The sequence below is a fragment of the Silene latifolia genome, chromosome 9 (assembly GCF_048544455.1).
Source record: "Silene latifolia isolate original U9 population chromosome 9, ASM4854445v1, whole genome shotgun sequence".
Lineage (NCBI taxonomy): Eukaryota > Viridiplantae > Streptophyta > Magnoliopsida > Caryophyllales > Caryophyllaceae > Silene > Silene latifolia.
In genome coordinates, this window is record NC_133534.1 from 26073255 (window position 1) to 26144998 (window position 71744).

At 39.6% G+C, this 71744-nt stretch overlaps 5 protein-coding genes and 2 pseudogenes across 6 annotated transcripts; 4 read left to right on the forward strand and 3 right to left on the reverse strand.

The window, feature by feature from the left end:
- The first annotated feature begins 7712 nt into the window (after window positions 1–7712).
- Window positions 7713–9346, forward strand: LOC141602545 (scopoletin glucosyltransferase-like). The gene has a single exon (XM_074422774.1). The coding sequence runs from the start codon at window positions 7809–7811 to the stop codon at window positions 9231–9233; it is 1425 nt and encodes a 474-aa protein (XP_074278875.1). The 5' UTR covers window positions 7713–7808; the 3' UTR covers window positions 9234–9346.
- A 948-nt stretch (window positions 9347–10294) lies between these two features.
- LOC141599434 (scopoletin glucosyltransferase-like) lies at window positions 10295–11914 on the forward strand (annotated as a pseudogene).
- A 637-nt stretch (window positions 11915–12551) lies between these two features.
- On the forward strand, window positions 12552–13606 carry LOC141599436 (putative UDP-glucosyl transferase 73B6; annotated as a pseudogene).
- A 136-nt stretch (window positions 13607–13742) lies between these two features.
- On the reverse strand, window positions 13743–19669 carry LOC141599435 (phenylalanine--tRNA ligase, chloroplastic/mitochondrial). The gene is made up of 10 exons (XM_074419435.1): window positions 19308–19669; window positions 18176–18366; window positions 17532–17738; window positions 17335–17452; window positions 16505–16581; window positions 16126–16305; window positions 15835–15879; window positions 15001–15105; window positions 14158–14271; window positions 13743–14046 (listed from the first exon to the last, which is right to left on the reverse strand). The coding sequence occupies exons 1-10, from the start codon at window positions 19513–19515 to the stop codon at window positions 13996–13998; spliced, it is 1296 nt and encodes a 431-aa protein (XP_074275536.1). The 5' UTR covers window positions 19516–19669; the 3' UTR covers window positions 13743–13995.
- Window positions 19670–23506: 3837 nt separating this feature from the next.
- On the forward strand, window positions 23507–33615 carry LOC141599437 (polyadenylate-binding protein 2-like). The gene is made up of 9 exons (XM_074419436.1): window positions 23507–24383; window positions 26963–27081; window positions 27213–27869; window positions 27991–28068; window positions 28157–28246; window positions 28664–28795; window positions 31313–31477; window positions 32713–32883; window positions 33220–33615. Exons 1-9 carry the CDS (start codon window positions 24146–24148, stop codon window positions 33448–33450), a joined length of 1881 nt encoding a protein of 626 aa, XP_074275537.1. The 5' UTR covers window positions 23507–24145; the 3' UTR covers window positions 33451–33615.
- Window positions 33616–40842: 7227 nt separating this feature from the next.
- On the reverse strand, window positions 40843–47974 carry LOC141599438 (putative E3 ubiquitin ligase SUD1). Its single transcript, XM_074419437.1, has 9 exons — window positions 47104–47974; window positions 45801–46493; window positions 44202–44969; window positions 43914–44125; window positions 43419–43787; window positions 42859–43019; window positions 42609–42772; window positions 41815–41961; window positions 40843–41504 (listed from the first exon to the last, which is right to left on the reverse strand). The coding sequence occupies exons 1-9, from the start codon at window positions 47434–47436 to the stop codon at window positions 41019–41021; spliced, it is 3333 nt and encodes a 1110-aa protein (XP_074275538.1). The 5' UTR covers window positions 47437–47974; the 3' UTR covers window positions 40843–41018.
- A 103-nt stretch (window positions 47975–48077) lies between these two features.
- LOC141599439 (protein IN CHLOROPLAST ATPASE BIOGENESIS, chloroplastic-like) lies at window positions 48078–54319 on the reverse strand. Of its 2 annotated transcripts, XR_012523835.1 has the most exons (12): window positions 54144–54319; window positions 52333–52416; window positions 51882–51956; window positions 51614–51656; window positions 51466–51523; window positions 50979–51146; window positions 50845–50907; window positions 50666–50760; window positions 50467–50548; window positions 48547–48657; window positions 48194–48428; window positions 48078–48145 (listed from the first exon to the last, which is right to left on the reverse strand). XR_012523835.1 is itself a non-coding variant. In XM_074419438.1 (11 exons), the coding sequence occupies exons 1-11, from the start codon at window positions 54244–54246 to the stop codon at window positions 48288–48290; spliced, it is 1023 nt and encodes a 340-aa protein (XP_074275539.1). In that variant the 5' UTR covers window positions 54247–54319; the 3' UTR covers window positions 48078–48287. The 2 variants fall into 2 exon arrangements, 1 of the variants encoding a protein (XP_074275539.1); XM_074419438.1 differs by having other exon boundaries at window positions 48078–48428.
- Window positions 54320–71744: the final 17425 nt, after the last annotated feature.

Below are 71744 nucleotides of genomic sequence, written 5' to 3' on the forward strand. Positions count from 1 at the left end.
GTTAACGATATCAAACGATAAACAAAACGATAAACAATGTAAAACGAAACAATAAAAAACAAACATAAAAAGAGCGAAATAAAAGGGAGAAGAGGAGGATTTGATGCACCCTCAACCTACATGTATCGTTGACGCCGTCTTGGGTCGTAATCGATCGTAGATTTTATCTCGAGAGGCCGTCATCGACGAAGGAACAAAGTAATAACACGTTTTTTTGCAAATCTGAACAACAACTTTCAAACTGCAATTTCTCACTCGTTTCACGGTGAAAATTAAATTTAAAAGATGTTTTTAAAACTAGAAAGAGAGGAGAACAAATATCTTAAAACAATCCCTGCTCGTTCTGAATTAATGGGCACGAAAAACAAGCACAAACAGAACTGGACAGACAGGAAAAGCCGCGAAAACAGAGTGTATGACACTCTGTTTTTCGAGGGGATTTGTGTACTCTCAAGGGCAATTTGGCTCGTAAATATTTGTCTAAGATGTATATGGATGTTGTGTGGTTAATTAGGAGCAAGAAACTCGAATTTTGATGGAGGTTTGAGGGTTGAACGAAGGGTTCCAAAGAGGACACACAAACTGATTCTCAGTTTTGTATGTCGGTTTTGTCGAGGGTTTTTGAGAGGCAATTAGGGTTTGTTTCTGGAGTTTAAAGCTTGTAAGTGACGGTAGTATGTATGGAGAACTTAGAGGAATGAATGTATGGTGAGGGGGGGTATTTATAAGGAGTTTCGAAGGGTAGAAGTAGGGCAACAAGCAGTCGGGCCTGTTTCGCATAGCTGCTGTCCATCCGCTATTTCGTGAGGATTTTAAGGTTTGTATGGGGGGTTTGCTTGGTGTTTAAGCTAAGGTAATATGGGTAGGATACTAGGGTATGGTGTAGGGTTAATGGGCACGGGTTATGTGGTGTTTGGAGCGGGTTTTGGGCTCGGGTTTGAGCACGCAAAACAGGGGGGGCTGCTTGTTATTTGCGAGCTGTTTATTGGGTGTTTGGGACGGGAATTGGATGGGTTTCGTGGTGGGTTTAGTGATGGGTTGTTTGTAGGTAATGAGGGGCAGGAATTGGTTTGGTTGTGGCGGGTTTGGGTCAAGCTTTGAAGCACACAAAACGGGTTGGAAAAGAGGAAGGGCTAACGCGGGTAAGGGGAAGTAGTTGGGCTGCTTTGTGTATGTTTGGGGCGAGATTTGGGACGTGGGTATGGGGGTTCGAACTGGGGTTGGATGGGTAGAGGCCTAGGTTGGTTAGTGTACTCGAGATTCGTGCCAACTCGTAAAGAAAACGGGCTCAAAAACCGAGCTATAATCGAGCTCCAAAACGTGTGTATAAAACGAGTTTTCGATTTTCAAATTAGATTTTTCAAATCGATTAACACATTAAAATAAATGATTTTTCGAATCAAATACACTCATAAAATGATTTTTCAAATCAATTATTTATTTTATTTTCAATAAAATAAACTTGAGAAAATAAATTCAAAATAAAGTAAAATGAATTCACCTTAAAAACTTTAATTTAAATATCATTTAAATTAATAAAATATTCCGTCGACAACGCTCATTCTACATCGTAAAACGAACCCAAATAATGACAATGACAACTAATAAATACATGTGTCCTATCATCATCGGGTGTTTGTCGGGTTCTCTATAAATTCCAATATCGACGGATACGGGTATCTACACGATTCAACTGTCTTGGTGGTTATATTTTCAATTATTTCGGGTGGGCAAGGGTGCGTGCCATCGAGGTATTTGAGAAAATCGTATCCAATGAGAAGGGATTCGATTTGAATTTTCCAGGACATGTAATTGAGAGGGGTAAGCTTATCACAACTATCGAAATTGACGAGGATGAAGGGTGTGTTGGGATAAGCGACATTAGGAATAACTTGATCCTGAGGCGCCATGGGGACGAAGGAAAAAAACAGCTTTAGGATAGAAGATAGGCTATTTTGCGATCGTGAGGCTCGATACCATGTAGAATTTGTGAAAAAACTTAATTACCATTGATAATAAACTGAGTATATATACAAGCATACAGGACTTGAGTAATATGAAACCTAGCCTGGATTAGGAAAGCAGTATAATGAATAGAAAGATTACACATGTAATTAGGCAAATACAATAACCGCGAATATGGAGACTATACAATAAGAAAAGACAATTAAGAAGGTGAAATATTATGTTTTATAAATTGAAAATCTTAGATTTGCATGAATCGATAAAAAGTACAAATCCACGTAAAAAGAATCGTTTTTTTTAGAATGAAAACAACAAATTACTACGTGAAAAAACGCTAAACAATCGACATAAAATGAATCATTTTTTTAAAATAATCAAAACGCCGAATTACTAATTGTGCCAATGTAACTAATCGACTTAAAACGAAACGATTTTTTCTATAAAAAAAAAGGCTCGGATGTGGATCATCCACGTCCAACCCTAGGTTGGACGTAAATGTTCCACGTCCTAACTTTTCCTGCACCATCGCGTTTTTGTAAAACGAACATATTTCCCTCGTTTCTTATCTGTTTGGAGCATATGACCTACCTTTAGAACCATAAGAGGATAAGATATCACCTTTAATTTGACTTACTTCATTATCATGTCTAAAAGTCAAGTTATGAGCCTTTAAAGTTGGCCCTTGTTGTAGACGGATTCCAAACTTGTTGTCTTGTTACTTACGCTTCCAAACCTTTGTTCCAATGCTTGTTTACCTTGAATCATCCGTAATAGTCATTTAAAGCGACTAGAAGAAAAATTCTGATTCATTTAATAATTGGTCGTTTTGATTTGTTTAATTAGTTTGTCGTCGTGATGTTTATTGATATTGGAGAGGTGTTGAAAGAAATTAAATGAATGATTATGAGAGAGGCAAAGTTGAAAGTTCATTAAATATTGTCCACCATATTTAGTAATGTGTTGACGATTTTTAACAGCACCCAACTATAAAGTACCCAATGTATAAGGTGGGTATGAAGCAAATTAAAGTCCACCCTCATCCTATTACCTATGGCAGAAACAAACTTTGTACCCACATCCGCCCCAATATCCGTCAAGGCTATATCCATAGTCGCGCCAACTGGGTCAGATGATGCAGTGTGTGACGATCCGCACACTTGAACCCTTAGATTTATTTATGCTTATGTAATTTCATTTCCCTTGTACATTTGTAGTAAGTATTTTCTTAGTAGTTTTAGAATAGGTTTCCATAAATAGGTATATCGCTATTTTGAACTAAACTTGTAAAATCAATGTTTCCTGCTACCAGGATGTAAATATCAAATTTCCCTCTTTAGGGAGTACTAGTGAATGAAAATCTACTTCCTACCTTGTGCCTTCGTATTTCTTGTTGTTGCTTTGTTGTGAACGACTCTTAGCCTTCACTTTACTAACAAGCCGTGTTTGTGGGATCGACACTAGGATGCCGACTCACACCCCGAGACCCGAGTATCGTGCTAGTGGGCGATCCCTCACTAGTACGAAGAGCCTTGTCGCTTGCATCTTGCCTTGAGACGGGCAAAGGTGCGCGCCACGGTCCGGCAAAAGTAGCGGACCGTGACATTTGGTATCAGAGCCCGGTCTTCGGACGGGTTTCTGCAAGCCGCATTTGTTCATCGTGATCGAGAAAATGGGCGAAAGTATAGAGGACCGAGTGGACGCCTTAGAGGAAGTGCTCGATAAGAAACTCCCCCTACTTGAGACTATCGTGATGCGAATGGGGGAGAGCGTCGAGGAGTTGCAAAAGACCGTTAGCGGCTACGAGTCGGCCATGACCGAGATGGGTGTCCGGATCCAAGTGATCAGTGATGCAATCCCCGACGATCGGGCGGAAGAGATAGCTCACCTCCATCGAAAGATCGATGAACTATAGAACACTTGTGCTACACTCTTGAAAGCGGTAGCCAACGACGGGAAATCTTTGGGGGCCATAAGGTGAAGGCACCTCCACCTCGTGCCTACGATGGGGCGAGGGATTCGAAAGCGGTCGATAACTTTATCTTCGATATGGAGCAATACTTCCGAGTAAGTGGGCTCGACGAAGACGCGGAAGTTGTCACGGCAAGCATGTATCTAGTCGACAATGCCAAGATGTGGTGGAGGGCTAGGTACAAGGAAATCGATGCGGGCACGATTACGGTGACATCGTGGGCCGACTTCAAGAGGATCTTGAAGGATCACTTCTACCCCGAGAACACGGAGTTTGTTGCTCGGAAGAAGTTGAAGGAAATCAAGCACACCAAATCAATCCGAGAATATGTGAGGGAATTCTCAGCGTGCATGCTCGAGATTAGCGAAATGTCCGAGACGGATAGGACATTCGAGTTCATTGACGGGTTGAAGAGGTGGGCACAACAAGAGGTCATGAGGCGAATCCCAAAACTCGTCTTCGGCCATATCGGTGCGGAGCGCCTACTCGACTTTCACGGAGAGCGAGAGGCACCAAGAGTTGTGGCACCAACGGGGAATATGGGTGCATCACAAAGTGGGTACAATGGACAAAGGCCACAAAAAACGGCGCCATTTCGGTTGGGAACGGTCGGTTCGCTCACAAGGAAGTCAAGCCCAATCGGCGAGCACTACAAACTCGCCCTCAAGCTCGTCTTCTAAGGCGGGAAACTCTCTTCGCTTCCACAACGAAGAGACCGTTCGCGTGTTTTGTGTGCAAGGGTCCTCACAAGATGGCCGATTGTCCGAACAAAGCGGAGTTCAATGCCATGTTCAAGCAGATGCCGAAAGGGGCTCAAGAACGTCTTGATGGGGCGTTGGCCGACTATCACCAAGAGTGTAACGAAGACTCGAGTGATGGTGAAGATCAACCACGGATGGGCTCACTCCAACGGATCAGCGCGATGGGGAAATACGAAGATTCCTCCACCAAGAAATCCAACGGGCTCATGTACGTGGACTTGATGGTGAATGGGAAGCCAAAGCCACGAGCCTTGATCGACTCGGGCGCCTCCCATAACTTTGTTACGAAAGAGGAAGCGGATCGGTTGGGGCTAGTCCTGCGGGATGCTAACAGTTTGCCTAAAGCGGTCAATGGGAAAATGAGACGCGTCCAAGGAGTGGCTAAGAAGGTCGCGGTCCAAGTGGGTGAGTGGGCGGGGGAGCTCGACTTCACCACCGTTCATTGGACGACTTCAAGTTAGTACTCGGGATGCGTTCTTTCAGAAAGCATTGGTGGTATTGAAACCGAGTGACGGATCGATGCTACTAATGGGGTATATTGTAGTGAAGACGGTAGACAGCGACGAAGACAAGGGGCAGCATCGAATTTCGGCTATGAGGGTGATACCGACGCCGAAACAAGGGATGCGACCTTGGAGAATGCCTAAAGGTTCGGTGGAGCGAGGCGAACAAGACCCAGGCTAACTACGATGCTAAGTGGCACAGGGGACGAAAGAAGAGTCTACCCCCTCACCGAGGAGTAGACAATGAGGGCCGAGATGCCCAAAGAAGTAGGCCTCGTACCATCAGGGGGCCGCGTCGATGTGTTGAATCGACGTCCTGGTTTGCGGGTCGGTCGACCCGGGAGATAAGGCCTCGTACCATCGGGGGCCGCGTCGATGTCTTTGAATCGACGTCCTGGTTTCGGGTCGGTCGACCCAAGAGAGAAGGCCTCGTACCATCGGGGTCGCGCCGAAATGTTGATTCGGCGTCCTGGAGATCTCACATTCCCTTGAATGCAGTCTTTGAAGTGACGAGAGACAAGATGAAGGTCCGTTGGGGCCAGTACTTGAAGGAATCCCGAGAGAGGACTTTTCAAGCAGCGGCAAAGTGGACGTTCCCGAGAGACAAGGAGCACGTGGTGAACTTGGAGAACATGATGTTCGGCGGACTTCTATGTCAAGGAACTCCACCCTATCCTTGAGGGGACGAAGAGGCCGGTCATTGTTTGGGACGAAGCGCACATTCAAGCCGAGTTGTACAAGCCAATCCCCAACACCGCATGGACGGTCGAGCTCACCGAGGATGTCTCATCGAAGCACCATTCAAGATTTTTGTGTTGTCGAGGGCGGCAACAGATTAGGTGGGGGAGAGTGTGACGATCCGCACACTTGAACCCTTAGATTTATTTATGCTTATGTAATTTCATTTCCCTTGTACATTTGTAGTAAGTATTTTCTTAGTAGTTTTAGAATAGGTTTCCATAAATAGGTATATCGCTATTCTGAACTAAACTTGTAAAATCAATGTTTCCTGCTACCATGATGTAAATATCAAATTTCCCTCTTTAGGGAGTACTAGTGAATGAAAATCTACTTCCTACCTTGTGCCTTCGTATTGCTTGTTGTTGCTTTGTTGTGAACGACTCTTAGCCTTCACTTTACTAACAAGCCGTGTTTGTGGGATCGACACTAGGATCCCGACTCACACCCCGAGACCCGAGTATCGTGCTAGTGGGCGATCCCTCACTAGTACGAAGAGCCTTGTCGCTTGCATCTTGCCTTGAGACGGGCAAAGGTGCGCGCCACGGTCCGGCAAAAGTAGCGGACCGTGACACAGTGCAATACCCACTTGTACGCGTCCCACTGATGACCAATAAGCCAATCTCGTCTCGTCATTTTGGGTGCTACTGTTTTGATGTGTTGTTTTCGAGCTATATTGGGGTGACGGATCACGCAACATTTAACTTGGATTGGATCGAATAAGCGAGTTCAAGTCTGCTCTTTTTTATGCCGCTCGAATCTACACCTTAGAGCATCTTCAATGGTTGGACAAAATGACTTTCTTGCAATTTTAAGAAATTGAAAGCTAGTAGCTCAACCATTGAAGTTGTCCATGTAGATTGACTTTGCTCAAATAATTTTAAGCTAGTAGCTCCTCCATGAAGCTACTTACTTAAATGGACTCACAAGAAGAATATCTCCAATAGAAAAATAGTTGTCTCATTTATAAAGTTTTTATTTTATATTTAAAATTTAAGAATTAAATAAATAAATAGAAAAATGTGTTAAGTGGGTGTAATCAAGCTAGTAATAGATTTGCCTTACCATTGAAATAACTTGTAGCTTGAAATTATTATTGCTAAAAAAATGATGTGGCAAAGGTAAACTAGTACCAACTAGCTTATCATTGAAAATGCTCGTAGCCACCTATATATCACCATGGTTTAGACTTAGACTTCACTGCAGACTGCTGATATCAAAACCTTCTAATACTCGATTTACCTCTTCATAAGAGGGCATGCAAAAAAAAAAAAAAAAATATTCACGATTATCAAAACACCCAAAATACCCAAAAAAAAAACTTCTAGAAACAGATTCAAAGACATTCAAATCAAGTTGTCTAGTGGTCAAAACGAGACAAAACCAAAGACGCGACTACTAAAATCTCCTAGAAGTGTTCAAGTCACTGACGCACGTCACTTAATACCTTGTGCCTTAGCATACAGAATACTTTTCTTTGGGTAACTATGGAACCGGCAGCTGCTATGGGGTATACATGATAGCCTGCAAACTACGTATACTAAGTAAGTCGCTCGAGAGTGACAGACTCGAAATCTAAAAGGCATGGACTTAGACCATAAACACTCCACAAAATTACTTTTAGGGAAGCTTGAATTCAGGTCTCCTAAGAATTGCACCCAAATTTTAACTGCGGGCAATACAGAATACTTCACTTACGGCATACCCATGAACTTTCTATAAATAGAATCATAAATAATCTATAAAAAGAATGACATGTGCAATGATGCAAACAAAAATCCCTATATAAATATCAGTTATTTCCATTGAGTAGCATAACATTCTCTCACAAAATCGTATCATCATTTCTAAATTGATTGCATAACTCAAAAAATGGGTGCTGAACTTCACGTAGTTCTGTTCCCCTTCCTGGCGCAAGGCCACATGATCCCAGCCCTCGACATTGCTAGGCTTTTGGCAGCTCGCAATGTCAAGGCCACCATTATCACCACCCCTGTCTACGCCTCCATGTTTACCAAGGCGATTGAGACTGGTCGTAAAGTTGGAAATTCATATATCGACTTGGAGATTTTTAGTTTTCCGGCCAAAGAAGCTGAAATCGCAGTGAAGCAGCCAGGAGAGAATCAACTGTTCTTCCTGGCTAACCAGCTTCTCCAAGAGCAGCTGGAGCAGTACTTGGATAGGGTCCGACCCGATTGCCTCGTAGCGGATATGTTCTTTCCATGGGCCACTGAGTCTTCAGCCAAGTTCAATGTCCCTAGGCTTGTCTTCCATGGAACTAGCTATTTTTCGCTATGCACGCAGGAAGTTGTTCAGGTATACAAGCCTTATGAGAACGTCTCATCTGACGACGAGACGTTCAGTCTTCCCCTCATTCCCCATGAGATCAAATTGACTCGCTCTCAAATGCCGGCCGACTTAATGGGAGACAAGGACAACCCAAGGCAGAATAGAATGGAAATGATCAAGAAATCAGAACTGGAGAGTTATGGTGTGATTGTCAACAGCTTTTACGAGCTAGAACCCGATTATGCTGAGTTTTACAGGAAGGAATTAGGAAGAAAGGCGTGGCATGTGGGGCCGGTTTCTTTGTGCAATAGGAGCGTCGAGGAGAAGGCTCAGAGAGGGAAAAAGGCTTCAATCGACGAGCACAACTGCTTGAATTGGCTCAACTCAAAGAGTCCTGCTTCTGTAGTATACATTTGCTTTGGGAGCTCAGCTCCCTCGTTTGCTCCACAATTGCACGAGATAGCAACGGCTCTAGAAAATTCCGGAAAGAACTTCATCTGGGTGGTGCGAAATGGAGACGATAAAGGGAAGAATGATGACGAATGGTTGCCATCAGGATTCGAGCAGAGGACAGAAGGGAGAGGTTTGATAATAAGAGGATGGGCCCCGCAAGTACTAATACTGGAACACGCGGCATTAGGAGCATTTGTGACTCATTGTGGATGGAACTCGACATTAGAAGGGATCTCTGCCGGCATGCCAATGGTGACATGGCCGATGTTTGCTGAGCAGTTTTACAATGAAAAACTGGTGACTGATATTCTGAAGATTGGAGTATCCGTTGGAGTGAAGAAATGGAATGGAAAGCCTTCAGTAGAAGAACTTATAAGCCGGGAGGTTATAGAGGCAGCATTGAGAGAGATAACCGAAGGAGATGCAGCCGAAGAGATGAGACAACGAGCGAAACAGTTGAAGGATAAGGCGTGGAAGGCAGTGGCGGAAGGTGGCTCATCTTACTCTGACTTGAGTGCATTGATTGATGAGTTGAGGAGCTACCACACTCGTTAGCGAGTTTATTCCTAATTAGTAGAGTAATTACTATAGTAAGCACTATGTTTTGATACACATATTTGTATTATCTTCCATTCTTCCCATCTTCAATCAATCTACATAATTTTCAAGGAAATGCAAGTTATGCAAGTCATTAGAAACTAATTACAAAAAAAAAAAGGTATTCGGTGTAATAAGATAATTAACAATCCACTAATATTATTGAGAGACCGTCTCACATGATGATTTCTGAATTTGTAGGCTTCTCCTCGGCGTTCCTATTGACCCCTTCATGTTGATCATCAATGAAAATTGATTAGATTTAGAAACTCAATCAACCCTTTTGATTTACCTTGCCTTTGATTAACATTATTTTTCGTGTTGAAACCCAAATCGTTAGATCGTTGTAAAAGGAAATCTAGACCATTAATAGGAAATGCATTCTCCATTTCTTTTAGGAAACATAGAGAATCCTAATTGCAATTGTACAGGTGAGGTCATGAGTTCACTTCCTACTATGAGCATTCAAATTTGTTTTACTATGAAACTACACTTGTACTCCGTCTGTCCCGGTTATTTATTGTCCTATTTCATTTTTTGGTGTTTCAGTTAATTGTTGTCCTTTTCATTTTAGGACTGCATTTCATGAGCAATTTAATCTTTTACACTTAATTTGATTTACTTGTCATCTTATAATTGGTTATCTCCTCTTTTCTTGGTCTTTGTGCCAAAACTAAAGGACAACAATTAACCCGTAAATGATTAAAATCAATAATGAAAACCATTTTCTAGAATTTGAACCCAACACCTCTTGGTATAAAAGGTACCAGCCACTATACCTACTTCAACTTTGGGTTATGTTGGTAACAGTTTTGCTATTTGAATTTTTTTTATTTTTTTTTTCCTTTCAAAATTTCTCATATATTACTAAAGGCGCTATTTGAAGTAGCGGTTTTACACTTAAACCTTAAAAAACGATGATGTGGATCCATTTGCGAAAAATAGTTTCAAGTGAGGAAGACAATTGCAAATGGCGATTCTTATGTTATTAATTACTTCTATTTTAACAGCTATATATCTCATGTTTTTTCCGTTGAGTAGCATAAAATATTATCGATCTAAATCTCGTCTAAGAAAACTCAAATCATTTCTCAATTGATCAGATAATAAAAGTAATGGGTGTCGAACCTAACCACCTTCACATAGTTCTGTTCCCGTTCATGGCGCATGGTCACATGATCCCAGTCCTTGACATTGCAAGGCGTTTTGCTGCACGCAATGTCAAGGCGACTATTATCACCACACACGTCAATGCCCCGACGTTCACCAAGGCAATTGAAATGGACTCGGTAAAGTTGGGAGCTCGTTAATTAACTTAGAGATATTCAAGTTTCCAGCTAAAGAAGCTGGGCTACCTGAAGGTTGCGAGAATTCCGCTATTGCAATGAGGTATCCTGGTCTGATGCCGAAGTTCTTCATGGCTGCCCAGCTGCTCCAAGAGCAGCTGGAGCAGTACTTGGATAAAGTCCGGCCCAATTGCCTTGTGGCGGATGTCTTCTTTCCTTGGGCCACGGAATCTGCTGCCAATTTCAATGTCCCTAGGCTGGTCTTCCATGGAACTGGCGTCTTTTCGCTATGTGCGGAAATACTTGTTCTGGTACATGAGCCTTATGAGAATGTGTCGGGGGCTGATGAGACGTTTACTCTTCCTCTCATTCCCTATGAGATCAAGATGACTCGCTCTCAAATGCCCCCTGAGTTAATGGGTGACAAGGACAACCCAATGCGGAAGAGAATGGAACTGATCAAGAAATTAGAGGTGGAGAGTTATGGGGTGATTGTTAACAGCTTTTACGAGCTGGAACCGGATTATGTGGAGTTTTATAGGAGGGAATTAGGGAGAAAGGCGTGGAATGTGGGGCCGGTTTCTTTGTGCAATAGAAGCTTTGAGGACAAAGCTCAAAGAGGAAAAGAGGCTTCGATCGACGAGCACGAGTGCTTGAATTGGCTCGACTCAAAGAAGCCTGCTTCGGTAATTTACATTTGCTTTGGTAGCGCAGGACCCTCGTTAGCTCCACAGTTGCACGAGATAGCAGTGGCTCTAGAAAATTGTGAAAAGAACTTCATCTGGGTGGTGCGAAACGGGGACAATAATGCGAAAAACGATGAAGAATGGTTGCCACCGGGATTCGAGCAGAGGACAGTTGGGAGAGGTTTGATAATAAGAGGATGGGCCCCGCAAGTACTAATATTGGAACATTTGTGACTCATTGTGGGTGGAACTCGATACTAGAAGGGATCTCTGCTGGTGTGCCAATGGTGACATGGCCGAGTTTTGCTGAGCAATTCTATAATGAAAAACTGGTGACTGGTATTCTGAGAACTGGAGTTTCTGTTGGAGTGAAGAAATGGAATAGAATGCCTTCAGTGGAAGACCTCATAAGCCGGGAAATTATAGAGACGGCATTGAGAGAGATAACGGAAGGAGATGCGGCTGAGGAGATGAGACTGAGAGCAAAACAGTTGAAGGAAATGGCGTGGAAGGCGGTGGCGGAAGGTGGCTCATCTTACTCTGACTTTGGTGCATTACTCCGTACTATTTACTACTATAAAAAGCAAAATATGTTTCGACTTAGCTGTATTTTCGACACAGATGTATTATCTTCATAATCTTCAAGAAAATGAAAATTATGCGTTCGTCATATGTGATAAAAACAGATCAAGTACATTCAGAAATTCAGAAATATGTAGATTCTCTCCCGGGCTCGAACCTAGCTCAGATTTAGTCACCCTTACCTTGAGCTCAAGCACTAAAGCAATTTAATCCAATTCAAAAACAGTTTAATCGAACTCAAACCGAGTTTTGACCAAACCGATTTTGCGGATTGATCGAGCCAACTCCGTCATTCACATAATCACATCCCTACTCGCACTACATAGTTACAACATCGTCATGGGCATCACTAACTAGCTAGCTTCAGAATTAATCGACCCGCTGACATATTCTCCCCCGGATTTAGAATACTTGCCACTCTACTTGGCTACTTGTAGATCTCCTCCTTATAAACGTAATTAATATAAGCACCAAAAAAAAAAAAACGTAATTAATATAAAAACATGGTAACTGCTAAAGATGGACATCACGATTTAACTACAACATGGTAACTGCTACTCAACTTCTTTTCAATACTGAAGATGTCAATTAATTACAATCTCTCTTTTCTTGTCTATAAATCGAGTATAAACTATGAAATTCCCAGTTCAACGTCCCAAGGCTTGTGTTCCATGGATATGGATACTTCGCTCTATGCGCTCAAGAGATTGTCCAAATGTATGAACCTTACCGCAATGTCTCATCTGATGACGAGTAATTCGCTCTTCCTCTCATTCCCCATGAGATCAAGTGGCTGCGCTCCCAGATCCCCCAAGAATCAATGGCAAAAAACTCATTCTGGAAGAGATTAATCGATCAGATCAAGAAATCCGAGGTGGAGAGTTATGGGGTGATCGTTAACAGTTTTTATGAGGTGGAACCGCAGTATGCTGAGTTATTCAGGAAGGACTTGGGAAGAAGGGCGTGGCTAGTAGGGCCTGTTTCTCTGTACAATAGGAGCGTCAAGGAGAAGGCTACAAGAGGGAAAGAAGCTTCGATAACCCAAAGAAACCTACTTCAGTTATTTACATTTGTTTTGGGAGCGCAGCACCCTCGATCACTCCCCAATTGTACGAGATAGCAATGGCGCTAGAAAGTTCGGCAAAGAATAACTTCATTTGGGTGATGCGAAATGGAGACAATAACGGGAAGAAGGATGAAGAATGGTTGGCACATGGATTCGAGCAGAAGACACAAGGAAGAGTTTTGATAAAAAGAGGATGGGCCCCGCAATCCCTGATATTGGAGCACAAGGCTATAGGGGCATTTGTGACTCATTGTGGATGGAACTCAACATTAGAAGGGATCTCGGCTGGCATACCGATGGTCACATGGCCGATTTTTGCTGAGCAGTTCTATAATGAGAAACTGGTGACTGATATTTTGAAGACCGGAGTCTCGGTTGGGGTGAAGAAATGGAGTCAAGCGCCTTCCATTGAAGACCTTATAAGTCAAAAGGCAATAGAGATGGCATTGAGAGATACAATGGAAGGGGAAAAGGCTGAGGAGATGAGACAGAGAGCAAAAAGTTTGAAGGAAAAGGCGTGGAAGGCGGTGGCTGAAGGTGGTTCATCATACTCTGACTTGAGTGCATTGATTCATAAATTGAGAGCTTGTCACTCTCAAAAGCTAGTTTAGTCCTAATGACTACTAGTCACTGTGTTGCTTTGCTTTCCCAACACACTTTGTACTATCCTCGTAAGTTTCAAGGAAATGCAAGTTAGTCATAGAACCCTATAAGCACGTCACTAACACGCAAAAAATTAAGCGCCGAAGAAAAAGTCATAAAAGAACAAGCCTCCGGGTTTGGTAGAACCCTAGAAGTTGACCAAAGTCAAATGAGGACAACGAATTTGGGATGAAGGGATCGGAGTACAAAATATCGAATTCGGCTGGTTTTAAGAAACTTATTATCAAACAGTCTTGAACAATCGCATAGGAACTACTCCGTAATTAACACCATCGTTCCTCAAAAATCTGGTAACCCGAATTCTCAAGCATGTATGAAACGAACAAATAGAATATATTTTGAGGAATTCTAATGCATCATTTAAATAGTGGCAATAATAATAAAGAGTGAAGAAATTTACAAGGCTGAAGTCACAGGCTCTCCTGAGCCTTGAAGCATTATCTTAAGACAACTTTTAACTTTTGCTCCACCTCTTCTCGAACTTTTGACTGCATATATCGGAAAATGTGGATGTTAGTAGATAGAAGAGCATGCCGAACATGCAAGACCCCTTCCAGATATAGTTAAAACCGAAAGATGATACTTTATGGGGAGAATACCTGTAAGTCGTTTATTTCCTCATCTGTGAGAGAACGTTCCATGGATCGATAAGCGATCCGATAGCAGTGACTTGTCATCCCTTTCTTATTGGTAAAATTGTCAATTAATCGCACCTGTACAAAGAGGGATTAATCTTGTGATATCTCATTTCACATGGGAGAAGTCTCCGCCACTTCCCCACTCAGTGAACCACAGTAAATATGACAGTGATTCCATTTTTCTAAGTAATAATATCACCACAAAACTTAGCCTCCAGTGCAAGTATCTGAGGTTATTGAGGGTTTGACGAGTTTAAATGGGAGTTTGAATGGATTGATACTCATACTCGTATCAACAGTGTAATTTCTCTTTTGAGGCCCAATGTGCTAAGAGCCCCTCACTTGAGCGATGGTGACCAGTTTTTTCCGGTTGTGCACGAGTGACGCCAAATGTGCTAGAAGGACATCAGTTGGTTTGCACTTTTCAGTACAACTGCCATAAATACCAACTTTCCAAACCATAAGAAGTTGAGGACTTGAGGTTTTACGTACACGATTATTTTGAGAGGAACAAAATCACGTCTTTCAAAAACCCGCGACATAATTGGTATTCAAGTTACAGGATCACCCTCACAACTCACAAGTTACAACTCATACGGAGCACAATTCTTCATGTTGAGAGAGTGGAGACTACAGACCATTGGTACATGACAGTAAGACCACTGATGATTTTATAAATAAAATAAAATGATAGAATCCTTGAGGTCAAAATAGCACCCTTGTGAGCAAGGAATAAGAAAGTCTAATTGGGAACTGAGAAATATAATATAAGAAATATTTGCGGAAACAGAGGTAGATGAATACCTCTTCCGCAAGGTCTCCTGCGATGCCACGGACTACTTCACATAAGTTGTTCTCAGTAAATGAATCATTAATCCAAAAGCTCATATCTTTAAAACAAGGAGGAAACTGCAATAGAAACATATAAGGTCTTTAGAAGCAGAAAGTGAAAATTTTATACAGCAATGCTAACACGTAAAGGTAAGCCGACGATTTACGGTCTGACACTCTGACCACTCACCTGGGATTTAAGATTAAATAATTGGATTCAATATAAAGCGTGAAGTTTCGAAATGGGAATTTCAGAGAATTATCAGAGAACCTGACTGGCTAACCATAACCTTATGGCGAGAAGGCTTGATTGGTGGAATCCCCCTCTCCTATTCCTTAATCTACCGTAGACAGAAGAGTCTTTGGAGGGATGAAGATTGAAGAACATTATTGAATGCTACAAAATTTTACTAATAATCCTAAACTAGAATAGTTAAATGCAGATGCAATTTACGAGAATTAACACATTGCATTTGATGGAAATACATTTTAAAACCTCAGATAACTTGGCACATTCAAGATATCGTTCCTTGTCTCCTTAGAGCACCATGGCCTCATTTTAAAATTTATATCCTTCACGAACCAGCTAAAAAAGTAGGGCTTTTCCACAGTTCTAAAGCATCAGAGCATGTATTTTGCCACCTCCGCCAAGCAAAAGATGAGAAATGAAAAAATATTTACTTGGTTGTTTCACCCAATAATATTGACACAGCGTCTCAAACAAATTAGCTATGTGTTAAATAAAAAAATCAGATCTCAAAATCTGTTACTCCGTATATAAGTAGAAACAATTCAACATTCACTTACCTTTGAGAAGGGCTTGAACTTAACACCAAACTGGCCTTTGGAGAACTGCAAAGTAGAAACCAGTCAGACCCAACACAAGACAGTGAAACTGCGAAAGTACGCAAATGACATTTCCTTGTAGAGCAGTGAGTCTTGTATGAGACAGTCCCACACAAATAGTTTATATATTCCCCCACTTAATTAGAAATAAGCCTGTCTTAGATAAATTTTTGGGAATATTTTTAGAGTAATATAACTGGCGATATAAAGAAAGTACAGTAGGCAGTACAATATGATATGTCAGGAAAGGACCTGAGAAGTAAATCGTTCATCAGTTGACCAGAAAAGGCGGATATCAGGAATGTCAAATAAGACCATTGCTAGCCTCTCCAATCCCAGTCCAAAAGCCCAAGCATAATTTTCCGGTTTACCACTTCTCTCTAATATCTCTCGCTCCATCACTCCACAACCCAACACTTCCAGCCACTCCTCCTGCATTGTAAGATCACCAGGAAATTTCTTGAAAGAGAAATCAAGAAAAGCATTCAAGAGAAAAAAGGAAGCAAATATATGTGCGAGTGTAAAATGATTTGGAGCTAAGTGTCCATTTAGAACGTAACACAGAAGCAGCTAGCAATTAAAAAGTATGCTTGAACTACGATAATATCTGTGTTGCAAAGGTAAATTATACCTGAAAATATATTTCTAGTTCAAATGACGGATTTGTGAATGGAAAGTAAGTATCGACCCAACGCATTTCTACAGCACCTGTTAACAAATTGGACTACAATAAGTGATGTAGATATCAAAATCTCATTCCGATTTTCACTAAAGAAAACGGGGCAAGTATACAAAGCCAAAGACTTTACAACCGCCTCATGAATTTTACATTACCAATCACTAACTTCACAAGTTAGAGATAACTCTCCAACAAGGGTGCCCTTTCTTGAAATTCCACCTTGTCAAAATCATTCTCCTCCAAAGTAAACTGTGCAATATTCCAAAACCATGCATTCAAATCTTAAACTCCCTTCACTTAAATTCACTACATTTCGCTTTTAAAGTTGTTTGAGCTAATTCATGACATTTACACTTTTACTAAATTTGTCAATAAAAGGACAAAAACTCTCAAATTTCGGTGCATTCATTTTTCATCCACTTTCTTGCTTTTAATTACACTCATTACATCAACTTTGACATATATACAATTACCACTTGCTTCTTTCATAAAATTTGTATCATTGAGAAATGTAGCGAGTCAAACTCAAGGGGGGAGTATAACATTCACGTCTGGCTTACTCCCTCTGTCCCGGTTATTTGTTATATATTGCTTTTTGCCCAAAGACCAAGGAAATAAGTAGTGAAAATTAATCATAAATTAGGTTCTTCTATCACATGCCCACTTATCTATTCCTAGTATCCGTTTGCCCACTTGTCTAAAACTTACCAAAAATATAACTAGATAACAATTGATTATAGACCCCAAAATGGAACTGTATAACAATTTAGATCAACAATTACCAAATAAGTGACGTGCCAAACCCTCCAGACATGTCTTCAAATCCTCAGCGGCATAAGTTGTAGCATCCTTGCCAGATGATTCCCAATCCCCTGGGGAAAAAACACGAACTCCTTCCATCTGCAGCAATGTTAAACCAAAAAAATAAGCCAACAGCACAGTGAAAGATGTAACTCTAAATCTCAGAAGACAGGAGAACCTGATGAAAGACGGGGTAGTGGGTCGAGTCTATAGAATCTCTTCGATATACATCTCCAGTTACGAGGAAATGAGTGTGTCCGCCTCTCAACAGTTCAGCTTGATGAGCACTTGTATGACACCTTAATACAGTTTGTGAGTCGACATAATATGTATCATTATAGCTCCGGCTTACATGATCAGCAGGAACCAAGACATCATCAAAATTCTGCAAAGAGGTACATATAATGTTAGTATGGATAGACTACCCGCGTATCTGAATGAAAAAGGACAGTAGCAAATAAATGCATCAAAGCAATATAAGCTCAGTTTCGGATGGATTTACTAGTTGCCATTAAATCATTGATATTTAGACGATTGTCTCAGCTAACAAAAATATTTAGGTTCTTCATTCAACTCACACACAAGCAAGCTCTTTTTAGATGATGATACATAGTCCACAGGATAATGGTTGGGGCAATTCGTGAGTGTTGAAATAAGTGTTAAAAAGTTACTTTCCGAGCAGTTGAACTTATAAGGAAACCAACACCATGTGATAAGAGATGTATGCATGAAGCAAATATGAAATCTGAATTACATCAATATGTGAAAACAGACATGTTAGCACATCGCCTTGAAGTTTGGAGATCCGAATTAAGGACATACAGCTTTCACAGACACTAGTGGGCAGAGATCGTCAAACTTTTCAAATTTGTTGGAATAATTCTTATCAAAGTAGTCATGAATCGCATTCTTTATAATGCCAAGTGGGTGTTGGTCCCGCTTGTGCAGTTGCATTCCAAGCTTTGCGAAAATAGCATCTGGGACATTATTCGTGGGATCATCCCGCACTACATCTGAAACCAGGAAGCAATATGCAGTTTAAAATGTAGGGTACAGGAGCTTATAAACCATACCAAAATATATAATATAGTAACTCAGACATAAGGGGGAGAGGGAGAGCCACACCACCTTATAATATTCTAGAAACGAACACAATTAGCCTAAAATATGATCAACACCTTGCGATGCATAGATTAAAAAAAATTAACTTCACATACCGCCGGAAATGCAGATATCAAAATGACATCGAATTCCGTCATCTACAGAATCATTCTACTGAACTTATAGCATGAAAGCATAAAAGATAGAATTCAAATTACATCAATTGCCTAATACAGTTCACAGCACCAAATCCAAGCAAAAGAGGCAACTGAAGTCTAAATACATAACCTTAGGAACCAGTGATACTGTATTGTGGATTGTACCCATTTTGTGAATTGTGATATCACTACCTAATTGAAAATGCATAAACTATCTGTTGGAGTATAAAACCGATCTTGGGACATAGTGAAAAATAAAATTCAATAAAAAGAAAAACCAGTCCAAATTACAGCAATTGTCCCCTATGTTAGCTGCAAGTGTCCGACACGACGTGTTGGAATGTCAGAACGGTTATTTTCCGCAAAGTTTTCAACTGTGGTGTTAAATGATACACGGCACGCGACCAAAGTGAAGTGTCTGAGTAACTTAGATTGTCCCATACAACAAAAATCACCAAATGCAGTAAATTACAAAATGAAGTCAAAATCACAAATATTCAGAAGTTATAGCAACTACCCAAAAATATCAAAAACACAAAAATGTAATCTGGAATACAAGGAAAATGAATTGATTGCAAAAAAATCACAAATAAACTCGTAATCAAAACATCTACCCATTAAAAATCACAACACAAATTGCATGAATTGAACCATATTTGCTAAAGAGAAGCAATTTTGGGAAGTGGGCAACAAACCTTCTTTAGCAATTTTGACCCCACCAACCTCCACCATTGAAGCAACAACATTTTGCCTCCATTTTTTAGGGCGAACATTGTTAGAGGAAAGGGCTGAAGAAGATGTGGAAAAAGCGCGGGATAAATTGAAGAATCCAACGTGATTTCTGCAGATTATGAGTGAATGTTTAGAGAAGATGGTGGATTGAGCAAAGGAGATTGTAGCCATTCCCCTGTTTGTGGAGTGACGATTTATGAACAGCAGCACACACTTTTGTCAAACGGATTATAACTTGGATAAGCAATTATGTACTTTCATGACATTACTAGCTTTGTTAATACGGATATACTATGGACTAATGGACTATGGTCACTAACCCACTAGTCACTACACTCACTACTCACTACTCACTACTCAATACGGACATGTCATGTCGATTTCAGGTTCAGTTGAGTCCACGGCTATATTCATGTTGCTTACGGATCGGATCAATTTTTGGCACGGGGTTTTGTTTAGGTCGAGTTCGAGTCACCATCGAGTCAAGTCATTTAGATAGATTTATCGTGTAGAGTCGGGTTTAGGTCCGTTTTGGTCGGGTGGGGTTGTTATCGAGTCGGGTCTTTATCAGACTCATTCATCAATTTATTATCCGATCGATTTGTTCCCATTATTTTACTGTTTGAGTTGAGTAATGGTTATTAACTAGCGAAGTTATAAGGTTAATTAGTTTTAATTTGTAAGTACTTTATAAAAGTCGTTCATACCGTTGGTTTATTTTAGTCTTTATCGCCTTGAGTTTTTTGTTTATGTCGGAGTTATATTTGAGCTAATGTCGGGTTATCTTTCGGATTCGGACAAGGGGTAGATCTATTTTGGGTCAATTTTAGGTCAGTTGTCGGGTTAGGTCAAAACATTCATCGGTTCTCGGTTCAGGTCGGGTTCCGATTCGGGTCGACCTTAATGGGATAAGTCGAGTTACGGGTTATAATCGGGTTGGCTTAGGTCAGTTCCAGGTTAACATTTCCAGGTCTTATCAGGCCGAGTCACTCGAATCGAGCCATACTTGCAACTCTAATTGAACCTTGCCAATTGTCATAGCTTGGGTTCGGGCCTGGCCAACTGTTACATTATTGGGTTGGGTTAGGTTGGGTTGGGCTCGTTCGTGCCCTAACCCTGAATCAACCCGTTTGGAAATATGGAAGGTTGAGATGGATACCTTAATTTGACCATGTGTCGGGCTCTCGTCCCAGAGGGGCATTTAGGGGTGTTAACCATTGAGACCAATTTTTAGGTTTTGGGCGCGTATGTCTGCCCGGGCTAGGTGAGGCCGACTATTAGCATGCCCATGAGAAGGGCATGTCGGACAGGCTAGAGGGAAGGCGGCTCGATGGTGGGGTCGGCCGGCTAGAACTTAGAAGGCCACAGGCCCACATATAGGGGGTGTTTGGTAAACAACATATTGGTCGATTTTTAGCATGTTTAACCAATCAATATGCTAATTTTATAGGGGGTGTGGTAAACGAGTGGATTGCAAAAACATTACCATATTGGAGGCTTTTAGCAAATTTGACCAATTAATATGCTAGTTGAGGTGTTTGGTAAACATCATATTGAAATAGTAGATTGTGGTCGAATATATTATTTTACAATATGCTGCTCCTCCCAGTATATTCTATTAGTAGATTGGGAAAAAAATCACCTATCTACCCCTTAGAAAAATATTAAACTCTACCTTCATTCCATAGTCAATAATTTGATCATGTCCTTATATGTCGTTTTACAAAGGAAAGAGAGAATCTGTTAATTTAAATCTGCTAATTACCAAACACCTTGAACTGAACTGAATAGAGTTGAACTGAACTAAACTGAATTGAATTGAGCTAAACTGAACTAAACTGAATAAAGCTTAGATGAACTGAAATAAGCTGAAAACAAGTCAGAAAGAACAAGGCCTTTTGGCTTTTTCTATATCCCACGTTGTCATTCACCTATCGGAATGATTATCACGTGTCTTATGCATATGCTTGTATGTTTCTCCCTCCGTGCCGGTCAATTGTTGTCATTTGATTTTGGCACAAAGACTAAGGAGGAATAAGCCAATTACTAAATGACAAGTGAAAAACTGAGTGTGAATGATCAATTTGTTCATCCAGTTCATTCTCAAAATAGAAAGGATAACAATTGACTGAGACACTCAGAAATGGAAAAAGACAATAAATGATCGGGAGAGAGGGAGTATTATTTAAATATTTCAACACATTATACTTTTGCTGCTGATGAATATAACCACAATTAGAAGAATAACTCGCTCACTAAGCAGACAATTAATAATTTTAGGAACTTCCGGAAGACTGATGACAACCAAATTTTCTTTATAATAATAATGGTTAAGATTTATTAATTTCACACCTTAGTTAAGTCGTTAGAAAACCAGAGTAGTTACATATGTGGTACCGAAATAGCTACCGAATATATAAAGATAATACGCAACTCATTTCGTCTGGCTTAGTAACATTAATATAAGAAAATAAAAAATAAATGTGATTAATTGAAATAATTAAAAGAGAAATAAATCAAGTAAGAAAGGAAATAAATAAAGAATAGAGATGTGTAGAAATAGGAAGAAATAAACGAGGTTAAATAAATGGGAAATCTACTAATAGCAATACAATAACTGAAAAGGAATTTTGGTACAGAAAGGAAATAAAAATCCGTGGAGTATTAAGTGTACAAAACGGATTTTTTTTAAAAATAATGCTATAAAAATGGTGAATGGATTGAGAATGGGAAACAATTAGCTAGTTAAAAGTGATTTTTTTCCTTTGTTGTCTTTGACGGAGAACGGGAGAATTATCTTTGGGAGTGACAATTCTTGTTCCGTAAAACCGCCGCTCTTACTGACGGTTCCGATTTTGGTCCTATTTGATAAACAACATATTTAGTGAAAATAGTAGATTCTGACCTAAATATTATATTGAACAATCAATCTACTAATTTTATTTGTTTGCTTATTATTATATTCTGATAGAATATTGATCGAAATTGACAATTCTGAATATGCTGCTAATAGCAACATATTATAGTAGCATATTCAAATACACTGAAGTAGTATATGGTCATACAATGGGCTAATTACCACCAAACAACTTTTCCTAATTCGGCTATTTGATTTTGATAGTCAAACCTGCTATTATGACCAGCCGACCATATTCTACTAATGTTGTCTGGTATCATAAATCTGTTTATAACGTTTGCTAATGAAAGTATGGCCTTGGTACCTAGGTTTTAGTAAAGAAAACTTATCATCGTTGAAATAGTACGAAAACCTACGACTTTAAGATTGCCATTCATATTTCATTGTGGTGTTTTTATATGTTTTATAGTCCAGCGGAAACTACTTTACTAATTGTTCTTTATTCTAATCACGTCACTAAATTTATTTTCTTAACATTAAATATCTTGTATGAAAAAGAGGATATAAAGGTCAGATGAATAGTAAGTAATGAAAAAAATAAAGTATATTTAAATTAACAAATGCTGTCACATCACGTTTAACAAACGAGAATAATAACGAAAGTAATTCAAGTGGAAAATTGTAATTGAGCTTTAAATTATTATTAAGAAATTTCAACATCAAGTTAGTATAATAATTCTTCCATTAGTAGTGCGTGATGGCCAAATTTCAAATTAAATTATCAATATATCTGTAGGTGTTCATGAATGGTTAAAACTTGGGTGGTTTTCAAGGAACTTAGGTTCAAGCCTCTCCAAGATAGCAATTTTATGGAGTGTTTATGTTCCGAGTCTATGACCTTCTTAGATTTCGAGTATGTCTCTCTCGGGTGTATTACCTGATATACGTGATTTGCATGATATTACATATACGCTGAGGTTTACCCAATACATGCGAAAAATAGCAGTTACGGTTTCCCCCATCATAAATAAATATTAAAAAAAATATGAGTGACAATGACCAATACACAAATTCTTGTTTGTGACGGCACATATCCGTCACTCTTGACTGACGGATACCATTTTACCTCACAAAGTACCCACTTTTTTTCTCTCTGCAACACTATTTATGTGGTCCCCTTTCTCCACTAACCCATTTTGTTACCATTTTAACTCACAAAATATCCGACACAAATGATAACCCGTCACAAGGAAAACCAATTGTGACCAATAATATATCTCACCAACCGATGAGAATCATGAGATTATCTCTTCAATTTTTTTATTTTTTTTTGGTAGAAATTTTCAATGCTTCAAATTACCAGAATCAACTTAAAAAAATAAATAAATTAAAATCCAACAATCAACGAAACGGCAATGACTTGATTGTTTGTCCAAGTAACATACTCAAATCAACGGCTTAAAATCAATCTCAAATATTAATCCAACGGTCCATATAACTCCATCCATTAAAAACCCTTGTTTTATTACACTACTTAACCCACAAAACAAAAACACAACTTCCATATTCTTCTCCTCTTACTTTCTCTCTCCTTCTTACTTTCTCTATCCTATCCGTCTCCGCCACCGTGTACGGCGGCGACCACCTTTCTCCGGCGAGGTTACAACCCACTTTTTATCTCTTTCCTATTTTACCCTTCCCTCTCCTCTCTTTACTCTTTCCATAAAAATAAATTTTAAAAAAACCCACAAAAAAAGAAACAAATTTCAGAAAAAAATCCAAAATTTCCAAAAATAAAAAATAACGTCTTTTTTTATTATTATATATAATAATTAGAGGAGAGGGAAGTGGGTCATAAAAAAAACCCAAAAAAAAGAAAAAGAAAAACCCAATAAAATAAAACCCTTTTAATTTTTGTAAGCAAAAAAAGTCAAGGTTTTTGTAATGGCGCAAATTCCGACGAATGGTGTGGCGGTTGACGGCGGTGAAGCAGCAGCGGCGGCGGCGGCGGCTGCAGCCACGTCGTTGTATGTGGGAGATTTGGAGATGAACGTGACGGATTCGCAAATGTATGATACGTTTTCGCAAATTGGTGAAGTGGTTTCTGTTAGGGTTTGTCGGGATTTGACTTCCCGTCGTTCGCTTGGTTATGGTTACGTTAATTTCGCTAATCCTCAACATGGTATATTACTTTTTTTTTTAATTCTCATTTTTAAGTCAATTTATTCGCTTTTTTGGGTTTTTTTAAACATATTTCCGTTTGCACAAATTCTAGAATAAGACGGTCTCATGAGACTGTCCATTTTTATAAAAAGTTTGTGCACTTAGTGCTAATAAATGAGTTGTCTTTTTAGATAATGGGACCGTCTCACACAAGAATTACTGGTCAATTTGATGTTTGATGTTTTTAATTTACTGTTACTTCTATTAATTTTATGATTTTATGATTTTTTGGTTGACTTATGGTTTATGATTATTTATTTTTGCAGACTGTTATGTTGGAGGATTTTTTTTGTTGTCTTCACTGCCTTTGTGTGAAATCTATGTAATTGTATTTGTTTTAGAGAATTTAGATGGTTTATTATGTTGGCGGTTTAAGTTACTCCCTCCATCCCAGTCATTTGTTTAACTTTGATTCTAATACCTCTCGCAAAGAATAAAAATGGTAAACTATTGGATTTAGTTTTATCTTAAGCAAAAGATTTGGACGGAGGGAGTATAATATGATTATGTCGTATGGGTGAATGAAATGATGTCTTTTAAAGCATTTTTCACTGCCCATTTGAAGGGTTAGTTTTGTAGGTATGTTTGTTTGTTTCTCTTGAAATCTGTCGTTTTTCGCTAAAGTAGGTTGTTTTTGTTCCTTGTGCTATATCTCAAGTTCAATGTATGATGTAGGTGATACTGTTTGGTTGGTTGTCACTTTCCATTCGTGAATTTTATGGATGTTTGTTCTGACTTGCTGCTCTGTTAGTTTGATTATCAGTCGATGCTATGGTTACCGTGGCGCGAAGGGTTATATCAGGTCATAAATTCTTATGTGACTGATAATTTAGAGAAGTGTTGGTTGGTTTTCCATGTGTGAGTTCTAGGCATTGTTGGGTAAGATTTTGGGTGAGGGTTTTATGTTTAATGATTGTAATTGAATGGAACGAGTGAAGTTAAGCATCTAATGGCTTCTCATCTGGGTTTCGCTATCTGAGGTTTTTCATCTCTGGAAGTAGAAAACAGACTCCTTTAGTGATGATGTGAAGTTTATCTCTATTCTTTGGAGGTGATGTGATAGTTTTTGGAGTTATTTTGAGAGGACTTTTAGTGGTTTTGGGCGAGGGGCTTATAGTTTATGAAAGGCAATTGAATGGAAAAGTGAAGACATGAATTTAATGACTTTTCATCTGTTTTCACTATCTTAATTTTTTCATCCCTGGAAGTAAAATTCGGAGTTGCTGAATGGCGATTTGAAGATTTTCTATATTATTGAGAGGTGACGTGATAGTTTTTGGAGTTACTTTGTGAGGACGCTAAGTGATTGATCTATTGCATGGGAAAAGAAAACATATGCTATGAGCAATATCTTCGTAGTTTTTTTTTTTTTTCCCCTTTCTAAATCTTTAGTGAAGGCATAAATTGGCTGTTAACTCCAAATCATTAAATACAGAAGCAGTGATAAGTTTGCTGTTTCTATCATCTTGTCTGAAATGTGGGTAGGTTTTAAGGATAGAGTCGAGGGGTACGCTTAGATAGCGTATAGAAGGAGATAACTAGGGAAGAAACTTTTGGCCTTCATTTGGAAATTCTTGCATTTGTTGTATAAGTAATCAGGAATTTATTGTACTCGTATGTTTTTTGGAATATTGATGGCAGTATTTATTTATTTATTGCATTACTGGTTGATGACGCTCATTATTGTGTTGCACATGTGGCAAACTTATGTACGTCCTTCATATATGATTTTTGTTTACCACTGTTTAGGGAAAATCTTGGCCTTTTGACACTATCCTCATATTACAAAGTGTCATCTTTTAGCATTTCATAATGAGTTTTAAGATACTGAATATTTCGGGTGGATGTGAATCAATCTTAGCTTCCTGAAGATACGATTATTTCTGGTGGATGTGAATCAATCTTAGCTTCCTGAAGATACGATTATATAAGGTGTTTTTTAATTGAACGTTCAACTAGTATTGTTAAGCCGCTAAGACCTGAGGACCAATGTGCTATTATGGTGCTTTTGGTCTCCTAGCTTTCATTTTTGCTAACTCTGAATACAAAGTGAATAATGAGTAACTATTAGATAGAGAAGTTACGGCTAGATAGTAAACTTAATTGAATGTCTTATCTCTCGTACTTTGATATGCTACTTTTTGGAGTAACTTCCTTCTTAAAGGGACTCGTTATTGGAGGATGTAGCACAGGTTGGGGTCTTCGTGTGAACCCCAACTTAATTTGCCACAATGGGTTGGGTATTTATACTTAGACTACTGTTAATGTGTGCTGTATGCTTATATGTTCTACTAGTTGTGTGAGCGGTATTTTTTTTTCTAATAAAGGTTTTGCTTTTGTTTTCTATGATGGTCAAATGAAATCATAATCAATGGACTTTTAAAATTATTTTCATGCACGATATTGCTTTTTTTTTTTTTTTTAATGTTCCTGATTGCCTGGATGAGGATTCTTGCCCAAGGGGCATTAATTGTGGGATATATTGTATTTTTAGAATATATTTTTGTTGACATTCTAATATCTACTGATTGTTTATAGCTGAGAGAGCCATAGAACTGCTGAATTTTACCCCTCTCAATAGCAAACCTATCAGGATTATGTACTCTCATCGGGACCCCAGTGTTCGGAAGAGTGGAGCTGGAAACATTTTCATCAAGGTATCAGTTCCTTCATCTTCTCCAGCATTTCATGTTTGTGGTCTTCTTCATTCTGTATTGTTTTGCATATATTAGTTCAATTGTATATTTGTCTTTTCTTTTAGTTTATCTGTTTACCTTTACTTTAACAGAACTTGGACAAGTCCATCGACAACAAAGCCTTGCACGATACATTCTCTACTTTTGGGACTATCCTTTCATGTAAGGTTGCTACGGATCCTTTTGGGCAATCAAAAGGATACGGCTTTGTTCAGTATGAGAGCGATGAGTCTGCCCAAAAAGCCATAGAAAAGCTAAATGGGATGCTATTGAATGATAAACAAGTGTATGTGGGCCCTTTTGTGCGTAGGCAAGAAAGAGAAAATACCGTCGACAAAACTAGGTTCACCAATGTGTTTGTGAAGAATCTTTCCGAGACAGTGACTGATGATGATTTAGCAAAAACTTTTGGTCAATTTGGGAAAATCACAAGTGCTGTTGTGATGCGTGATATGGATGGAACATCAAAGTGCTTTGGCTTTGTGAACTTCGAAAATGCAGATAATGCTGCTAACGCGGTTGATGCTCTAAATGGGAAGAAGTTTGATGATAAGGAGTGGTATGTTGGTAAAGCACAAAAGAAATCTGAAAGGGAAGCTGAGTTGAAGCAACGATTTGAGCAGAATATGAAGGAGGTGGAAGACAAATATCAAGGCACTAACCTCTATATTAAGAACTTGGATGATACCATTGACGAGGAGAAGCTTAAAGAATTATTTTCTCAATTTGGCACGGTCAATTCTTGCAAGGTTAGTTATTTAAATCCTTGTAGTAACTAATTTTTAAATAATTAAGCAGGACAATCGAATTGCTGTTTGCATAGTTTGTCCCGTGATTGCTCATTCCTTGTCTGATGCATAATTTTTGCAGGTTATGCGTGACCCTAGTGGTGTAAGCAAAGGATCGGGCTTTGTTGCTTTTTCGACTCCTGAAGAGGCATCTCGAGCTGTAAGTTGATATATGGCCTGGCCTCTTTTTCATAAAGTATTGCGATGCATTGGTAATTAACTTTCTCATCATGTTTGTTATATAATAGCTTACGGAAATGAGTGGCAAGATAATTGTTAGCAAACCTCTTTATGTTGCACTGGCACAACGTAAGGAAGATCGGAGGGCAAGGCTACAGGTATTGAGTTGTGCCATATATGCTCTTATAATTTGCAAATTTTATGTATACAGAGTATGTTTTTCTCATTTATTTCCAATCAGTTGTTGAATTATTCATTCATCCATTGGGTTCCGTTTTCAAAAATTCTGTAAGGTTTTTAACACTTTGAAAAAACACTTTATGAATTCTTTATAATTTGTAAGTTTCTGAATTCTTGAATTTCATGAATTCTTGCTCTGTTATTTGCCATTTATTTCAACTTTTATGATTACACAGCAAATACTTCTTTCAGCATTCTGTGGTTAATGTAGACATTGTACATGAAACTCGCATAGGCGAATTTTTGTGGATTGTTTTAAATAAAAGCTGAAACTTTCTATGTAAAACGGGGAGGTTGTCTTCATTTTCAAGTCGATAACTGTTGTTTTTACCCAGGCCCAGTTCTCTCAAATGCGCCCTGTTGCTATTCCTCCGACTGTTGGTCCTAGAATGCCTATGTACCCTCCTGGAGGTGCAGGGCTTGGACAGTATTACGGCCAAGTGCCGCCTGGTAGCATACTAGCACAGGTAATGATTAATTTTAGTATATTTTTCACCGAGTTTCTTAATTTGAAAGATTCCTACTTTGAACTTATCGTGTTATGGTAAGATTTCCATCCACCATTCAGTACTGTAAATTTCATAGTGGTTATTATGTTCATGGGCTGTGATTTTGGTAACATATCTATGTTGTTGGTAGACCTGACAAAATAAACCCGAACCCGAAATCCGATTGAAATATCTGAATTGATATCCGATCGTAGATTTGATATGAGTAACCTCAAGTGTTACCCGAACCCATTTCCATCCGAATCAAATCGAAATTGAACTGAATTCTACGTACCCGTGAAAGATAGGAAATATACCCATTTCAATTTGAATTGAATCAAAATTGAATCGAATTCTACAAGCGCGGAATATACCTGAACCTGAATCAATTCTATTTGAGTTGATTAACCGACCTGAATTAAAAGAATCTTATTTTCTCAAAAAAGCACTCAACTTCATGAGTTTTTTCATTAATTTTTTAGTGATTATACTTTGAATTATTACGATCGTGATGAAAAAAGTTATGAAAATTAAGCTAAATAATGGACACCAAAGTCAATAATATCAGGACTGGACACTAACCTCATCCATTATTGACCCGCCTTGATCCGCACCGTACCCGAAATAGCACAAATCGATTAAGATGGCTAGCCGAAATGAACTCAAATGAAATCAAAATTAAGGTTAACCTGAATGGCACCGATCCGTTTTAACATGATCCAAAACTGAATTGAATAATCCCACCGACTTGTTTTGCTTGTTGGTCCAAGAAAGTGTTGTGTTTTTTCATTCATGGGAAAAATTTAGCCCCGCCCTCGGAAAGTCATCGTTGATATATTTGATCTTGTTATCCAAAAAAATCTAGCTATTAATACCCATTTTACTTTTCTAATATATTTCTTTAAGCGTTAAGGTAGTAGGTGCGTGCGTAGTCCCTCTTTTTTTTTATATTTGACTATTTTTTTCCATTTGAGTCAAGACTTTTTTATTTACGAAAATATATTTGTCCAAAAATTATAAAATATTAACCATTAAATTTCTCCCGAAAGAAGTACCTTCATATAATTATAGAGTAGTATACATTTCATAATATTTTCTCATATATTTGAGAGAGACTGAAGAGACAAGTGAGTGTCTCGAAATGTGAGAAAGACTTCCATAAAAAAATTGAGTATCAAGGTTTATACCTCTCTTTTGGTTGAATATCCGCTGGATTTGTTTTCTGATTTTACTTGGTCAGATTGAGGAATACCCTGCTATTATTGTCCATGGGTCCATCTATTTCATCTAATGTTAACAACTGAGTTTGGCGTTAAAAGGCGCGCCCTGGTACTCTTATCATTGTTAGTTTGTGCCTTCGTGTTCTCTCTCCCTCTCCCCCCTCCCTCTAGCCCCTGTCTTTTCGTAACTTAGAGGTATTTGCTTCTTCTTCTTTGACACGCTTGACTTATTACTACGTATATCTGACCTTGTTGATTTTTGTTTGACTGCCATTTTCAAATGATTTTAACGTATTATTTCTCCACAATTATGTTGGTCGGTGTTTTGTTCTTGTTGGTAGTTTGCAAACTAATATGTATTGAAAAAAAAAAATTAGAATTGCTGGATACTCCTTCCTTCAAAATTGCCGCGTTCCATATTTCCAAATTCCAATGGAGCCAAAGACTCATTACTCTTTGGTTCCGGATTATGAGGGAACTAATAAAAATGGCTAACAAAAGTGGTTGCGCTTCTTTCTCTTGTGTAGTAGCGGTCGTTCAATGTAGTTCTCGATGCAATTTTCATCGTTGGTCATTCGGAAACAACCCTTTGTGTTGCTAACACATGGATAAGGCCGCGTAAATCCGACCTCCTCACCCTGCAAAAATTGCAGGAGCTATTGAGGCATTGGGGGTACCCATGTAAAGATATTTGGGCTTCTTTTTAAACTTAAGGGAAAGGTTTTGTACAGCTCGACCTTTTAAGTTTTAAGACAGTGCCTTTGTCAAATTTCTATTGTCTATAATTATAAAATTGTAGGTTGTACAAATCTGCTGCGGTCTCTCTGAAAAAAAAGGGTCAATGCTTTGGTCCATCATCCTAATCGGGATAATATAGAGAAACAATGAGCATTCTGGTTGTTGTTGCTTAAGTGACTTGTGTTTAGATTGTATTTTTTCTCTCAAATAAGATTCTTGATGTGATGTTCTAAAATAACGAAATCATGTTACCATATAATCTGTATCTTATTAAATTTATTACTCCGTCCATTTTAGAAGTGAAATTATTATTCTCCTCATTTAGATAAATGGGGCTTATTAATTCAATATAGATGGAGTAACTTTGAGAATGGGGAATTGAATGAAAGTGTCTCGTTGGATATTCTTGTGATAACACTTGCCATTTAAAAGAGGGCTAAGATACTGTTCTCCAATTTTGGTAATTCCGAATGCTGTGTTGCTACTTCTTTCCGAATGATATCCTCTTTACTTACCAATTTATTATCAACATGGTCAGCCTCCATTTGGATATCAGCACCAGTTGATGCCAGGTATAAGGGGTGGTGCTCCTATCCCAAATTTTTATATGCCAATGATTCAGCAAGGGCCACGCCCCGGTGGTAGGCGCAGCGGTGCTCCAGGTCAGCAAAATCAGCAGCCCAGGCCTATGATGCAGCAACAGGTAGTTATTTGATGATATACATACTCTTGAGTAATTCTTGACATAATATGTGTTGGTTAGTATAAATAAGAGACTTGTCAAAATAAAATTGGATAATACAGAATTGCAAGTATTTATCGGTAGTTATTTCTTGTCTTTAGTAGGTTCATGGATGGATGAGGATGTCAGTTGGTTAAGTTGTTTGAGTTTGGTCTTATATTTTATTAAGTTGATTGATTGTGGTCTTATATTAAAGGGTTATTTCATGGGAATAATCCATCCTATGCCCCCTCTTCTCAAATTAATCTATCCTCGTGTTTAAACTGAGAATAATCTCATCTTTGACGTCCTTTAACTTATACTCCAGTAGACCAGCCTCATTTCTTACCTGATACTACCGTTTTCTACACAAGTGACCATGTGGTTGTTAATTCTTCATTTCTTCAATTACGCATCATTTCTTCTTATTCAATTCTTCAATTTTCATTTCTTCAATTCAACCACCACCACCCCACACAACCACCACATCACCAACAACCGTAAACATTGACACAATTAAAAAAAAAAACAGATCTGACGGGAAATAAAGTGAAGCCCAGAAATTCGAAATCCTTGAGCACTTGAATCTTCCCGGAGATACTAAGCCTCATCACACAAATTCTTTTAAAATCAAGCCCAGAAATTCGAAAAAAATCCATCCAAATTAAGCCTAAATAAACCAAATCCAATTTTGGGGAAATAAAGTGAAGCGGTGTTGTCGGGTAGAGGGAGTGTGCGGTTGGTGTTGTAGGTGGTGGGTGGTAGGAGTGTGCGGTTTGGTGTTGTGGGTGGTGGGTGTAGTAGTCAGTGGTGGGAGTGTGCGGTTTGCTGTTGTCGCTGGTGGGTGTTGTAGTTGGTGGTGACTGGTGGGAGTGTGGGGTGGCTGTTGTGGTCAATGGAGTTGGAGAGAGTTTTGGGGAAATAAAGTGAAGGATGATTAAAGGTTAATTATAAAGGAAACCGGTTGTCTAGGTAACCGGCTATTGGTCTACGATAAGTTAAATGACGTCAAAGATAAGATTATTCTCAGTTAAACACGAGGATAGATTAATCTAAGGAGAGAGGGTATAGGATGGATTATTCTCATGAAATAACCCTATAAATTGATATTGTTTACAGCAGGCCAGTCGTTTTATCTTGGGGATGTCTCATAGGGAAATAGGTGTTTTTGGTGGTCACACATTTTTTTAATGACGGTCTTAATTTCATTTTTGTAGATGCAGCCGAGAGGACCTTACCGCTACCCTCCAGCACGTGGTCCGCGAGATGCTCCTTTCCCAGGTGTCACTGGAGGTGTGCTCCCTGGTGGCATCCCGTTATCTCCTACAATCCCTGTTGCCACCTTGGCCACCCTGCTTGCTAATGCTACTCCTGAGCAACAGAGGCTGGTTAGTGCTTTTTCACACGCCCTTCCTCTTACATGTAATATTAAATGTTTCATTGTTCCACCAAATGACATAGATAAGACCGTGTCTTGCGTGTGGGACCAAGCAATTGATGATTGACCCTATAATTCTGATGAATACATATTATAAATGAGGATTTATGAGGTGGTCTGGTCTCACTCTTACACGTGAGACTTGTAGGTTAAGTGTGAATTTTTTTTTAAAAAAATACAGCTAATTTCTCGACTGTATGGTAAGATGGTCTCAAGGTATTCCCATCGTAGTTAGCTGTATTTTAGAATTTAGATTATAACCCGTGTAAATGTTGCAAATGTTCAGCTGTTGGGAGAGAACCTATTTCCCCAGGTGGAACAACTGGAACCAGAAATGGCAGCGAAAGTGACAGGAATGCTGCTAGAGATGGACCAGCCGGAGGTACTGCATTTGCTCGAGTCTCCAGATGCCTTGAAGGCCAAGGTAGCCGAGGCTATGGAAGTGTTGAGGAGTGTCGCTCCGCCAACTGGTGATGCCGCTGATCAACTTGCTGGTATGTCACTTGGTGACAACTGACAACCTACCCTGACTGAGGGTTTTGCACCTAATGCTGAATCTTGAACTTGTTATGGATTTGGATTTCTAGACAATTTGCTCGTGTTGTTTTACTATTTGCTCGAGACGTGGATTTGGTTAATGGAGTTTGATTTGAAACTTTGATGGATATCTTTTTCGTTTGCATTTCCTGTCTGTTCAGTTATTTATTCTCCTTTTCTAGTTTATGAGTTATGACGCCGAAGATTTCTCGTCAGCTAGAAGGTCAAGGTGGGAAATCTAATTGAAATTCCAATTACCCAACGGTAATTAGAATGATAACTCTAGTTACCTAATGGTATGGGATATGTCCATAGGCCTGGCATAACAAACTTGATCAGAAATACCTCATTTGACTCGAAATATGATTCGTCTGCACTTAAGGGTATGTTTGGATAACAAAAGTGGAGGGAAAGGGAAGGGAGGGGAATGGAAGGGAGGGAAAGGGAGAGAAGGGAAGGGGAGGGAGAATGGAGAGGTGGAGTTTTCCCTCCAAATCTTGCCTATATTGGAGGGGAAACATTTTGGCTTGGAGGCAGGAAATGGAGGGATCCATTATCCCTCCCCTCCAAATCCCTCCACCCCTATTTTGCTATCCAAACAATGGATATTGCCTCCTTCCAAATCCCTCCCTTCCCTTTCCTTCCAAATCCCTCTATCCAAACAAGGCCTAAGTGTAAACTTATACCACGCACTTCCTGCACCGTTCATTTGCTACTTTTTATTAGATGTGGCACCAAGTAGACCTTTGCGTATATGTGGTAACCTTTAAATCATGTATACTACGCCAGCCAAATAACCCCAAAAGATCCCAAAAGATTTAAGGGGACGTTTGGTTCGAGGGGAAGGAATGGAATTGATTAGAATGTGATACCATTATGGAATGGATTCTAAATCCCATACTTGGTTTATATTGTTTGGTTGAACCTTGGAATGAAATGAAATGTCAAACATAATGGAACGGAGTTAGAATCTTGTGGTAAGAGTTAGGTATGAGATTAGAGGGGGTTGGAATGGATTTAGAATTCATCCGGATTCTAACTCCATTCCAAAATGACTCAATCAAACATTAGAATAGATTAAATCCATTCCACCCCAACCACACTCCCTAAGTTTTAACCTCTAAATTACATCTTTTGTGAACTTATCACCTTTTTAGGAGCTTGCTTCGTGCCTACACTAAACTCTCATATTTTAATTAAGACTTAAGAGTACCACCCCATAGGTTGACAAAAATGCAAGTCGAAGAAGAAGAAAAAAATATGGAAGGAAGATTTGCTACAATGGGGAGAGATGAAAATTGTCCTCCCTGACCGAAGACTAATGAAGAGGAATGTAGCGGGTTTCTTTAATATTACTCCAAATAAAAAAGTAAAGAAATGATTGGGATAAAAAGAATATTTTACGAGGGCAATTTGATACACCTGTCTGGTTTGGTTGTCACTGCCATCACTTAAAAACGACCAATTTATTTGCTCTAATAATTTGGAATATATATGAATTTTATTTATTCTTAAAGAGACTTAATTTCTTACTTTCTCATCCTCTATAAAGTGAGTTCTATATGAACGAAAAAAAGACACTCCAGAGGGAGATGGTCCACTCGAAAAAGTTTTTTTTTTTTTTTTTTTTTTTTTTTTTTTTTTTTTTTTTGTAACAAAAGAATAAATTTCGAAAATCAAAGTTGACTAAAAACTAAACGAGAAAAAGACACTCCAGTAAGAGCCTCTTGAAGAAGAGAAGAACAGTGCCGTCGTTCACACTATAGATATGCTCGCCAGCTCGAGCTTGACAAGTGACAACCCGATCTCCGTTGGGGATGGTGTAAGGCACTTTCCATCAAACTCAAGCATCATAATATACTCGACACATACGTCTAACTCAACCCCATATAAGAATCATATTCATTGAACTTAGCACTACGATGGTTCACTTGAAAAATATGACGCTTAAGTTTGACGCATAAAATTCTGTAGTTTAACGAATACCCTGTTTTAGTTTGATGAAATTGAATTTGATGAAATACAAATTTTGATTTAAAACGGACATTATCCATCTTAAGTTTAAGACGCGTGAAATAATTACCACTTTTATAGTTAAGACAAAAATAAAATGCCTAGATATCAACAAAAAAAACTCGTCTTAAAAACTTTATCTATGCAAGTGAAATGTATTTGACTCATTTTAATCTTATTGCGAGAGAAATTGGTGGCTCATGAATATTTTTACCTATATTTTTATGATTTCAAACTACACAAATTCTCCATTATGACGAAGGGTATCCGTCGCAAACTTGCGACGGATACCATATCGTCTCACAAAGAACCCATAAGGGTGAGAGACAAAGCACATAGGGTGGGTGCCACCTTGTCCCCTCTACCCATTTCCACTCACATAATACCCGTCGCAATATCCGACCCGTCGCAAGGGAGACCTACTGTTCAAACTAATACACAACTTACTTCTTTCTCTGTTTTTTTTTTTGGCAACTTAATACTCCCTCCATCCAAACCAAAGGTAACAGTTGCTTTATCACACTTGCCGAGACACGTTTTGCAACGTGATTATCTTTAGTTGTGCATTATTAAAAATTATAAAAATTTGATATTCTTAGCATTCATAACGATAAATCAAATAAAATCTCGCATGATTATATTTTGTCTTATAGATTAAGGATAATATCAAAAATTTCCTACGACCATGAATAGTACCAAAAAGCAAGTGTTACCTTTGGTTTGGATGAGAGAGAGTAATACACAACTTGAAATGTGACTAGTTTGAATCAAACACATAAACACCACCAAGAAACCAAGATGAACCCCCAAAATAAACAAGTTTTAGGAAAACGGTATAGACGCACCAAAATCAGACTGAATCCACAACAATTGGACCTAATCAAATTCAATTGCACGAAATATTCCAAAATAAGAGGTCTTCGACGAATCCTCAACAGATGAAGTTAATTTCATATTATCGACGACGTTTTAGTAAATATCGACGACGTTTTTCATAAAAAAGACGATAACTCCCCTTTTGACTTTCTCTCTCTAAAAAAATTTCCTCTCAAATTCAACTAAATTTAAAAAAAAACCCAACAACAACAATTAACAATATGACGGATCCCGATTCACTGATACGTAAACAACTTAATCACTTCAATATTTGTTTAGTTTTCAATTTTTTTTGCGCATCATTAATTCTATTCGATAGTTGATTTACTTTACGTATTAACTTAGTAGTAGCGAGATTTTGTTTTTTGTGCTTAAATCTGAAAATTGTCCCTCGAAAGTTGAACCATGGACCAAAGTTGGAAATGCACGTTTGCCATGGACCAAACGATGGATTTCCACGTTTGCCATGGTCCAAACGTTGGATTTTCAGGTTTGGCCATGGTCAAACGTTGGAATCCATGGTTTGGCAATGGTCAAACGTTGGAAATCAATGTTTGGCCATGGTTGAACGTTGATTTTCATTGTTTGTCCGTGGATGAAAGTTGGTTTTCCTTGTTTGGCCATGGTTGATCGTTGGAAAGTAATGTTTGGCCACGGTTGATTGTTGAGTCTCGTATTTTAGCCATGAATTACTCGTTTTCTACTTGGTTTAAATTGTTTTTCTTTCGTTTTACTAATTTATTTAGGTTAGGAATCTTTTTTATTGTCTTACTATAGTCCGTATTGCTTGTAACAGGAATCGTGGGAGACTTTTGGCGAGAATTCAATTGATTACAACCCGTTGTTTGAGACTACTATAGATTTCGAAACGCATGACGATGCTTTCAATTGGGCTAATAAAATCGCATTCGAGAATGGGTTTGCTTTGGTTAAAACAAATAACGGAGCTAAAAACAGAAAAAAGAACGGGTTGTTGGCAAGTTATTTTCGATGTAAAAGACATGGGTTACCAAAAGAATCGGATGATCTTGAAAAGCCAAGGAGGTCGCAGAAGTGTTCATGCAAGTTTCGTATTCGTGCCGTTCAAAATTTCGTGTCTAAAAATGATCAAGTACTGACGGTAGTGTGGAACATTGTAACCTCCGAGGGTGCTGGACTATACAACCACAACATAGCCGTTTATAAGGACGGGGATCGGTACTTTGCGGGATTGGACGTGGAAGAGAAGGCATATGTTAGGCAACAAACATTGGCCGGGGTTCTACCGAGGGATATTAAAAATGGTCTTCATTGAGAACCTCTGAAAAACCTCAACCGTCAAGCACCCAACTATATAATGAAATAAGGAAAATTAGGAAAGAAGTTAGGGGGTGAAAGAAACACCGCTCAGCAAATGTTGGCTCTAGCGATATAAGCGAAATACGTTCATTGGCACAAGATTGATTATGAGTCAAAAGAGTTGACTCACATTTTCATGGCACATCCTGAAGCGATTAAGTTGTTCCGCGCTTATCCTTATGTGGTCATCATGGATTCGACTTATAAAACCAACACTTACAAGAATCCACTCATTGAGATGGTTGGTGTGACACCCACGGGACCGTCCTTCTTAATTGCATGTTCGATGATTCCTACCGAGTCTGACGAGAATTACAAGTGGCTGTTGAAGAAGTTAGCTGACATTTTAGATGTCACCGGAGCGTCCCCTTCTGTTTTTGTCACCGACCAGGAATTGGGTTTGATCAGCGCTCTTGCGGCAGTATTTCATGGGGTTGATCATTTGTTGTGTCGATGACATGTGAACAAAGCCATCAATGCAAAAGCCTTGACATTATTCGGCACTGTGGGTATGAAGAAATTTGTCATCACAAATCTAGAAGACGGTTGGAATAAGGTGATCAATGCAGTTACCGAGGAAGCGTTTCAGCACGCTTGGGAGTGTTTCTGTCGTAAGTGGCGATGTATGTCCGATTATATACGGAGAGCTTGGGGTGAACACGCAGGGAAGTTCGTTTTATGCTATACAAACGAGGTCTTCCATCTTGGTAACACGGCAACTTCCCGTGTTGAGTCAGCACATTCTCTATTGAAGGCTTGGTTGAAATCAAGTCATCTCACACTTGACACAAGCGGCACCCCAAGCATAGGAACCAACCCGATCAAGACTATCAAACAAGGGCAACAACTGAGCGGACATCCTATCACCACTCTTATCCATGAAAAGAGTATGACCCAGTAAAATCAAAAGGTAAGCCCGTAACGAGTCATGCTCGTTCCCTAGGTAAACAACATTCCTCAAGTCCGATGTAAGTAAACCGCCATTCTTGTAGCGCGGTGGTACATCGGACTCAGAAACTCCATAAAACCTCGCAATCTTCCCCCTCAGACCACTATCATCAACGTCGGCCAAACCGTCCACACGCACCCGCTCACCACTAACAGGTATCCCAAGAATATGCTGGACATCATGGAGCATGCTACTAATCTCTCCAAAAGGCATATGGAAAGTGTTAGTATCCGGGTGCCACCTCTCGATAAAAGCACTAATGAGGTTATCGTCTAAACCGGTGGTAAAACACTCCCTCAAAACCCCAAGCCCGCTCGCCTGTACCCTAGCGGCAACAGCCTCACTGAGACATATCTCCCTAATCTCCCTCGCAGCTTTCGGCCTCTCGTAGAGCTTGATCCACGACCTCATATTCTCTGGGTTAGGGCCCGACCAACAGTTGAACGCAACGTGTCCACCAAAACTTCATAGGGTGGCAATGTTACTAGGACCACCAGGAACGGGCTCTCTCAGGATCCAAGAACTATCCCTCATCGGCCTCCTCGACCTATCGCTGCTAGAGGACGTCTCTCTAACACTCGAATAGCGTCCTCTACTATCCCGGCCCAACCTCAGACTCAACAACCTCTGCAATGACGGGTTCTCTTGGACCCGATACTCTCCAGCATCCTCCTCCTCCTCCTCGGAACCGTCATCCGACGGCTCATCTTCTCTATCATGCTGGTAACTACCAGCAACCTCCCGTGACCTCGCTTCCTCCAACTCCCTACGGACGTGACCGGGAGTAGGCATTATAACCATTCGAGACGTCTCTCGAAGTGGCGGTGGCTCTTTGTGGGCTTGCTTAACACGCAAACGACGCTTCAAGCCCGTAACAACCCGCCCAACGGTACGATCATGTACGTTTGGCGGAGGCGGAGCTTGCATTATGGCCTTTCCTCTCTCATTTCGATCTGCCATTTGCATTAAGAAAATAAAAGTTGTTAGAAAACACGTTAATCGACTAAAAAACATATAAAGTAACAAAAATCGGCAAATAATAGCAAAAAATACGATTTTTTTTTTTTTAAAATTAAACGTAACACGGACGAACAAAAAAGCTCCTTGTTTGACCATGGTTAAACAAAAAAACCCCTTGTTTGACCATGGCCAAACGTAAAATTCTGACAGTTGACCATGGTCAAACGTAATTTTTACTAGTTTGACCATGACCAAATGATTTTTTTTTTTTTTTTTTTTTACCATGGGCAAACGTAAAATTCCTTGGTTTGACCACGGCCAAACGAAAAATCACGTTGTTTGACCATGGCCAAACCAAATTTTCCACTGTTTGACCACGGCCAAACGTGAGAAAGCCACGTTCAACAGCAGCCAAACGTGAGAAATCCACGTTCCAGACCATGGCCAAACGTAAAATCCCACCGTTTGCCATGGTCTTGCCCCAAATCGACCCAAATCCGATTTAACAACAACAAAAATCGACTCAAAATCTAGTCTATTTCGCAAACAACATCATCCTAAGTACAAACAATAATAAAATTTACATCATACGAACTAATTAACATGAATTTTACAAGAAAAACTAACCTATTTCAAAACTAATTCAATTAATTTTAATAAAATCTAACACATAACCTAATTTACTAACTAATTCAATTACAAAACAAAATTAAAGTCATATATTCAATTAACAACAAAAAGGGAAGGGAAAGAGAAACAAACAATTAAAAACAATAATTTAGCTAACTTTAACAAAAAAAAATTAAAAAAATTGAGACTTACTTGATGGAAGTAGTGGCTGTCGTGGTGGTGGAAGCAGTGACGGCTGGTGGCGGCGGCGTGGTGGTGTGGAGTGTTGGTGGTGGTGGTTAATTGGTAGATTGGTGAGTTATTGTTTGGATTTTTGAATTAGAGAGGATTGTTAGTTAGTGAGAGGGTAGGGGTAGTTATCGTCTTTTTTATGAAAAACGTCGTCGATATTTACTAAAACATCATCGATATTTATGAATCGGGAAAATTTAACATATCAAAATTAGACCCACACACACAATTTAAGATTCGAAAAGTTTCAATTTCCCATCCTCCGGTGCTCCAGAAAAGAGGAGCAAGAATTGGTTATTCTTTTCTTCAAGAAAGAGGGACTAGTTTACGGGATTTCAAACACCGTAATTCTCCAGCACTGCTATAAGTTGGCTGACTCTAGAAAGCTGTAATTCGATTATAACGAGTGATATAAAGCAATAAAAAGATTACATCTCTCTCTGAGTTGTACTATTACACCAGGTTATATGCACAAACTAACTCATCATTTTACAGGCATACAAGTAAGCATTCGTGATAAGCTGCAGACCAACATATCGACTCCAAATAAGCTACGCATCTATAAGGTTTCCTCGTCTAAGCCTCAATCCCACGTCAACTTCCCGTCCAAGTCCAACATCCCGCTGAACATTTAAACTTGGTGTTTCTTCCACAGCTCTCTGGACTGTGTGATCTCCGAAATTATGGAGTCGGCGTCCTATGAGGTAGCGGTCATCTCGAATGGAGTTGTGTAAGTTGGTGAACCACACATGGAATCTCTTTGCACAGAAAAACACTACACTCAAGCAAAGGCAACCCAACCACGCAAATCGGTACACGGCTGAGTTCACTATCAACGGGTACCCAAAGACGGGAAATACTCCTCGGGCTAATACGTAAGGCACACAAAGGGCTGTTAGAAGCTTCACTATTATCGGCAGTACTATCTCCCGTAGGACCCACACACCTTGCAGCCTTGAGAAACCGTTTTCTCTCACCCTCGCGAATTTTGTCCGCCAAGTCTCGTCCACTAGGGGCATCATGTGATCCAACATAACCTGCACAACGCGTCAAAGTTAGTAACTCAATAAAACTGGATTACATAGGGCATACTTAATTCTGACAGGTGAACGGGTTTCGTACTCGGGTTATGAGTATCAACCCCGCAATGACTTCCAGTTAACCAAGCTTTGCATATGGAAATTGTGGGCAAAACAGTTAATAAGACTTGGATTAAATGTATTGTTGTGTAATTTGTGACACATGACCAACACACATACTGTGAAACCGTCCCTCTTTTTAAGATTTGTGTGAAAAGCGAGATAGCTAGCACAATTCAAATGTAGCAGAAGATGATAGAGCACTTACTAGTCTTGTCCATATCTTGAGAAAGATGAGCCCCAAAGCCCAATCCTGGTAAAGGAGGAAAACTGGGCTTTCATCAACGGGCACCCGCATAGGCACAATAACTAGTAGCTCGAAAAGCAGCCCAATTAAGACGGGGATGACAAAAATCTGCAGATGGAGTACAATGGAAGGGTAAAAAACCTAACACAATAAATAACATCTGCAAAAAATCTAGTTATAAAAATCGCAGATGTAATCATACATTCCTTTAAAAAGATGCCAAAATTTGCTACATATGAGCAGCAGATTGCTTGCAAAAACCTAACATGGTATTTTCCACGACAAACATTACTTGTACTTGTAAAAGCAAAGACGTAGAAAGTTCAGTTTCTTTCAGAAAGTTTTGTTTGGTGTAAACTGTAAACTGTAAACTGTGAAGGGATAAAAGGGCAGTTTAAAATGCCGATGAAATTCAAATCCATGTCATGGATACTACGCCTCACTGGCCCTCAGGACTTTTATCAGCTTTTGACATCAAAACCCTTTTTTTTTTTTTTTTTTTTTTTTTTTTTTTTTTCTAAATTGACATCAAAACAGCTAAATTGACTAGCAAATTACTTCTTCCAGAAGATAACCTCCCCTAAACAGTATGCTGGACAGCTAAAACTCACGTCCTTGATTGGAGAAAATATACATTATCGCATGATAATCTTGTTCCTTTTTTTTATAGGGTGGTAGGGGTATAAAAACTTTATGCAACCCATCTCCACTTTAAATATCCCCCAATCTCTGCAAGTAGTCAAAAGAAAACTCACCCATATTGATAAAAGTGCAGAACTCTTCAGAACTATTGAAAACCACTTCCAGATTTGGCCAAATAAAACTGCTGCCCTCCTTGATTTGATCTGTTCAATGGTATACCTCACTCCAGCAATCACCGTCCAAATAAGGTAACTCCCAATGGTGAAGGCATAAAGGTCTATAAGATATCAACATGGGTCTTGATGAGATGTGTTACAATAACTTATAAAATCAGACCAGAAATCAATTAATAAGCATACATACCATTGCACTTTATGCCATGTGTTATTGGAAGAAGGGGGATGGAATTGAAGATTAGCCTTCCAAGCGACACCGGTATAATTACTAAAGCAGAATTGAACACAAGCAAGGTCATCCATGCTACCACCAGGAGCATCACAATGCGGAACACAAAGCTATACCTCCTGTTACCAATTCAAACGGAAGTTGTAAATTTACAATGAGAGAAAAATAAGCCAATATAAACTACAGCAAAAGTTTAGGGCACTCAATAGACCCAAAACTGAGAAAATAGATAGTGTATGGGTTAAAAACAATTGTCATTGCCATTTGCCCCAGTGTTCAAATTGCTTCTGCCTAAGGCGAGGTAAGGTAAGGTCGGATGTAACTCATGTAAGTAGCCTTAACATAAAAATGCATCGCGAAATGCATCAATACTGTGTACTTAATGGTAAAAGAAGCAGAGAGAGTCTAGTGATCCATTTTAGTTTAGTCCATCATGTTCAAATAAGGAAACACTATCACTTCATCAACACGTAATCGAAGGGAAATAAGCCATATTGGCCATTGAAACTAAAACTTACTCTGATTCAGATTGTTCGTCTCCATCATACTCTTCTGTCACGTCAGAATCAGAACCATGTGAATCATCGTTTTGAGCATCGGCGAGGACCGCTAATTGACCCTGATCCTGCTGTGCAACTCCGCCCAATGGTTGACCACGTAATCTGTCCTGCCTACCAGCATCCGCGTTGCCATTATCTTGAGCAACTGCATCTTCTGGCTGGGGAAGAAGGTATTCTGTCAAACCAAGTGCCCACCCAACAGCAGTGAACCAATACCGGAGAAGAGACTTGATTGTTGTTCTCAGTTTAAAATGTTCAATAGCAAAGGGAATGCATATCTGAAATAGCAGTATATCTGCAGGTATCTCAGTAAATGGATCTGATACCCTGTACAACAAATTAGGCATCAAGAAATTAGAAGTCATGAGCTAAAAAAAAAAAAAGCAAAGAGAAAATGTTAAAAATCATGGTGACAGGCCTCATCAATCACAATAACATCAACTGTTAACTTACGAGATATCAAGGGGAAATATCGAGGGTGCCATCCTCATTGCAAGTTTGACAGGCAGAAACACCAGCATCACAATCAGACTACCATAGACTGCAACAGAAAGCAAAACTCTACGAGCATGTTTATGCACTGGATCATCAATCAGGTCTCGGAAAGGATTGTAGTTTGGATCAGCTGGATCTCGAAGGAAGTAAAGAACACCAGTACGCAGTACCTAACAGTCAGCAGCAAAGAGATGAGAGATTGATAGACTAAATAAATAAACACATCTGAAGGAAAAGTACGCATACCCCTCGAAGAAGGCTAACAAAGATGCTGATTTGGAGCATGTAGAAGATCCCAACAACCCAATGAACCAAAGAGCTAGCCAATGGAGAAACCGAAAAGAATTCAACTCTTTGAGCCATCGATTTCCCAAACATCCTTATCGTGCAGAAATCCAGCCACCAGCCGCACATTAGCGGAAACACCCCAAGTTCAATAACCAAAAGAAAGGCAACCTTAATCATGGTCATCAAGTGTCTCATGCACGCAAAGAACTGCCGTGAAAGAGATGGGATTGCTTCAAATATTGAAGCAACCCACTGGAACCTCCCCATAGTCAGGGGTTCACCTCTTGTATACTTGATGAAAGCAATAATGCCAAAGTAAAGAAAGATGAGAGAGAAAATGAACATGTATCCAACAGCCAGAGTGGTAACATCAGAAAATCTGGATGTTCCAGCTGTCACTCCTTCCAAAATATCCGAGGATAATGGGGAGCTTATGTTGTTGGAAGAAAGATTCGGTGCACTTTCATTCATGCCCATCACTTCCCCAACATGATTAACAAGACTACTTTCCGGATACTTGGATGTCAGATTAGTAACAGCCGTCAATGCATTCTTCAAGGTGATGTTAGCTAGATAGAGAGCGGACTCTTTAAGAGGCATGACTGTAGACATTACTGGATTTGTCGCAGAGGTGACTATCCATGCCGCATAGTGTAGTATTAGCCGGCCCAGGGAAAAAGGAATAAAAATAACTACTCCAAGAAAGATCATGTTGCTCGCCAAAACCTGCAATCGAATCACGCAATCAAAATAAATTGAACAAGTTAGTCAATAAGATAGAGATAACAGAGACAACGTTAGACACACTAGAACAGAGAGATTCCACAATCATGAAGAGCACCTAACACACACCCACCAACAAGTCTTCATCTTTCACATACGGTTTCAGAATACTGCACCTCAGCCTAAACCAATCAGAATTTTTATGGAAAGAGAAAAGCGCACATATGGTCAGAAGGTACACCATTCCACTACGACCACTAGTACCAGGAGTCATGACCTCATATTAGCCCACTCTCACTGAACAACAAATAATTAACATGAAAACTTAAAACGAATTTTCAGACAGGAAAACCAGCCAAGTTATAATTCACAAACTTCCATGTTCCTCGGGGGTCACTTATTGTAAAACCACAATTTGCATACAAGATGGACACCAACAAAGAATTCAAACAGGTACCATAAAAGAGCTACTTCAGTAGTGACTTTGCTAGATTACGCTTTATGCTCTGTTAGGTCCTTAAGTCTACTAGAAGGTCAGCAACCTTTACTTAAGATGTAAGTGCTTCAAAAATATACTTCTGAAAGGTTGAGGATTATTGCGAATTTTGATATTGATACTGGAGTTACTCAACTTTGAAAAGATGTACAATTTACATTGACAATACGATGGCGTAAATGATCTTGTACCGTGCACACTACACGTTTTTTTTTTCTTCATCATAAAATGCTGTGCAATCCTACATCTAATCCTGCGTGGGAAATGGGGAAGGGATTCCGATGAATTTACAGCTATTGAAGAATCATAGAACAAGCTAAATCAAGGTATAAACTCACAGTAAAAGCATTCTCAACCAAATGGAAAACAGGACCCTGCATGCCAACCAACTCGTCAAAAGGAACATCTTCTGCACCATCAGCATCATCCAGTCCATCAAACATCTGTTCAACATGAGCCTCAAGACGAGCAGCCTGCCTCTCCCACTGAGCTGCAACATTTTCTGCATTCCTTCTGATCAATTGACCAGCGCCAGCAATTCCTTGACCTCCCGCTACTTCATCAACATTGCCATCAACAGCCAAATTTCTATTAGGTGGTACCACAGGTCTTCTGACTGGACGGGCCCCATTCCGGTCCCCTTCATCCTCTCTCTCAACATCCTGCGCTCCCAACTCTCTCATGTGTCTAAAGTAATCTCTCAAAGATGTTGCCCCCAAAAAAATAAACACAATGCTTGCCGATAGAAGAAAACCATGAAGACAGTCCGTGAGAATCATGGTTAAAGACATATGACTGATAAATAAACGATTGGCTTCAGAAAATTTGCGAACAAAAGCCAGTCGCCAAATCCAGAAAGTGATGAACGGGATAATCAATAGCCAAACAGATAACACAAAACCCAGGCGCAAAAAGAATTTCAAGACATGACAAGTTTTCTTGCCGATCCCAAGCACAAACTCCCTGAAAGGAAGCCTAGAGGGAGCATCTTCAGCATAGACAGGAGAGAACGCAAATGGATGCTTGCAAACCTGCAAACAACGCCAAACAATGCCATTAAAACAATAATCATCTATATTTCATACAATTAAGTCCACTGTATTAGTTATTACACCTCAACACAAAAATCTTTGGGTACATAAAAGCAATACCTTCCACATTTTTTATTAGTTGTTGTCTGGCGTAAGAGGCGGCACTATGCCAGTACAATATAAAAGGAGGGGGATTCAAAAGACTTCCGTCTTAAAAACTAAGCTAAGACATGTTCAGTTTAGCATTCTGTGTTCGGCTTCAGCTCTTAAGTTCACGAATTCCGAAACCCTACCATAAACTAATTGACTAGTCAGCTGACTCAGCTTCATCATAGCTACATGATCTTGTACTACAGAAGCTAACGACTTAATCATTAAAATCACGCTAAAAAGATGACATAAATTCACCATCACTAAATAATACTACCTCCGTCCCAATCATTTGTTTAGCTTTGATTAAAATAATCTCCCAAACAATAAAAATGATAAACAAATGATTGAGACGGAGGAAGTAACAATCACATGGAAAAAAAAATGTGATTAAAGCTATTACTCCCTCCGTCCCAATCATTTATTTACCTTTAATTAAAATACCTCGGGAAGAATTTACCTCGCATTGACGAGCGTTGCTATGATTAAGCCACTGAAGAAGACAATCTTGATGAACATACTTAATACTTCCGCTACACGCACATGGATACCTCAACGGATTATCCGCGTCACCTGTATTCCTACATATCCGACATACATCCTCTTCATCGTCATCATCCTCATACGCCGCAGCTGCCGTCGCCGTCGTTGCCTCCGTCGTTTCCGCCGCCGGTGACGCGACGTCAGCTGCTGCCTCGGCTTCTGGCTCGATCGGCACCTCCGGCGAATCTGACGACGATGCGACCTCGGGATTATCGCCTTGATTTGCGGAAGTCGCCGGAGGTGTATCCATGAAGAAAGCTAGGGTTCCGGCGAAAGAGGAAAGTGAAGGTGGATTGATTTGATGATTTGATTTGGGGAAAAAGTGGGAGGAGCGAGAATATTTTAGTTTCCGGAAATACCCTTGGGAAAATGGATACTTTTGATGAGAGGTGATGATATTTTATTTTGGGAATATAAATTAGGGGACACCGACTTGCAAATTTATTTAACGATCCAACCATATAGATGATACAGATATAATTTTATGTAACTGTAAATTGTAACTTGAGAAAAACAAATTCTTGTTTGAGATGTACTATTCGTTTAACTGTTTGAGAAAAGGGTGTGAAATTTGCCTAGTTGTGCGGGATTTGATTTGCCACCTATTTCTTTTGCCCAGATCGTGATAGTTTTGAAGCAATGAGATAGAACGCATGGATGACTATAAAATTGTACTCTTATCCAAACATTTTAGAATGCCGTAGGACGGAAATAAGTTGTTGAACGACACGTTTTTGATGTAAATCACCATTGCTGGAAATTTAACACGAATAATTTGAGGGTATCCCACTCTTCTCCATTGCATATAGTTACCTCTTTATATGGATGCGAATCGTGTGCAGATCGGGCTACTCACATGGAAGTAGTTCTGTAAGTTGGAGTATCATCCTCGTCTCGCAAACAATTGAGTAATTGGATAGAACAGCTAGAGCATGGTCATGGATACATGAATGCATATACTGTATGTATATACCTCCCATCATCAATTTGTTTGTACAAATTTAGACTTGTTTATCTATCATTATCAAAAATTGGGGATTAGAGAAACTCGCTGGTTTCTCAACAAAGAAAATGGAGCAACGTAACCTTCTCTATCGGCTATTAGTCTCTATATGAAATAAATTGAGCAATTTCAGTTAGTCCACCTTCTTTGTAACACTCGGCAACTCGTTCCCAGCATTCGTCCCAAGATCCGTCAATTGAAGCCAAGTCCAACAAAAAAGCGGCTTCATCCAATGCCACCTAAACACACAGGAACTCACCTTAACTTCTCGACATACCACATTTATGAATTCTTCTTTCCATAAATACAATATATATTTATTACTTGGGCATATGATATCCTCTATCACTTGCGTACCTGAAGCGGATCCTTTCCTTTCTTCAAATCGTCCTGCCTACCCTCTTCCGTCACTTTCTCCTTGATGTACTCGATTTGTTCATCTTCCCATTGTGCCATATCAGCAACTTCCTAATCAATGATCAATCAAGGTTACTTACTACAGTAGCATTTTATCCTGTCTAGGAACTCCCTTCAAGAAAAAGAGACGTAAGCACCGCTCATTTTCTACCTTTGCGAGAATGCTGCAAAAGAGGATGGATTCTCGACAATGCAAAAGTAATTTCACAAATATTCTCAAGGACTAGTTGTTAGGGCACTCGTAAGTGCTGGACCTGTCAACACTAAGCCGACCTTAGTATCTCAACCCTGGACCCAAATACACCCAAAGATAACCTGAATACGACGCGAAACCCAAATTGATCTGATCCGAACATAGCCCACACTTGATGGACCCGATCTAGAATTAATTGACCTAGACATGATTTTGACTCAAAATGAATAATCTGAGATTATGCTTAAGTTCAAGTATTACATGACAAAAAACAGAGTCCATTTTTGAAATAATACTCAAAAATAAAATATTTATCGTTTTGGGTCGGTTTTGAAAATATTTGTCAAAATGGTATCCACGTAGGCTCGGGATTTCTAGACCTGAAACACGCCACTACCAATGGCGTGTTTTGTGAAGGAAACACGCCATTAGCAGTGGCGTGTCTTTACAACAAATTTTTTTGAACTTAAAAAAAAAAAAAAAAAAAAAAAAAGAGAGAGAACACGCCATTGTAGTTGGCGTGTCTTTATCAAACTAGAAAGCAAACTAAAGTGGGTGTATTCTTCACCCATTTTCCATATCTTTACAACATCAAACATTCAAGCTCATCCTCACCCCCAAATACGGATCTTGAAGTGCATTATGCATGTTGTCCGGTGGACTTAAATCAAGCCCCGTGCTAAGAGTCTCTCGGTATTTGGGTCAATTTATGGTTGTTCCAAATGGTGAGAGCGATGGGTTAAGGTGGTCGAGTGGTGGTAGGGATGGTGTGAAGTAAGATATGTGCTGGTGATTGAGGGAGAAATGGCGAGCTCAATTGGTGGTTAATGTGTGGTGATGGTCGCCGTATAAATCGAGATCGAAATGAACAAACGAATTAAGAGAAGGAATACCAGTGATGTAGTTGATTATTCATATCAATTTGAAAAGCCACAATCACAACAACTTTTTAATTATATTAATGATACTTGTTGGTGGTTTTTGTTGTGGAAGGAGAGATCTTGCAACAATGGAGGATTAATTTGGCCTAATGATAGGAGTTTGATGGTAGGAGGAAAGAGAAAAGAGGTGCGGCACACAAGTACTGCTTGATTTTCTTAATTTTTAAGATTTCTAAAATACACGCCATTCCTATTGGCGTGTCTATCCCAAAAGACACGCCATTGTTAATGGCGTGTTTACGTCAGTTATTTTTTCCCAGTAAACACGCCATTGATAATGGCGTGTTTACTTCGTGTTTCAGGTTTTAAAAATCCGAACCTACGTGGACACCATTTTGACAAATAGTTTCAAAACCGACCCAAAACAATAAATATTTTATTTTTGAGCATTATTTTAAAAACGGATTCCAAAAAACAACACAAATTAATAGATAACCGGAAATGACCCGGCTCATACCCAATTGACATGAAATGACACAAACCAAGCCGAAGAGCATAATATATTCTAAATTGATCCGAGCCATACCCAACCTGAATGATGTGTTTTCCATGTCTACTCCCAAGTCCCAAGTCCCAACCCCAGCCCCATGACCTATCCCTAAAAACAGAGAACATAGAAGTGCAGAAAACGCCAAATCAAAGCCACCTATATCATGTGGGAAGCGGAAGCCTGTGAAAGGGAGAAAAAAAGAAGTGAAATTATAGCAAGAAAGAAAAATTGCATACCTGGTAAGGACAACCCAATGTCCACCACGGTGATTTCAGGGCCACTCTTGCAGCATCCTTAGCTTCAGAAACCTGGCCAACCCTGAAAACTGTTGCTTTTAGACTCTTCATAAAGTTTCCAGTATAGCTAAATTATCAAAAAAGCTTACAAAGTATTCAAATACACATTTTACAAACAGCGAGTTAGAAATCTGAATACCTCAGCAAGATCTTTGCATTGAAGACGTAAGGCCGTGCAAAACCAGGAAAAAGATCTTTTTTCATATAGAATTCTCCCGTTACAAGTGCAGAAACCTTCAGTCCACCATGAAAGGATTATGATAACCAATCAAATAAGTTTATGATAAAATGAATAAAATGGAACAAGCAATGCCTCACGTGATCACCATCATCAAAATGCCGCATCACTTTTCTCTCTAGAATATCCGGAAACAACCCCACCTGAGCAACGAGTTGAATTTTTCAATATATTCAAGCAAAATCAATCGAAGTATGACCAACTTGCTCCATACCATTTTAAGAAGATAGGAATCAAGATTAGGAGTCTGAGAATCAGTATAGTCGCCTTTTTTATAAAGTTTCTCACCAGCCTCCAATGAAGCATCAAAAAGCACGTTTTTACCATCATCCTGGCTACTTACATCCTCCTCGACAAGAATTCGGTGAATATATTGGTCCACCTGGATATAAAACAGAAGTCTAAGGCCAATTTTCCTATCGAAAGGATGCATCAGAATGCAGGCAACTCTACAGGATTGATGAAGAGAGAAGGGAACTACTTGGAGACATGAAGTGGACAGTTAGACACTAAGGTATGACATCCTCAGATACATGAACTAGTTGCTGTTGACTATCTGGTGAAGTCATTGAGGAACGGTACTCATGACCTAGGTTCAAAGCCCGTCAGTACCAAAAAGGCCCTTTACACCAGTAAAAGTATATGCACTATTTATTGCCTAATACGCACATGGATGTATGCTCTCAGGTTTAACTTATTACATTCTTCGCCAAAAGCCACACCCCATGTTTATGCACTTCCACAACTGGCATCTCCATCCTATAGAATCAGTCAATCACATATGAAAGAATATAAATTAGCTTTAGTCTATGAAAGGTTCCCATATAAGCAGGCTTTTGAAAGTCCTACCCCGGTGGAGCTGTTGGCCATCGCAACAATGCAGTTACAGTTCCTGTTGAAAACAATATTTAATGTTGAGCACTAGCAAAAGAAAAGGGGAAAAAAAAAGACGCTACATTTTTATGACGTCCTTAGTTGTATCACGTATTTATTATTTATCATGTTTTCCTTACTTTTTACCTGTCATTGATGGTTTTACTTGAAGATTTATGTTAGCCGACCTCAAGTATACCAGTCAAGTAATATGTGAAGGGTACAAATTAACTGAGAAAGGAACCTGATGGCTTTTCTGATAGAGGAATAGCAAGAGGAATCAAGCCCTGCCTAGCTCCAGGGGAAACTATAGTTTCACCTGTTAGAAGCACAACATGGTAAGAACCCTATTATTCCTCGTATTCCCCGACTTCCTAAGAGCTTGAACAGTTATGATAAACTACAAAACTAAAAAATAAATAATATGTACACTAAAAGTTTTCTCAAGAAAATTATGAAAAAGTCGGTGCAATTCAAGGTCTTCCTTTGAGAAGACTCTTCCATTTCCATATATGGTAGCAAAAGGAAGAATGGAACTGGCCATGAACATCTATATAGTGGAGACGTCTCAGTTAAGGTATTCAGAAAAAAAAAGTAAAGAAACTAGAGTTTTAATATGCCGTCTATGTTTAAAACTCCTATAAAACAGACAAATTGACCCAACAGGAGATAGGACAAAATCACATATAAAAAACCTTTCGTTTTCAGCACATTCAATAACTGATGGAGATGCTCAGGCGGTTGTGTCAAAGCAATGTCCTTTATGAATGTTATGTGGCCTGCAAAGAACGCAACGTTTTACGTTTTTGTAAAAACAGAAAATCTAGATAACATGATGGAAAAAGTCACATAAAATATACCAAATCTCAATCAAGACTACTAAGACTCCACATTAAATATATAGTGTATAGAATTTTGTAGCATGAGTAAAGAACATCGGTGCTTCCCATAATACCGCATCCACATTTTAAAGACAACACAATACAACCAATACTTTAGCTTTGAGAAAAGCTTGAAAGGTAGGAACGCACAGATGCTGGCATGCTGCAGAATAAAATCCGCAAAATCATATAGCATAAGAGTGACTGCAAGGACGAAGGATAAAGCTACTTGATAAGCTAATATAAACCTTTGAATAGTTGTGGTTTGTTACATGAAAAATTAAAGATGAAAGTTGATATAAACTAAGGCTTCACTTTTGGCGTATGGGCACGCATGTCTTTAAGCGATATTTTACGTGTCAACTTTATACTTGCCAAAAGCTAACTCCAATGAGTTGGAGTTAATTACTCTCTATAAAGCATCACAATGAGTTAAACCATCAACATACACAGGTTGAATGAGCAACAGAAATCATGACCAGGGTTTGACACCTGTCAGCATTAAAGTCACGCTCTTGATCCCCGTTAAAAAAAATACCACTGAATGAGGAAAACCAGTGCCTACAGTATAGCCGTTAAGAATACACAAGAAACTTCTCCACATAAACCATGACCATTGTACCATTCTCCATTACATTTTCAACTACTTTTGTTCCACCATATTCCAAACCCGAAGAATAACGACTCTTAAGCCTCATTGCAGGTGCAAAACCAATTCTATTAGCTCAACATCCATAGTAGCATGAGTAGCAACTCTAAGAGTCAACACCAATTAGAGGTTGATACACTTCAGCTTTCCTTACAAAATCAATCTCAACGGTTAAAAACAATTTTCAGCAAGTCATTGCTCAAGAACCGTAATTTCTCCCAAATGGACACAATAACAACATTTGATCGCCCTAACTACGGCGTAATAAGTAACAAATAAGACATTTGATCATCTTTAATTGAAGTTATTAATTATTTTCATTACGGGTAATCAAGAAACAATATGGTGTTGTTTGGTTGATCAAGGAAATACCGAAATAGAATTACCTAGGATAATCATGTGAATTTATCAAAAGCTGTTTTGATGCCAATGTAGGAGTTTAATTCCATACTACCCCTCCGCACCCGCCATTTGTTTACCTATTTTATTTTTGAGTGTCTCATTTATTTGTTTACGTTTCCATGTTAGGAATGTTTCTAACGGGTAAAATTTGATCTTTCAAAACCTTTATTGTCATACATTAACAACCATCGTCCACCACAAATGGTTCCATCATCTCTCCTTGCTCTTTGTGGAGAAAAACAAAGGTAAACAAATGACCGGGACAATGTCGTTCTTTTTGTAAGTAACCACATTTGAACATTTCATCAGCCCAATAGTTGATGACTCTTAATTGATTTTGTTTTATTTGATGTCAAATGAGGAGCAAGGTCAGTACAATATAGGGGAGGAGGTCACCATACCTGAGTCTTAACCACTAGACTAAAACAGTTTCGGTATAACTCTTCATTGATAAATATATGGCTAATTACCCAATTTAATTAACTTGAAAATTTCAGCTATGTTTTTACACAATATGAATAATTTTGCATAAAAATGAAGAATTTTGAGAGTAAAAGAGAGAGAAAGAAAATACCAGAAGAAGAAAAGCAAAGAACGGAAGGTGCACGGCGGCGCAACCGTGGAATGGTGGCGTAAGGACCACCTTGAACTATGCCCACCACACCTGCTTTCATCATTTCTAACCTCTTCTCTTTCTGTAAAGTCTCTTATTTTTGAGGTTGTCGATAAGAAAGCAAAATCTCTATACCTTTGTCTTGTGCGATTCCCAAATTATTGTTTTACATGGACCATTTTCGTTTTTTCAAAAAAAAAAAAAAAAAAAAAAAACTGGATTTTGTAATTATTTTTAATGGTCAAATGTAACAAAAACGATCCACCTAGTTTTACGCACAAATAGGATCCTACATCCTGTTGTACAGTAGAATTGTACAACAGGCCCATATATTATATATATCTATCTAAGCCCAATAAAAATAAAAATAAATTTTACGCATCTCTTTTTTCCCTAATTCGATTTTCTTCCGACAAACCTCTTCTTTCCCTTCTCTAAATTTCTCTTAAACGACAGTCGACAAATCTCTCTTCTCCATAATTTTGATTCTAAAATGGTGAAAGGAAGCAATTTACATCATCATCAAGGAGAAAAAACGCATCTAACAATATTTCGTGAACAAGAAGCAATTTATATCATCATCAGGAAGGAAAAATGCATCTAACAATACTTTGAGGTAAATTTCTACACCAATCATACGAACTATTATTAAAAGAATACGAACTAAAAAATACGAGCACCTAAGAATACGAGCTATTAAGATAAGAATATGAGCTAATATAAAAAGAATACGAGCTTAAAAGGATCACGAACTTAAAAAAACGAGCACATAAGAATACGAGCTATTAAGATAAGAATACGAGCTAAAGTAAAAAAGAACACGAGCTTAAAAATACGAGCACATAAGAATACGAGCTATTAAGATAAGAATATGAGCTAATGTAAAAAGAATACGAGCTTAAAATGATCATGAGCTTTAAAATACGAGCACATAAGAATACGAGATATTCAGATAAGAATACGAGCTAATGTAAAAATAATACGAGCTTCAACTATTTTCATGCATTATAAATTTTGGATAAAAAAATTTCTCTAAGATGATATGCTCAGTTCCGCATAGTCAATTAATTATAATAATTTAAGGGAGAAATGATTCATTAACTGGATGATGGAGGAAGATGAAGAGAAGTTAGAAAAATAGGGAAACAGTGAGAAAGAATGAGGATTAGATTGAAAATTGAATTACGTTACCCTTTTTTTTTGCAAAAAATATTTGAAAAAGGACTAAAATAACCTTGGATGTACAATGCTCATTGTACATCCAGTTGTATAGTCTTGGAACTGAGTTTTACGGCTTATGTTAACTTACCCATCCATATCATACCAATGGTAACATTAAGAATCTTGACATTATTAGGGAATCTTCGATATTATTCTTAACCTATAAGACAAAATATAGTCGTGTGAGATTTTGTTTGATTTATCTCCATGAATGCTATAAAAATATCAAATTTTTATAATTTTTAATAATATGTAACTAAAGATATTCACGTTGCAAAACGTGCCTCGACAAATGTGAGGAAGTCAATGTTACCATTGTTATGATATGTAGGGAGTATTTTACAAAAATAGTCGCATTTGGTTGCAGTGGTCTCAAAATCGTCTTTTTGGAAACTCGAAGTAGCCCGTCTGAAGGGAAATCAAATGACTACTATTATCTTTATGCTTATGAAAGTCTGTTTTATATAATAACGATGTATACGGTACAAAAATTCACTCATACAAATATTATGACTCCTTAAAATGAATAGGTTGTTATTAATAAAAATTGTTTTATAAACATTTTTTAAGGTTGTCTTATACAATAATTTGTATCTCTTCAATCAATTTGTTTAAAAGTAACTAAAACCCTTATTCACCCCTTTCCAGAATATTAGAAAAGTGTTAATAACGATTTCTTAAATCATTCAAACAACACCCCAACATACACACTGTCTTTTATGCTATACTTTCTCCATTCAACTCCACTCTACCTTTCCATTTTCTATACTACTCACAAGTGGACATTTGGTTCCAATTTTCTCTCAATACATAAGTGAAAATATCTAACTTTCCTAATTTTTGTAAATACGTAGCTAACGATATTTACCGCGTAAAACACGCGTTGACAAACGTGAAAAAGCAAAGTTGTAGAGTGGAGTTGGCAAACGTGAAGTAATATGCTACTTAGTACTAAATATAACCACCGGTCAGAGGCGGTTATAGGATTTGATGGACGAAGGTGCGCAAAATTTTCTAACAATGAAAATATCGAGTTATATGAAAAAATTTCTTGTTTAGTTGGACAACATGTATGATGATATATCAAAAAATAAAATTGTTCAATGCAAAGATTGAAACCTATGACCTCTACCTAAGAAATAGTGACAACCACTACACCCACATATTAATGTGCTCCTTTATTCAACAAAACTATAATTATTTTTGGGAAAAGGGCTGCAGATGCACCCACTGCACCCCGTTAGAATCACGTCTGCCACCGGTCGGGAGTTAACATGATGAAGTTGAACTAACCATTCCTTAGACACTAATGAAAATCCATCTCAACTCGACTATGCTATATTAACACGGAAAAAAGGGCATGTTTTTGTTGAACTCACAAAATTATGCTATATTCCTATTGAGATTATGATCGTTACACTCTTCCAAGGTCATTATACGATTTGTCCCATATGTCCAAGCCTTTTTATCAATCCTGCAAGGTCGATACATAAGTTCATGACACACCGGAAGACTCTAGTGACTCATGGTGACTCCATCCCGGCTATCCCTTGCGCAAGCCATCTCATACCTGCTCAATAACTGCTCACCATCCCCGAATGGATCACCACAGTTTTCAAAACATTTAAACTGGGTTAGTTACTGATTACACAAAACACAATACATAAGATGCAATACACAAATTACCCAAACTCCGTCACAACTCCACACACTTGACTACACACTAAAGTGTGTAGTCCTGCCAGAATATCCATCGCAACATGTAGTCCACGCCGCCAGTGGGGGACCGCAGCCATACCCACCAAATCCCCGCTCATCTATTCCGAGCGATAACCTATGTTCCTTAATGTGCACATCCCCTCATGTGGCGGGTTCCACAGAGGGCGAATCAAGGGCGTGAAGTCACTCCCGCAAGTGACTCTACTCAGCCGAGAACACGCCTCGCGAACCGCAGACAATTACACAACCAATTATACAACAACAACAACACCAACCCAAAACCAATATGTTATATATCAAAATTAAACACAACCATCACCAACAACTATGTGATCAATAACCGAGTAGGGAAATCCTACCTGGAATAAGCAAATCACCAGATCGTCACAAAGCAGCTAATCAAAATTGCTCCTCTACGAAACCTCCTCCTAATAATCACATAACCATACAATCACTATTTAATACGATATCATACTCCCAAATTACCCAATTAGGGTTTTAAACAAAATCAACGAAAGGGTATAAAAACTATGCATGGATCTTACCCACGACACGACGAACTCAACTGCGTAAAGAACACGACGATCCGACAACGTTAGCCTTTGAGATTTGATAGCAACGCGAAGATGAAAGTAACATAATTTGCTTTTTCTCTTGAGATGTTTTAGAAAGATAAAAGTGACAAAGGAACTGACGGAAAACTTTAAATATCAATCTCGCGTCGTTAACAAAACCCGGCTAAAACAACCCGTATAACTGACTTACTCGATCGAGTAAGTAACTTACTCGATCGAGTGACCCTTACTCGATCGAGTGCCACACTTACTCGATCGAGTACCCATCAGACAGTGTACTGTTTCGTAACCAAAATCACTTACTCGACAGAGTAATCCCCACTCGATAGAGTACCCAACAGCATAGAAAACCGTAGTATTACAGAAGGTCCACAACTAACTCCAAACTAGAGCTGATCATGGGCCGGGCCTATGCGGGCTTGGGCCGGGCCGGGATGGTAAAAATGGCCCACATGTGCGGGTTGGGCCGGACCGGGCCAAATGAGAGGGCCTATTTAGCGAGCCCAAGCCCAACCCTTATGGGCTAAATCGGGCTTTTCGGCCTAAATGGGCTTTTCGGGCCCTAAAATTTACGACTTACCGAACGAGATAAGTAGTATATTACCTTCAACTTGTACTTTAAATGTGCACTTAGTATAAAAAATCGTACAAAATATGATGAAATACATATGAATTAATCTCCAAAAATAGAATAAAAGACAATCATCGACACATTATCATGTTTAATCATATCTAGTAGATATGATTTATGTTACGTGAACATCGCTTTTAAATCTCAATAAATATATACACGAGTTTATAAGGAATTATATATAAAATTTACGCTACTTAAAGAAATTTTATAAGAAAAATATTCCTTAATTAATAAATATGGGCCGGGCCGGGCCAAAATTTGGGCCAAATGCTTGGCCCAAACCCGGCCCAAAAGTACATTGGGCTTTTTTGGGCCGGCCCATGGGCTTTTTTGGGCCAAAATAAAAGGCCCAAGCCCTTCAAAAAAGCGGGCTGGGCCGGGCCGGGCCAATGGTCTTGGGCCATTTGATCACCTCTACTCCAAACACTTGCCCTGCCTGGTCTATACTCGTCCGAGGTCCACGACTCTTCCACATCTCGATGTCTAGCCATCCAAGGTCCACAACCGCAGCTGTGCCTGACCTATACAAAATCACAATCCAGATCCACAACCGGAGATGTGCCTGACCTATACAAAATCTCATCACAAGCCAATAACCAACCAACCTCAACTACCAACAATATTTAATATCAACAATATCAAGATAATCCAGCAACTAAACCAACAACCATTAATAACAGCATCATTGACATAAGATATTTAATTACGACAATTCAACTTATAAGATCTTCTCAACATCATAACATATCATCTCATAACAATAATAATTCATCGTATATGTCTTATCACAATCAATTAAGAATTTAAAGGGATTGAGTAGTTAACTTACCTTTTAGCAAATCTTCAAATAATATAATTAATTAAACAAATTAGAACGCTTCTTCCACAAATTCTTCACAAAATTAGATCTCTGAACAAGTCTTCTTATCGCTCTAGTATCCTTCTCTTTCTCTCCGTATTATGGTGTGTATTTGAAATATGTAAAAGTGTTTTAGGTTTGGATGTTATAAGCATATCTAAATTTTAGGAATAATAGGAAGTATTAGAAAAAATAAGGGTAATAACAATAAAGAATAATAAATAGCTGAAAAAGGAAAACACGAGATACAATCATGAAATCCGACTTGGCAAAACCGCAGTGCACGCGAATCGCGCCTAATACGCACGAGCCACGCTTAATACACGCGAGTTTCCCCTAGCCACAACTTAACTTTAAATTCTCGCCATTTCTTTGTTATTTATCGAAATGAAGCTTGTGACCAAGCTTTGGAAAGCTAAGACAATAAGCTTTCTCCTACAATTTTAATCACCCTCTTAGTAGCTATAGAACTCTAGATATAACAGTTTGAAGTTGCCCCTAATATTAGCGGCCACATTTCCAACTATGACACATTTGTTCAAGCTCCTTATTAATCTTTCATAGTCTACCTTGTACTTAGACATACACAAAAGAGTCCTATAAACTTAGAATATGAGATTTATTACACTAATAAAGAAATTGGCAGACATATATTTCACGAAGGTTGTTTATTGCTCCTAGGATAGAATCGGTTCTCTCTTCGACTCCTCGACAGGTTGCATTGTGGAAGTCTCAGCATGGTGACTACACATCTGATTGGCTGCTTGTGTTCCCTATTTCTGGGTTGGGGAAGACTATGAATCAGAGAACTTGTCGTTGTGTGCTTAGATATCGGTTGGGTATTCGTTTATTTTCGGTGCTTGGGCCAGGCTCTGCTTGCTCTCGGATCTTTAATGGGGATATCTACGGGGATCATAACATGTCCTGTGCTGACGCTGTTGGTATTAAGCATCGACACAACTTTGTTCGTGACACCCCCATGGATATCTGCCTCCTCTCTGGGATTTCTGTTGGTAAGAAGGTGGATATTGGGTATGATCGATGTGGATGACAGGTCCCTGCATCCCGAAGATTTGTTGCTTTATTCTTGGGATAAGGGGTGTGATGTGTGTGTAATACCCGTCCTATTAGGGACCCTTTGACAGACATGTTGACCATGAGAGGCCTTAGTAAGGGAGACAAATAGAGGCTACGCTGTCGTCATAATGTGCTACTCGACCTAGTAGGCGTGTCACTCGATCGAGTAGCTGGGGTACTCGACCGAGTGCGGCGTACTTGGCCGAGTATGTCCATACTCGACCAAGTACGTCGTCTGACAGCGTGTTATTATAAAACGTGGTGATCGAAACATAAATCATTTCTACGGTTCCTTTTATCATTTCTAAAACCTAGACTCTCTCTCTCCTAATTCTCTCATCTCACTCTAAACATCTTGGGTAGATTTGAACACTAGTTCGGGAAGGGAGACGGTCTATGTATGAGGTCATTGAGTCGGATTTGTCGCCGCCACCGGCATCTGGTTGTTCTTCAAGGTGAGTTTGTGATTAATTGTCTATTTTTGCAGTAAATCTTGAATAGCTTAGTGATAGGGATTGTGGTTGTAGGATATGATATGGATTCTTGCTTGATGTGGTGTGATTGATGCATTCTATGGGTTGCGGAAAGGTAGGGTTTCACTACTCAGTTAATTATGTAATTGATTTGAGATTTATTGTGATTGATTGTATATCATGTTTAATTGGATTAAGATTACATTGTTGATTGGTATTGTTGTGGTAGGACCATTTTCGGGAGATGGTTCCAACCCCATGTTCGCCTCTTGTGTTTCCCGTCACAAAGGGGTATGTGCGCATTAATGATCTGGGTTAGCTCGTTGCGATGAGTGGAGCATAGGTGGGCAAGGCCGCGGTCCCCCACTGGCGGTGTGGGTTACTTGTTGCGATGGGTAACCTGGCAGGGCTACACTTTGGCGTGTAGTTGGTTACTGGTTACTATTGGAGTTGGGAGGATGGTTACTACAGTTGGGTTGGATTGTACATTGGTTGTGTTTGTGATTTCTTATTTTGATTGCACAGTTGACTGACCCCGTTTATTGTTTCAAAACTGTGGTGATCCATTCAGAGATGGTAAGCAGTTTGCTTAGCAGGTATTGGATCATGATGTTGCTTGTGGGATATGGATGGGTCATTTAATTTTAGGTATGTAGCATGCTCACAAGACACGAATTAGTGGGCTGCTCCCGAATCAAATAATACTAAAGAAGATTTATGATTCACACAAAAGGTACCCGAAACGATGTGAGTGTCATTCTCAGCTACTTCCTTCCGAACCATAAATAATTTTCCAGCTAACTTCTGACCCCGAACCTTGAACAGTTGTAGCTGACTGTTTACTCGCCTTTACCCCACTTGTCTGATAGCCATTATCCACATTCTGCCTCTGATAGGAACCATTCCCATAATTATTACTCCCTTGATTGAGGAACTGGTTGTAATTGTTTTTGATGTTGTAGTTACTTCTCTGGTTATACCCCAAATTGCCTTTATAACTGGACTGAGGAGTCAAACCACCATCTCCATTACCATTATTGTAGTTATTTCTTCCCCCGGATATGCATTCAACTCTTACATGGCCAAACTTTCCACAACCAAAGTATTGTCGCTTATGGATGAAGCCTTGGCCGCGACCTCCATTAATCCACTGTCGTAGCTCCCACCATTATTACCTCCATAACTGCCCTGCCCGACCCTATCAGAGAAATACTCCCACCTGCTTCTTACTAACTGACTCAGCCTTCCTATTCTCCCCCTTTACTTTCTTCTACTCTTTTATCATATATGTTATCCTCTCCGCATGACCAACTCACTGGTTCTTTATGCTTACAGTCAATCCTTTCTCGAACCTCATCGCCATCATCTATTCATTGAAATTCAGGTCTGCTACATAACGATTATGATACGTCTCTATTGTCATGTCATTTGTCATCTTAAAAGAGTCGAACTCTGCCCTCATCTTGCTTCTGATATGTTCGGGAACAAATGTAACCCACATAATCTTCTTAAATCCTTTCCACTTCACATACGGACTGTTATTATTACCAGCAGGTTCTCTTATAGCCTCCTTATTGCGAGTCCACCACAACCTAACTTTTCCTTTCAAGTAGAACGTAACTTGATCCACTTGCATCTCCACCGGATAACTCATTAGCTCGAATATGTTATCAAACTCGCTGCACCAATCTTCTAGTAATGATGGTTCACCCATGCCATGATACTTTGTTGGATTGTGCCTTGTAATAGTGGCACTCATTTTTGCAGGATCTTGAGTTGAACTCTTAGCCTTCAACACAGCAGTCAAGGCTTCATTTGTAGCGATCAGTCGGTCTATCTCTTCTTGGGACATTGTAGTGAGGACATATTTCTTTGGAGGCATTATGAGATTCTATTAAGAATAAATAAGAATTATGAGACAAGAAATAAGCAAATTGGAATAAGCATTGCTTTTTGGAGCTAATATAATATGTATACTACTATTAATTGAAGACTTTAAAAGAAATGATAAGGGTAAATCCCTGTATCAACAATAAACTACTCAGTCCAGTTTATTTCAACCCGAACTGAGGTAAATAATCTCGACATCAGCCCCTTAAGGGCACAAAATTTCAATCCTTAATTAGCTCTAATCATTCTAATATCCACTTTATCATACCCTAATCTTCCTACTTGGCTTAGGGGCTCACATTCCGCATATTATATCCACAATACAGTACAAATAAGAATTCACAGGCTCACTTGCACACTAACATGTAAAGCAAGCATTAGTCACTACACATGTTATCATGCAAATGCAGTATGATTTTCTCTTTTTAATTGGCATATTCCATGGATACTTGGCATTGGGCATTTTAAATTCATTTCACTGAACTTTTACGGTTCTACACCCACCACGGGTACTTACCTTTCAGCCCAATAGGGTCACATTTTAATGTATTGTACCTGCACTTTCCGTTAGTTACACAATCATACAAAATAGTACATAAAAGCATCCATTCTAACTACCCACTCTCCTTTACTCTCCCCGAGATGTCTGGTTCAAAACTAGAACGGCCACAACCCGAATTAAAGACATCTTCCTAACCCGAGCTAAGGGAGCTCCTAATAGTTTCTACCCGGTATTCATTTTATTTAGACACATCCTAGGTTCATTTAATTCATTTGTTTTATGCCCTATGTAGACATAGGCCACCAACCGGTCTGTGGACACGGGCCACCTACAAGTCTGTAGACACGGGCCACCTGTAACACCCCCATACTCCAAGTGCCTTACCAGGACCACTCAGGTATAAGGATGCCACCATCTCGGTTACCCGAGGCATGATATTCATAAGACAATAACGAAACAACTTTAAAAGTAAATAAAGTTTAAAGTGATTACATAGCAATTCCAAACTGATAAAAAGAAATACAAGATTCTCGGACGGTCTCTTTGCTAAAACTATCAAAGCTACAAAACACCGTCGACACAAATGAAGACTTCTAAGCGCCACGTGATGACTCATCCCGGCCTATCCCATACGCGTCATATCATACCGCTCAATAACCGCTCACCACCCCGAATGGATCACCACAGTTTTTAAAACATTTAAACGGGGTCAGTACTAATCACACAACTCAATATATATCAACAATAAGATAAACAGACAGCTTAACCGTCACACACACACAATCACGCCAATCCTAACAATCTCAATCACCGACTGTCCACTTTGGATGACCACGCCGATGGGGGACCGCAGCCGTACCCACCAAATCCCCGCTCCACATAGTGAGCGATAACCCTGTCCATTAATGTGCACATCCCCTTCCGTGGCGGGTTCCACGAAGGGCGAAACTAGGGCGTGAAGCCACTCCCGCAAGTGACCCCACTCAGCCGAGAACGCATCTCGAGAACCATCAACAGCAATCACAACCACAAACACAGTACAATCATTATATCAAACAACCAAATACAACACATCACCAATATCCCATTATGGGACTAATACTGAGTAGGAAATCCTACCTGGAAAGCACAACTGTAACACTCCCATACTCCGAGTGCCTTACCAGGACCACTCAGGTATGAAGACATCACCATCTCGGTTGCCCGAGGCATGATAATCAAATAGACAAAACAGAAACAACATTTATTATAAGTAATTTAATGAATAAGTACAATCCTCGAAACCAAACTGAAAGTACAATACATTATTCCAAACTATCTGTTCTCAACTGAAACGTAAATAAATGCTAAACTACAGCGGAAGACTCTATCGTCATGTCGTGGCCATCCCCCTATCCCAAAGATTATCATCTCTATACTGTTCAACATCCGCTCACCATCCCCGAATGGATCACCGCAGTTTTACAAAACAACACCGGGTCGTACTAATCGCACAATCAACATAGATAACAACGATAAGACAAACAGACAAATACCGAATCGTCACACACACACATACACCACCAACTCCCATCATCTCAATCGATCGTCCACTTTGGACCACCCGCGATGGGGGACCGCAGCCGTTCCCACCTAAGCCCCGCTCATCGTACGAGCGATAACCCTGTCCATTAATGTGCACATCCCCTTTCGTGGCGGGTTCCACGAAGGGCGAAACTAGGGCGTGAGATCACTCCCGCAAGTGACCCCACTCAGCCGAGAACGCATCTCGAGAACCATCAACAACACAACCACAAGCACAATTACAAACACAATCATCATATCAAGCAACTAACTACAAAGACATCACCAATATCCCATTATGGGACTAATACTGAGTAGGAAATCCTACCTGGAAAGCACAACACGCAGGCGGTATCTACAGCTGTCTCAAAACGCCTCTTCTATGAATTCTCCTCCTAACATATAACATATAAAGACTACCAATTACTTGCTATTCATAAAACCCCCAAATCTCAAATTAGGGTTTGACCAAACCTAGCAAAACATTATATAAATTATATTAAAAGCTTACCCTTGACGCAAGGAATCCAACGACACGAACTACGATACGAACTGACCGTCTGAACTCCGGGAATTGTTAAGGATGCGATTAGGAAGATGACTGACTGCTTTCTCTCTTAAACAGGTTTTAGGTTTTGGTAAAAGTGAATTAAAACAACGACGATTAAGTTTAAATACCCTAATCGCATAATTAACAAAACCCGCGAAAAACTCCCCAGAACCCGGACACTCGATCGAGTACCCAAGGTACTCGATCGAGTACCCTACTCGATCGAGTGCCCCGACTACTCGATCGAGTGCCCAACAGTCGAAACTATTTTATTCTGCAACATACCCTTACTCGACAGAGTAAGGGCTACTCGATAGAGTACCCCCAAGACCATAAATACGGAGTATTACAGTCTTCCCTTCTTAAAAGGAACTTCGTCCCCGAAGTTCAAACCACTACTAAACAAAGGTACTCCCATAAGCTTCCCGACTCGAAGGTCAAAATAAACACAACGTAAAACATGCTACTAACCCAACTTATCCCGACAAACATACCGACACAACATATAAAAGGGGTGTAAAAACTCTTAAAAACTCTCGCGATCATCTCCTACCCCCCTAAAAGAAACAAGGTTACGTCCCCGTAACCATACATACCTGATCAAAAAGAAAAGGGTAACGCTCTTTCATGATATCCTCTGCCTCCCATGTAGCTTCCTCAGTCTCATGGTTAGACCAAAGGATCTTAAGCAAAACTGTCTCACCACTCCTGGTCTTTCTAACTTTTCGGTCTAGGATCTGCTTAGGCACCTCAAGGTACGATAAAGACTCATCCAGCTCTAAGCTCTCTGCCTCCAACACATGTGACGGGTCACTCACATACTTCCGCAGCTGCGATACATGAAACACATTATGCACTCTCTCCAAAGCAGCCGGTAAAGCCAAACGATAAGCCACTTCCCCAACTCGCTCTAAGATCTCATAAGGCCCTATAAACTTCTGGCTTAGCTTGCCTTTCTTCCCAAACCTCATAACCCCACGCATAGGAGACACTTTGGAAGAACCTTGTCCCCAACTCGAAACTCTATGTCCCGACGATGTAGATCTGCATAACTCTTCGTCGATCCCGGGCCGCTCTCATACGTTCTCGATCATCTTAACTGTTCCACCATCTCATGTACCATCTCTGGTCCTAAAACCACTTTGCCTCAAAGACTATCGTCCCAACAGATCGGACTCCTACATCTCCTCCCATACAAAGCCTCAAACGGTGCCATACCAATCTTTGGTGTGATATTTGTTGTTGTAAGAAAACTCTATTAAGTCCAACCCTCGCTCCCGGCCTACCACCAAAATCCATCACACAAGCTCGCAACATATCCTCAAGAGTCTTGATTGTTCTCTCGTCGCCCATCTGTCGCAGGATGAAATGTCGTACTCATCTTCAAAGTCGTTCCCAACGATTCCCGCAACTCCTTCCAAAACCTCGATATAAACCTCGCATCTCTGTCAGACACTATGTCCTTAGGGACTCCATGTAACTTAAGCACGTTCTTTCGATAGGCCATAGCCAATTGTGCCTTAGTCCATGTATCTTTCATTGGAACAAAGTGAGCTGACTTGGTCAGACGATCCACTATCACCCAAATCATATTGTTACCTTGTTGACTCTTAGGTAAACCCACAATGAAATCCATGGAAATGGATTCCCACTTCCACTCAGGCACCTCCAAAGACTGAACCTTACCTTGTGGTCTTCTCTGTTCCCCTTTAACTCTCGGGCATGTCAAACAACGGGACACAAACTCAGCTATCTCTTTCTTCATCCTGTGCCACCAAAACGTTTTCTTCAAATCTTTGTAAAGCTTGTCTCCACCCGGATGAACTGAATATGGTGTGCAATGCGCTTCTGTCATGATCGTCTTTTTCAACTCCTCGTCATTAGGAACACACCACCTACCATCAAACCTCAAGCTACCATCTGTATGAATGGAAAACCGGGACACTGTCCCTTTCTCTACTCCAGCTCTCCACTCCACTATCTTAGGGTCCAAAGCCTGCTTATCCCGAATATCATCATAAAACTCCATGTGTACTGTCATATCACCCATAGCATCTCCTTTCTGCATCATATGAATCCCAAAGCTCGCTACCTCATCCCTCAGCCTCATCAAAGATAGAGCTGTACACAAGGAATGTACACTCTTTCTACTCAAAGCATCAGCAACAACATTGGCCTTCCCTTCATGGTAGATGATTTCCATGTCGTAGTCGCCAATCAACTCCATCCACCTCCTCTGTCTCATGTTCAACTCCTTCTGCGTGAAGATGTACTTGAGACTCTTGTGATCAGAAAATACCTTAAAGATTGCTCCATAAAGGTAGTGCCTCCAAATCTTGAGAGCAAATACCACTGCACCCAACTCCAGGTCATGAGTAGGGTAGTTCTCCTCATAAGGCTTCAACTGCCTAGAAGCATAGGCAATTACCTTACCATTCTGCATCAACACACATCCCAACCCATTCTTCGAGGCATCCAGATAGACCTCGAAATTCTCGCTCCTTCAGCAATGCCAAGACAGAGCGTGGTCAAACGCTCCTTTAAGGTTTGGAACGCCGTCTCACAACTCTCATCCCAACGAAACCTGTTCTCTTTCCTCATCAACGCCGTCATCGGTCTAGCTATCTTGGAGAAATCCTTCACGAACCGCCTGTAATATCCAGCTAAACCCAAGAAACTCCTAACCTCAGCAACATTCTTCGGTGCTTCCCACTTTGTCATCGCCTCAATCTTCGCCGGATCCACAGCCACCCCATCTTTAGAGATTACATGCCCCTTAAAAGCAACTTTCTCTAACGTAACTCACACTTGGACAACTTAGCATACAACTCATGATCCCTCAAAGTCTGCAACACGATCCTCGGATGCTCCTCATGCTCCTCCTTAGTCTTAGAGTAGACTAAGATGTCATCGATAAACACCACTACAAACCGATCCAAAACGTCTCAAGATCCTATTCATCAAATCCATAAACACCGCCGGCGCATTAGACAACCCAAATGGCATCACCACATACTCATAGTGGCCATACCTCGACGTGAAAGCTGTCTTCGGTATGTCCACATCTCTAATCTTCACCGATGGTACCCGACCTCAAATCAATCTTAGAAAAGACCGTTGCACCACTCAACCGATCAAACAGGTCATCTATCCTTGGCAAAGGATACTTGTTCTTTATCGTCACACGGTTCACCTCCCGTAAGTCTATGCATAACCTCAAAGTTCCATCCTTCTTCTTCACGAAAAGAATTGGTGCTCCCCAAGGCGATACACTTGGTCTAATGTATCCCTTCTCTATCAAATCATCCAATTGCTTCCTAAGCTCCTCCATCTCCTTAGGACCCATACGGTACGGTGCCTTAGAGATTGGCCCCGTCCCCGGCTTCAACTCAACGGTGAAATCTATCTCCCTCTTCGGTGGCAACCCCGGAATCTCCTCTCGGAAAGACATCTCGCAAACTCCCCCACCACCGGTATCTCATCAATCGCCGGCTCTCTATCCGGTCATCTCTCACATGGCACAAAATCAGAGGACATCCCTTCCTCAGATACGACTTCAAAGTGACAGTTGCAATCAACTTAACTTTGGGTTTGACTAGAAACCCACGATAAGACACACTTACACCCTTAGGACCTCTAAGGGACACTCTCTTTTGATGACAGTCTATCTTAGCCTTATACTTTCCTAACCAATCCATCCCAACTATCATCTCAAAACCATTAAAAGGAAACTCTAGCAAGTCTAAAGGGAAATCGACTTGCCCAACTATCAAAGATACATCTCTAAACAACCTCCCACACGATACAGACTCACCTGAAGGTATGAAAACTTGCTCCCTAACGGACTCATATACTCAACCCCAATGTTTTACATGACTCAAGACACAAACGATTGAGAAGCCCCGAATCAAACAAAACAAACGTAGGAATACCATTAACAAGGAATGTACCGGTGATAACGTGCGCATCCTCCTCAGCTGCCTTCTTGTCCATCATGAACAACTTGCCACTGGTCTTCTGCCCACCTCCCTGGACAGTACTAGCTGATGCGGTCGGCTTAGCTGGACAGTACTGGCCACCTCCCTGGTCTCTGATACCATTTGTAACACCCCCATACTCCGAGTGCCTTACCAGGACCACTCAGGTATGAAGACATCACCATCTCGGTTGCCCGAGGCATGATAATCAAATAGACAAAACAGAAACAACATTTATTATAAGTAATTTAATGAATAAGTACAATCCTCGAAACCAAACTGAAAGTACAATACATTATTCCAAACTATCTCGTTCTCAATCGAAACGTAAATAAATGCTAAACTACAACGGAAGACTCTATCGTCATGTCGTGGCCATCCCGCCTATCCCAAAGATATCATCTCTATACTGTTCAACATCTGCTCACCATCCCCGAATGGATCACCGCAGGTTTTACAAAACAACACCGGGGTCAGTACTAATCGCACAATCAACATAGATAACAACGATAAGACAAACAGACAGCCGAACTGTCACACACACACATACACCACCAACTCCCATCATCTCAATACTGACTGTCCACTGGACCAGCCCTGCCAGTGGGGGACCGCAGCCGTTCCCACCTAAGCCCCGCTCATCGTACGAGCGATAACCCTGTCCATTAATGTGCACATCCCCTTTCGTGGCGGGTTCCACGAAGGGCGAAACTAGGGCGTGAGATCACTCCCGCAAGTGACCCCACTCAGCCGAGAACGCATCTCGAGAACCATCAACAACACAACCACAAGCACAATTACAAACACAATCATCATATCAAGCAACTAACTACAGCACATCACCAATATCCCATTATGGGACTAATACTGAGTAGGAAATCCTACCTGGAAAGCACAACACGCAGGCGGTATCTACAGCTGTCTCAAAACGCCTCTTCTATGAATTCTCCTCCTAACATATAACATATAAAGACTACCAATTACTTGCTATTCATAAAACCCCCAAATCTCAAATTAGGGTTTGACCAAACCTAGCAAAACATTATATAAATTATATTAAAAGCTTACCCTTGACGCAAGGAATCCAACGACACGAACTACGATACGAACCGACCGTCGAACCGGAATTGTTAAGGATGCGATTAGGAAGATGATCGATCGCTTTTCTCTTAAAAGGTTTTAGGTTTTGGTAAAAGTGAATTAAAACAACGACGATTAAGTTTAAATACCCTAATCGCATAATTAACAAAACCCGCGAAAAACTCCCTCAGAATGGGACACTCGATCGAGTACCCAAGGTACTCGATCGAGTACCCCTACTCGATCGAGTGCCCTGACTACTCGATCGAGTGCCCAACAGTCGAAACTATTTTATTCTGCAACATACCCTTACTCGACAGAGTAAGGGCTACTCGATAGAGTACCCCCAAGACCATAAATACGGAGTATTACAACAACAGTCAGACGGTATCAACAGCTGTATCAAAAAGCCTCTTCTACGAACTCTCCTCCTATCATATAACACATAGAGGCTACACATCACATACTACACACAAAAACCCCCAATCTCTAAATTAGGGTTTAACCAAAACAAGGGAAAAACAGTAAAAAGGGTACATAGATCTTACCCTCGACGCAAGGAACTCAACGATACGAATAACGACAAGAATCGACCGTCTCGAACTCCGGAATTGCTAAGAATGCGATTAGGAAGATGAATGGTTGCTTTCTCTCTTAAACAGGGTTTTAGGTTTTGTAAAAGTGATTTAAAACAATGACGACGAAACTTAAATACCTTAATCGCATAATTAACAAAACCCGAGAAAACTCCCCGTAAACCGGACACTCGATCGAGTACCCAAGGTACTCGATCGAGTACCCCTTACTCGATCGAGTGCCCCTGACTACTCGATCGAGTACCCAACAGTCGAAACTATTTTATTTCGCAACTTACCCTTACTCGACAGAGTAAGGCCTACTCGATAGAGTACCCCAAGACTTATAAATACGGAGTATTACAGTCTTCCCTCCTTAAAAAGAACTTCGTCCCCGAAGTTCAACCCATACATAAAAAACAAACATACTAACTCGGTCAAGACGCAACAAAGCTACTAAGAACTCAAAACAAAACCCCAACTTACAGAACATGAAACCATGAACTCTTAACACCAACTCTACCAACTATTCCTACCTCCACACCTCGCTCACGATGTCGTATCAACTACATCATAAACTCTCCCGACACTAACTCCATACATAACCAACTACATAAACATCAAACGGAATGTTACATTCTACCACCCTTAAAAGGAACTTCGTCCTCGAAGTTTACTTACACTCATAAACATCATCATGCCACTATCAAAACTCTCGAACTCCTAAACATCACACTACTACAAGCACGGCCATGGCCTTTTAACAACATCAACCACAAAACAAATCCCTCCTTTACGCTATGCTAACACTCTACTTCCAATTATTTTACAACATGCACAACCATGAAACTCACTTTTATCGCATCC

Excerpts from the sequence above, each read along its gene's own strand:
- LOC141602545 (XM_074422774.1), top strand. The coding sequence starts at position 7,809 with ATGGGTGCTGAACTTCACGTAGTTCTGTTCCCCTTCCTGGCGCAAGGC.
- LOC141599435 (XM_074419435.1), bottom strand. The coding sequence starts at position 19,515 with ATGGCTACAATCTCCTTTGCTCAATCCACCATCTTCTCTAAACATTCA. Across the intron at positions 17,453-17,531 it reads ACTACCCCGTCTTTCATCAG|ATGGAAGGAGTTCGTGTTTT; the intron begins GTTCTCCTGTCT and ends ACATTGCTGCAG. Across the intron at positions 14,047-14,157 it reads AGGAAATAAACGACTTACAG|TCAAAAGTTCGAGAAGAGGT; the intron begins GTATTCTCCCCA and ends CGATATATGCAG.
- LOC141599437 (XM_074419436.1), top strand. The coding sequence starts at position 24,146 with ATGGCGCAAATTCCGACGAATGGTGTGGCGGTTGACGGCGGTGAAGCA. Across the intron at positions 24,384-26,962 it reads TTTCGCTAATCCTCAACATG|CTGAGAGAGCCATAGAACTG; the intron begins GTATATTACTTT and ends GATTGTTTATAG. Across the intron at positions 28,069-28,156 it reads CTGAAGAGGCATCTCGAGCT|CTTACGGAAATGAGTGGCAA; the intron begins GTAAGTTGATAT and ends GTTATATAATAG.
- LOC141599438 (XM_074419437.1), bottom strand. The coding sequence starts at position 47,436 with ATGGATACACCTCCGGCGACTTCCGCAAATCAAGGCGATAATCCCGAG. Across the intron at positions 43,788-43,913 it reads ATATTTCCCCTTGATATCTC|GGTATCAGATCCATTTACTG; the intron begins GTAAGTTAACAG and ends TTTGTTGTACAG. Across the intron at positions 43,020-43,418 it reads GACGAACAATCTGAATCAGA|GAGGTATAGCTTTGTGTTCC; the intron begins GTAAGTTTTAGT and ends AATTGGTAACAG.
- LOC141599439 (XM_074419438.1), bottom strand. The coding sequence starts at position 54,246 with ATGATGAAAGCAGGTGTGGTGGGCATAGTTCAAGGTGGTCCTTACGCC. Across the intron at positions 52,417-54,143 it reads TCTTTGCTTTTCTTCTTCTG|GCCACATAACATTCATAAAG; the intron begins GTATTTTCTTTC and ends CGTTCTTTGCAG. Across the intron at positions 51,657-51,881 it reads TCTATCAGAAAAGCCATCAG|GAACTGTAACTGCATTGTTG; the intron begins GTTCCTTTCTCA and ends TGTTTTCAACAG.